Source organism: Helianthus annuus, chromosome 5 (genome assembly GCF_002127325.2).
Source record: "Helianthus annuus cultivar XRQ/B chromosome 5, HanXRQr2.0-SUNRISE, whole genome shotgun sequence".
NCBI lineage: Eukaryota > Viridiplantae > Streptophyta > Magnoliopsida > Asterales > Asteraceae > Helianthus > Helianthus annuus.
Window position 1 is genome coordinate 167,069,285 of NC_035437.2, and position 72,089 is coordinate 167,141,373.

The window sequence follows — 72,089 nt, forward strand, 5'->3', positions numbered from 1 at the left end:
TAAATAAGGTCTTTAGTAAGTCCCATATTCGATACATGTTCTTCGAAAACTTTAGGTGGGAGACCTTTAGTCATCGGATCCGCTAGCATATCTTTAGTACTAATATACTCAATACAAAGATTATTTTCCTCAACTCGTTCACGTACGAACAAATATTTTGTATCGAGATACAAACCAACTCCAGTCGAACTGTTACTGTTCGAGAAACTAACGGCAGCTGAGTTATCACAGTAAAGCTTCAATGGTCTAGAAATGGAATTAACGATTTTGAGTCCAGTGATCAGATTTCTAAGCAACATTCCATGACAGGTTGCGTTGTAAACAGCAATGTATTCTGCCATCATTGGGGAAGTTGTAGTTAACTGTTGTTTATGACTCTTCCATGAGATAGGTCCGCCTGCTAACATAAAGATGTAGCCCGAAGTGGATTTCTTGTCATCTTTGCACTTGGCAAAGTCAGAATCAGAATAACCTACCACTTCTAAGTGATCACTTCTTCTATAAGTCAGTTTATAGTCTTTCGTCCCTTGCAGATATCTAAGGACCTTCTTAGCTGCTTTCCAGTGATCTAGGCTAGGATTAGTCTGATAACGGCCTAGCATTCCAGCAATATAAGCGATATCTGGGCGAGTACAGACTTGAGCATACATCAGGCTCCCGACTACTGATGCGTAAGGTATCTGGCTCATTTGCTCCTTTTCAACCTCTGTTGTCGGACACTGGAATGAACCGAAAACATCTCCCTTAACTACTGGAGCGACGGAGGGTTTTCACTGTTGCATGTTGTAACGTGTAAGGACACGATCTATGTAAGTCTTTTGAGACAATCCTAAGATCCCTTTGTGTCTATCTCGGTGAATTTCGATGCCAATGACGTAAGAAGCATCTCCGAGATCCTTCATGTCGAAGTTATGCGAGAGTAACCGCTTCGACTCATGCAACATGTCTAAACTATTACTTGCCAATAGAATATAATCTACGTAAAGGACAAGTATAGTAAAGTTACTCCCACTCATCTTGAGGTAGGTGCATTGATCCACTTGATTCTTCATAAAACCTTGCCTCTTCATGACTTCATCAAACTTGAGGTACCATTGACGTGATGCTTGTTTTAACCCATAAATGGATTTCTTCAACTTACAGACTAGATGCTCCTGACCTTCAGGTTTAAAGCCTTCAGGTTGTTTCATGTAAACATCTTCGTCTAAGTCTCCGTTAAGGAAAGCAGTTTTGACGTCCATCTGATGTAGCTCTAAATCAAAATGAGCTACTAGGGCCATAACGATCCTTAATGAATCTTTACGAGAGACAGGTGAAAGCGTCTCTTGATAATCATTTCCCTCTTTCTGAGTGTAGCCCTTTGCAACCAATCTCGCTTTATAGCGTTCAACGTTCCCATTCGGATCCAGTTTTGTTTTGAACACCCATTTACAACCTACAGGTTTGACACCGTTGGGTAATTCTACCAAATCCCAAACGTCATTTTTCTTCATGGATTCAAGCTCATCAATCATTGCTTTGTTCCATTCAGAAGACTGATCACTGCTAATGGCTTCATTATAAGAGATAGGATCATTGAGCTTTCCAGCATGCATTTCAGTCAGGTAGGTAACATAATCATCCCAATTAGTAGGCCGTTTCTGGCTAGATGACCTCCTGAGCTGATTTGCGGGTTCAGCGTTGTCTTGGTTTTGAGCGTTTGATGTGCCTTCGTTATGAGGTATAATGGGTTCTGGTTGTGGAGATGGAGTTTGTGCAGTGGCTTCAGGTGCAGTTGCATGGGGTACAAGAGGAGTAAACGGAGTAATGGTAAGCGACGAGTCTCCCCCCCCCCCCCCGCGTCTTGTACTTCTTGCAATTCTTCGTAAGGGTTGGTACTGCTCCCACTGACCTTGAAATCCTCCAGGAATGCAGCACGCTTGGTTTCAACAATACGAGTGACATGGGAAGGACAATAGAAACGATAACCCTTTGAATGATCAGGATACCCAATAAAGAGGCAGGTAACTGTTTTAGGGTCAAGTTTCCTTAGGAAAGGATTATATAATTTTGCTTCAGCAATGGAGCCCCATACTTTCATATATTTAAGACTCGGTTTCCTTCCTGTCCAAAGTTCATAAGGAGTTTTAGGGACAGAGTTAGAAGAAACTCTATTGAGTATATGAACAGCTGCTTTTAACGCTTCAGTCCAGAGGAATAACGGTAAATTAGTGTTGGCTAACATACTGCGCACCATGTTCATAAGGGTACGATTTCTTCGTTCAGCGACACCATTCTGCTGAGGTGTACCAGGCATGGTGGATTGGTTCACAATCCCCTGGCCCTTACAAAACTCATAAAATGGACCAGGAGCTTGACCCACATCAGTATGTCTTCCATAATATTCACCGCCTCTGTCTGATCTCACAACTTTAATCTGACGATCTAATTGCTTTTCAACTTCAGCTTTATAATCTTTAAAAGTTGTTAGAGATTCAGACTTTTCCTTTATAAGATACAAGTACATGTAACGAGAATAATCATCAATGAAAGTGATAAATGAAGTATGTCCTGTGATGCCAGCGATTTGATAGGGACCACTAATGTCAGTGTGAATGAGTTCTAATAAATTAGAGCTCCTAGTGGCACCTTTCTTATTCGCTGATGTCATTTTGCCTTTAAGACATTTGACACATGTTCCAAAATCAGTGAAATCGAGAGGAGGTAAGGCTTCATCCTTTACGAGACGATTTAATCGTTCTCTTGAGATGTGGCCTAAACGTTGATGCCACAACATAGATGAAGTCTCTAAGTCTCGAATTTGTTTCTTTTCCATCTTTGTGGGTGATTCATTTATATTATATGACAACAAAGATTTGGAAAAATTATCATCTAGTTCTAATCTATAGAGACCACCATCCAGAATGCCAGTACCATAAACAACGGAATCATAGAGAATAGAGAGTTTGCGATGACCATGAGAAACGACAAAACCGTCCATGTCTAACTTTGGTCCTGATACAAGGTTCCGAGTTACCTCAGGAACATATAAGGTATCATAAAGTTTAATACATAAACCAGTTTTCAAAAATAATTGTAATGTTCCTATGGCCTTCACTTCTAATTCCCGATCATCCCCAACTTTAAGTGTTCTTTGGTTTCTTCCCAGCTTCCGGATTGTAAGGAATCCCTGAAGTGAATTGGTAACATGAACCATAGAACCAGAATCAAACCACCAAGAATTAGCAGGAACATTTAAATTAAAGGACTCAAGTATCATGAAAAAATCGTTACCTTTCTTAGCCAGCCACTCCTTGAAGTCAGGGCATTCCTTTTGCTTATGTCCTGTTTTCTTACAGAACTTGCAATAGGGTTTGCCTAAGGAGTTCTTAGAGCTGGAAGGTGCACTTGTATTAGAATTTGGATTTGGCTTTTGAACCTTAGAAGCATCCTTTCTTTGATAATTGTGCTTCCTTTTCTTTGAGTTGGAGGTGGTGAAGTTAGCAACATCAGTAGTGCGATCCATCTTCATACGCTCTTCCTCCTGCACGCACATAGCGATCAGCTCACTCATCGTCCATTTGTCCTTCTGAGTGTTGTAATTGATCTTGAATGCTTCATAGGACGAAGGAAGCGAAGTGATGATGAAGTGAACAAGAAAACCATCACTGATTTCCATCTCAAGGCCCTTCAGCTTATTGGCCATGTCATGCATCATCATGATGTGTTCGCGAATGCCGCTCCTCCCATCATATTTAGTCGTCACCAGCTTGAGGATAAGAGTGCTTGCGTGTGCCTTTGATGTTCCCTTGAATTGATTCTCCACAGAAGCCAAATAGGTTTTAGAATCTTCAGAATCAGGAATGGCCCCTCTGATTGAGTTATGAATGGACTGCTTCATGAACATGAGAGACATGCGGTTACACCTAGTCCATTTATCATGGACTATCTGCTCAGCAGCAGTACTTGTAGCGGTAAGGTCCGCTGGCTTATTCTCTCTTAAAGCATAATCAAAGTCTAGCAATCCTAGAGTAAGCATGAGGGCATCCTTCCATTCAGCAAAGTTATCACCAGTCAAAGGTGGAATCCCGCAATTGGGTGCTGATAGTGGAAATAAGATGAGCAAGTTATGATACAAAAGAAGAAGTCCTAATGTGATCTAATGGGCTTGTTATACTAAGGCAGGCATAAATAATGACCATTTTAATTATGAAGCTGTGATAATGTCTATTACTAACATCAAAATAATAGACTTAGTTAAAATTCTACTTAAATGAAGACAAATCAGCTTTGGCCAGAAGTGTAATCATTTAAGTATGTGTGCAAAGTAATCGTGACAAATCAGCTTTGGCCAGAAATGAGACAATCACTTTAGTTATGCACTTGTCAAGCATGCTAAACATAAATGAATTAAATCAGCTTTGGCCAGAATTAAGACATTTCAGGTTTGTAATGCATACTTAACATAGCTTTCATAATACTTGAACAATAAATAGATGTATTAAATCAGCTTTGGCCAGAATTAATACATCAGAAGCTCATTCAAGTAAAGCTATTTTGGTTTTGCAAAATTATCTGATTCTGAAAAATTAATTAAGTGTTAACAAAACCAAGTATTTAGTTCACATTTAAACAGCCTAGGTTTTGAGATCTCGAGTGAGGTCTCGAGTCATGGTCTCGAGTCATGGTTTCGAGTCATGGTTTCGACTGAGTTTTGAGATCTCGAGTTAGTTATGAGGTCTCCAGTCGCAACCTTAGTCTCGAGTTGTAGCCTTATTATCTCGAGTAGCAACCTTGGTCTCGAGTAGCAACCTTGGTCTCGAGTAGCAACCTTGGTCTCGAGTTATGACCTTATGGTCTCGAGTAGCAACCTTATGGTCTCGAGTAGCAACCTCATGGTCTCGAGTAGCAACCTTATGGTCTCGAGTAGCAACCTCATGGTCTCGAGTAGCAACCTCATGGTCTCGAGTAGCAACCTTATGGTCTCGAGTAGCAACCTCATTAACAGCTGTTTTGTGATGATAACCGAAAACTCGAAATTTTTGGAATTGTGGGATAATGTTTCATGTTTTAATGCTGATCTAAACTTATCAAAAGATTTCGAAAATAATAACTGATTATCTTTTAACAGTTTCCGAAATTTTTAGTAGATAAAATTCAGATCAAAAACAGTAAAACACCCACTAATCCGGATTATATTCCAAAACTTAATGAATTTTTCGAGTTTTCTTAGAACATTATGATGAACCCTAAAAAAATATAAACATAATTCTGGGTTCCGAAATCTAGATTTTAAGATTTCAGTTAACAGATTTCGGATATTATTATCCCGTTTATGGTTTCGAGTCAAAATTATTAAACTTAATTTCCGAAAACAGGGATTTCGGCTCATTAGGACTCGAAACAGTTTTGATTTTAATGACTTAAAAAAAAACTTCCGTTTTCCAGATTTTTGATCCCAGAATAATGGATACGAAAACAGAACTGATTTATCAACATATGCTCTGATACCACATGTTGGATCAGTTCTGTTTAAATGTAATGGAAAACATGAATAATACCTGTTACAGCAGACAGGCCAGCAGAGAATCCAGTCAGAGATGCAGCCATTGAGTTCGACATAATTGTCAGGATGATCTGGTTCCTCCTTAGGGTGTAAGTTAATGATGGTGATGAAACCGAAATTAGGGTAACTTCGGTTATGGGGAGAGAGAGACGAATTCTTGATGTTATGAAGGTTTTTATTGTGTAATGTGTGTAACCCTTTAACTCTCTAATAAGCCCCTTATTTATACACCCAAGAGGAAACCCAATTAGTTAATAAGGGTAATATGGTCCATCAACAATTACCAACTAATTATTAATAGGTTATTAAATATATTTTGATCTAATATAATATAAATGATTATATAGGCTACAAGATTAAATATTATATTTATATATTTAATCTCACATGATTTATCTGGAATCTGAAAGTAGAGCAAAACTCTTGAAAAGGGAGATGGAGTAACTGGAAGCGTGTGGAAGTTTCTTGGAAAGAAGAAATGAGTGATTAAAAAAAGGAAGAAGCAAAAGGAAGGACATTACAATAATTTCATAAGAAAGGGCAATATTGTAATTTGGTCGATGCACCGACCTTTCATTTTAAGATATAGTAAATGAATACATACTAGTATTATGTTGTTCGGTTCAGCTCGATATGGTATGGTAGCGATACGGTATCAGTGTATCAAAAGAAAGAACAACAAAAATAAATACTGGTATCGATTAGATGTTGTTCGATCGGTTTCAATTCGGTTTGGTATGATAGCTTGCACACTATCCATTTTCAAAAAATAAATATGGGAATGTTGAGATAAAATAAACATAGAATGCAAACAAACTGAATCGATATCAACTGAACAGCATTGGTACCAATATCAATAGTTGTTTTTATTGTTTTCGATCGATGTAATGTTTCCTTTTTCGATTATTATAGTGAGTGTCGTTACCATAAAGATCTGAACTGATACCAACTGAATTCCCGCCGTGAAGCGCTGGGGAATCCCACTAATTATATTCAAGGGTAAATTACAATAAACAGTGAGAGTTTACGGTGACAGCGATGGGGTCGGTGTTGGTGGTGGAAGGATGTGGTAGTGGTGGTGAAAGTATATAGAAAAGGAATGAGAGATGTATAATTATATATTGAGAAAAAATGTATCGTACAAAATGTTTTAAAGTACGAAGCGTACACTATGGCAAGTTTGCATGTTATAACCCCAGAAAGGAAATCTCGCATGTTGAAAAAAACCAAAGATCACATGTTAAAAAAAAATAATTGTGCATATAAAAAAAATAATTTCGCATATTAAAAAATCGCATGTTGCTGAAAAAAAACCAAAAGCACATGTTCACAAAAAAAATCGCATGTTGATATTGTATCTCGTACGCAGCGTACGTTAAGACAATTTGTACAATAACCGGCCCCTATATATTGATATATAATTTATTTATTTATTTATTTTTCATTTTTTTCTTTTAGATTTCTTTTTAAATAATAGAGTAAAAAGACAATTATACCATTAGATTTAACTGGAAAAATAAACTGGGTAAGGGTTAAAAGGTATAACGCGTAGCATTTTAAAACACTAAGTACAAAACTTATAAAGTTATTTTTAAAAATAAAGAACACCCTCTGAAATTTGGTTTCGATTCAATCTTGAAATTAAAAAGAGAGTGAATTGCAAGTTTTGTCCTTTATCTTTAGACCATTTTGCAAGTTTTGTCCTTTATGTTTAAATTTGACGAGTTTTGTCCTTTATGTTTGAAAATCAAGCACGTTTTATCCTTTGGAGCAAAACGTGCTTGATTTTTAAGGACAAAACGTGCTTGTTTTTTTAAACATAAAGGACAAAACGTGCTTGATTTTTAAACATAAAGGACAAAACGTACTTGATTTTTAAGGCCCAAAGGGTAAAACGTGCTTGATTTTTACACATAAAGGACAAAACTCGTCAAATTTAAACATAAAAGACAAAACTTGTAAAATGGCCTAAAGATAAAGGACAAAACTTGCAATTCACTCTTAAAAAGAAAACATCTATTGCAATCAAAATTTTTAAAATTTTTTTATGCCAACATGATTAACTAGACCTAACTGAACCAAAACCTCCTCCGTTGAACTCGACCTGAACCTAATTCTTCATATCAATGGCGTCGTTTGCTGTTCATTCGCCCAAAACATCGGCTGTGTTCGCGTTTCAGCGAAACAGGCGCAGTGCTGAGCACGGCCAAAACTCTGGTGTTCATTTCAAATGGAGTTTGAAATCCAACACTGCTTTCATTGCTGGAACTCCCCCTCTAGGGTTTACGGTGCTTATTTTTGCTGCTTTTTAGTTAATTTCTGTTTATTATGTGCAGTTGTTGCTTGATTATGAAGTTATCTAACTGGCAGTAGTGTAGCACTAGTGTTAGTGCTTAAGTGTTCAAATTGTGGTTTAGATAACTTGAATACTTGTTCAGTTATGTGGTTTAGTACTTTAATTACTCAGGTACCTTCTAAGCAGTTAATGCGCTGAAAAATCGGATATCGGTCAAGGACCCATATTTGAGATATAGGTTATCGCGGTGGGATATTAGTAGTTTTAATATCATGTAAAATTTATACATATAGCAATTTTAGTATACTCTCCTACCATTAACCTTTTGCAACTTGCAAAACACCAACAGTTGTAGCAAGTAGGAACTCATTAAGACTTAAAAACACTAACAATTAACAATTAAGACTTAAAACACTAATAGAAGAAAGACGAATGGTAGAACCAAGAAGAAAGGTATTGATATCGGGAAAATCAGTGATATATCAGTCAGATAACGGTCAATGTCGCCGATAATATCGGTACCGATATTCTGACCGATATTTGACACCGATATTTTACATGGAGACCAATAACCGATATATCGGTGATATATCACCGATATTAACTGCGTAGTACCTTATAGGCTTTTAATTTATAAATCGTCGTAAAATACGTGTGTGATGTAGTGCTAGAGTCCTAAGGTCTGTATTGTTTTCTACTAGATGGATCATGGATTACATGGCTAGGCTTGTGAGTGTAAGGTCCTTTGTTTAGTTCTACGGGAGTAGGGGTTATGCAAACAAACAGTAGTGGTTCTTTGTAACCGAATCCTACGGGCTATTACTCCATTTCTTGGGTCAGTTTATTAGGGGCGACAATTCCTGACACGACCGGGACATGCCATGGAAATAATCTGGTTTTGGGGTTGGCCAATATAACCCTTTTTATTAAACAGGTCAACAATATGTACTGTTTAATAAATGGTTGACCTGAACATGACCTGTTTAATACACTGGTTGGCCCGTTAACCCGTATAAGTTTTAGTTTTTTTTTTATAGTTTTTGTTTAGATCTGATAATTGTTTGGGTTTGGGTTGATGTCCTCGCCAACCCGGCACAATTGGCACCCCTACTGAATTTGTGTACAACCTTGACAATTTTTATTAAACTAAATTGTTGGTTTTTTATCCCTCAAGGGTTGCAGCCTTGCAGGGTATGTAATAATGATCGAATGTTGCGTTATACCATTGTGTGTGGCATAGACTTCTCATTGCTTTTGATTTTACGCTTATAGTTCAGAATCATGAGGCCCAACGAAGTTGAGTTAGCTTTGACATTACTGTTATTTGCTTATCCGCATGTGTAGGCATCAAAGAAGTATGAGAAAAATGGTATGGCAATATCTGCTCAGCATAAAAAGGTTAGCTACTTGTCATTATTAAAAGCATACGGTTATAATGCACATAAAGAACATCTCCAGTGCACTAAACCCTTCAGAATTTAACGCATTGCCACATCAACATCGCATCTTTCTTTACAAAGCCTCTGCAGGGCATTGAACCTCATAGAGTCTAAGGAATTTCTGCATCAACATCCTGTTTTTAGTCATTCATTACGTAATCATTTATTATATATAGTTTATTTGAAGTAACTAGGGGAAGGTTCATTGGGGAACACTAAAAAAGTGGGGAACAGCGGGGAACCGACTCAAACGAACTCTGATTGGACTCATTCCAGCGGCGTTGGAACCGGCTCGTCGAACCCTAACTAAGATCTCTTAACCCTAAACCCTAAATCCTAACTCCTAAACTCTAAACCCTAAAGCTAAAAAATAAGGCTAAAACCTAAGCTAAACCGTAAAATCTAAACTATAAACCCTAAAAGCTAAACCCTTAAGGCTAAACATAAAGCTAAACCCTAAAGCTAAACCCTAAACCCTAAAGCTAAACCTAAACACTAAAACTAAACCCTAAAGCTAAACCCTAAAAGCCAAACCCTAATATATTTAGGGTTTAGGGTTAAGAGATCCTAGTTAGGGTTCGACGAGCCGGTTCCAACGCCGCTGGAATGAGTCCAATCGGAGTTCGTTTGAGTCTGTTCCCCACTTTTTTAGTGTTCCCCAATGAACCTCACACGAAGTAACTAAACTACAACAATCTAAACAAAATTCACATATAAATACCCGTACACTTTGAGAAATTATTACAATCTATAAATACTATAGGTCCTTTGTATAAATTCATATTTATATAATATATAGAAATATTTAGGTAATATTTTATTGTTGCCTTCAGAAATCAAATTCTTCACCATCTTCTGAAAAGTCGGTGGAATCAACTTCATCAGAAATCACAATTCCCGATGCTGCATCAGTGTCTGCATTAATGAATCAAGTGGCAGAGCTTGTTCGGTATGTCTTTTACATACCACCGATACACAACTTTTTGTCTTACCTGCAGGGTCAACAGTCAACACAGACGAACATTTATAGCAACTTTTGGTTTCGGTGAGATCATTCATCATTTGTATTTCAGGCTTGTGGATTCACGAGACATTGTGGAGCTGGAACTAAAGCAACAGGGCTGTGAAGTTGTGATAAGAAAGAAGGAAGCTTTGCCGCTACCACCACCACCGCCAGCATCTCCTATGGTTATGATGCAATCACCGCAACCCCAGGCTATGTATCAATCACAACCACCGCCACCACCACCACCACCGACAGCAGCAGCGGCACTAGCAGCTCCTTCTGCACCAGCAACCCCTGCAAAGCCAAAGTCTTCCCATCCTCCGTTAAAATCCCCCATGGCTGGAACCTTCTATCGTTCTCCTGCACCAAACGCACCCCCTTTTGTCAAGGTAATAAAGATGAAGCAACTTCAACCCATTTTTTAAGGGTCGTTTGGGTTTTGTTTTTTTTTTTTTTTTTTTTTTTTTTTGTTTCCAAACAAGTTGAACCTTCCATTGTCATTTTTTATTTATGTTTTGCAGGTTGGAGACAAGGTTAAAAAAGGTCAAGTTGTCTGCATTATTGAGGCAATGAAGTTGATGAATGAGATTGAGGTAATTCTCTACATTTCTTTTCACATTTTTTGGTTCAATATTTATTCATGCAACGGTCCCACCATGTTGGAGTTTATTTGGAACAACCGTTTTAAAGATAATATCTTTTATGTGTATAAAAGATCGGCTAAGTGATGATATCAGCCCAACTTTCATGATTTCATCAATATATTAATGCATGAGATTATGTGAACCAACCAAGGTTTTATCAGCTTATTATCTTAAATGTCGGTACAGGCAAATACTGTGAAATGTAGTTTCTTGAAACTTAAATAGTTAAATGTTATCAGCTTATTATCTGTTATTTTGTCAGGCTGATCAATCTGGAACGGTAGTTGACATTCTTGCTGAGGATGGAAAACCAGTTAGTCTGGATATGGTCTCTCTCTCTCTCTCTCTCTCTCTCTCACACACACACACACACATTTAAGAAGTTCATACATGAATAGGGTTTGAAGTGACATGTGGCAAGACGGTGGGTTGGGTGACGGGTCAAAATGAGTCGTTTATCAATACGGGTTGAAACAGGCCATGCCAAAGTTTTTTGTCCATTTCTATAAACAATCACTGCACTATTTACGTTCACAAAAAAAACGTCTTTGAATGATATAGAGGTTCAATGCATTAAAATAACTTTGGGCAACCTTTTGAATTGTCCCGACTCCTGATTGAGATAACTTTTTGAATTGTCTAGACTGTATCTTGTTTTGTTCATAGTGTGACTAACAACACTGTTGTTGGTTGCAGCCTCTACTTGTTATCGAGCCATGAGGGAAAATCCGTCAAGGACCGACTAGCTTAGGTTGCAACACATTATTTTTGTACAACTCATGTAAGAAAACACAACTAACCATTTGAAATGAGGACCATCTGATCTATCATGATTCTAACCATATTGGATCATATGTCAAACTCAAATCATGGTATGACAACGCCTCTGTAATGTGTTCTTGTAAGCTACAAATGGGTAGAAAAGATGAAGTATGTTTGTTATGATGGGTAAACTTGGTATCCTATCTTTAAGTCAATTGTGTTTTCCTTGATCAACGGAATGGAAATCAATTATCTTTTGGTTGATTGTTATTTAGCTTTGCCCGGCTTGTTTAATTTAACAGACCTCGAGCTCAGGCGAGAAAAGTTTTCAAGCTCCAGTTCGGCTCGTTTAAATTTAATTAAACATTTAATTGTTTCATTTATATAAATGTATAATTGTTTTTGTTTCGTATATATATAATATAATGTAATATATTGTAATATTGTAATGCATGCATAGTGTATTTATCATGTAGTAATATAACTGTTAACATATACCATGTAAATTGTAACTAGCCTACATTTTCATTAAAAAAACATGCATATGTAAAACTAGGTAGTCGTTCACGTCACTAATACCATGCGGTATGGGGGTCGGCTCCCCCCGTCCCAGCTCATCCTCGGCGTTCCACACCGCCCCCTGGCTGGCGACGCGTCACTCCCGGCAGCTGCAAGACGGAGGCGACGAGGCAAAGTTGTGGGCCCCCCTCTGACTTCTCTCTCTCCCCTTTATTAATATATTAATATTATATTGGTTTTTATTATGGGTTGGGTAGTCTTCCACACCCTTGGGTAGTCCCCAAGGGGATGGTCCTCCACCCATGGTGAGGTGGCGCCTACGTGGCGAGTAGTCTCTTTGAGGACTAACAAAACCATACCGGGTAGTCTAACTTCACACATTGACACATACCAAACAGGCTCACATGCCATCTGGACACTACTTTAGTATTTTGGAATGTGAATAAATTGGAATCTATAAAAATAACTGAGTTTTTTTTATACATTTGGTTGACAAAACAATCATAAAGGAATTGGAATCTACCACTGTTGCCAACACCTACAGATTGTTTTTGTTGCCACCACCACCACACCGTTGCCACAATCATCATTGATGTCGTCACTGCCATTGTTGTCGCAATCGTCGCCACCACCTACAAGTCCTTGACCTTCCAACACTGGGTAGGCGTCAACCCGACATCCCCCATACATGGTCTTACAACTTTGCGGTCTCTGCCGCCACACCACCACCTATCGGTCCCCTGTGTCGTCATCGCCACTATCGCGATCAACCCCAAATCATCTCAACCACTCCGATGGTTACTACGAACAATACTTTGAATTTCAGTTCATGAACAATCATGTTATCTTTGAAAATTGGAATTTATATTTCAATTCTTATAACATCTTCCAACACTAATACAACTCACATTTCTATTTATATTACGCTTAAGTTTTCTACTATTCCTTTCTAGGATGCCATCATGTCCTATACCCGACTCAGTATTACCCGTTGAATACCCAATTGCTATACGATATCCACGGGTATCTAATACACCCGTTATTTTATTAAAAATTACCTCTTGGTATTCCTAAATACATTTCTTATTATTCTAATTTTCAAATACTTTTATTAGAAATATAAAAACTAAAACGTCAGTAGACAAAAATTCAAATAAAAAATGTCTACGAGTATATTTCAGGTAATTTGACCGAATATCACCTAAGAAACTTTTTAACTACTTTTACACATTTTCTGGTTTCGAGTGAGCCCATCTGAGTTGGATTAGAGGTGCACAAAAAACCCGGTTTCGAACCCAACCCGGAACTGATTCCTACCCTACCCGAACCGCGGGTACATACCAGTTGTAGACCCGGGTTTAGAACAACTAGAACCAGTTCCACCTCTACCCGATCAAAACCCAGACCCAAACCGGCCAAAACCTAGCCAAACTGGTCAAAAACCCGAGGTCCCGAACATACCCGAAACCAGTTGTTGACTATGTTGACCAAACCCGGACCCGGTTCCGATTCTAAAAAAAGTGTTAACACCATGTTTGTTTGTTCTATTTAAACACCGGACTGCAACTCTCTGCATAAACCCCTTCCTTGTTCAGTTAAATCCAAGACTCAAATGGAATCAAGAGTTTCTTCTTCATCTGAAACAGCCCACCAAACCCTTCAAAAGTCAGCACCCAAATCTTCACCATCTTCAGTAAACCGACTATGGAGACCTGCAGCACAAAGAAACATGAAAAACCAATGGTCCAAACTCAATTCCCTCAGACAAGAATGGGCCTCTTCATCTTCAGCCGCGAGATCACACGCTACTTCACTCGTCAACGCTTATCTTTCTCAGAGGCATTTCCTCAAACACCTTGTTTGCATAGTTAATTAATGCACAATTCTTTATCTTTATGCGTATATTCATAACACATACATCTGTTTATTATATTGGTTATCCTAACTTCACTCATTAATGCTTATCTTTCTCAGAGGCATTTCCTCAAACACCTTGTTAGCATGTTTTATTAATGCACAATTCTTTATCTTTTTGTGTGTATTCATAACATATACACCTGTTTATTATATTGGGTATCCTAATTTCACTCATTAATGCTTATCTTTCTCAGAGGCATTTCCTCAAACACCTTGTTAGCATGTTTTATTAATGCACAATTCTTTATCTTTTTGTGTGTATTTATAACACATACATATGTTTAGGATATTGGGTATCCTAGTTGGGCTTTTCTCTTTTTTGATATGTTGTTTATTTATGTATCTCAGTTTTTGGGTTCAGGTTCATGAAAGATATGGAATTGGGTGTTTTGAGTGATATGCCTGACATTCAGAAGAAAGCTTGCTGGAAGCTGTTAAAGCAACAGGTTGATTCTAGTTGTGTTCTTTATTTTGTGTGTGACACATGTTTTTCTTGGTCTTTTGGGATTGACATTAGGGATTCATGCATGATATTTTTGAATTTAAAGAAAGAATGTTGTTTCGGTTTTGATTTTCAAATTATCAAGTTTCATGGTGTCAAATACAACCTATGAGTAGTTGAGTATTAGTAAACATGTAGTTCGTGTTTAATATTTTGGATACTAACCTAATGTTTGTTGTTCCTTGTAGGTTGTTCATCGCGATAATCTTTTGTCTTCGTACAAGGAAATGGTATGCTCATTTCATACCAGTAGTGTTATGTATGTAGTTTTCGTATAGAAATTTTTGGGTATATACGCTTTCGACCCCCCAGTTCTATAGAAATTTTTGGAGTGAATTTCAAGAATTGTCCTTTATCTTTATACCCATTTTCAGGCGCTGTCCTTTATGTTTAAAATTGACGAGTTTTGTCCTTTATGTTTTCATATCATACATGTTTTGTCCTTTAGGCCTAACCCAGTTAGTTTTTTCAGTTAAATTTGGTCATGTGTTTTGCACATGAGGGCATTTTTGTCAATTCAAAGGTAAGTTCAACGGCAAATTTACAGCTCAAAGCTTCTGCAACCTTTGAATTGACAAAAATGCCCTCATGTGCAAAGCACATGACCAAATTTAACTGAAAAAACTAACTGGGTTAGGCCTAAAGGACAAAACGTGTATGATATGAAAATATAAAGGACAAAACTCGTCAATTTTAATCATAAAGGACAACGCCTGAAAATAGGTATAAAGATAAAGGACAATCCTTGAAATTCACTCGAAATTTTTGAGTATATACGTTTTCCGCCCCCCTGTCGGAAATCTCAAGCTTCGTCACTGTGCATACATACACACAAGCTCATACAAGTCTTCACTTTATCTCTATTTTTCCCGCTTTACCCCATAAAATAGGTCTTCAATATAAAGATTTAACGAGTATTACGCTATCATGATTTACAGGTGGGTACGGTAGTCAACATGGTCAACACAAGTATGTCCCTAAGATGTTTTCTTAAGGGTGGAATTAATAGCCCACTCATACAATTCTCTAACAGTTCCAATGACACAAATGACAATGGCGACGGTGGAGGGATGCCGGTCTTTATTTTTTGGTCTATATCTGCTTTCGGTAATTTAAGATATTATATAGTTACCACTCTACTTCTATTCTTATTCTCAGAAAACATTTGTATTTCCTTACCGTTTTTTTTTTTTTTTTTTTTTTCATTTGTAATGATGCTAGAGAAATTAGCTTCGGAACTAGTTCAAATGTTTAAACTGGAACTAAATTTAAAGGTACGTCTTGAATTTTTTCGAATCACTGCAAGATAAGTTATTTACAATATTGATTGTATGATATATACAATGCTTTGTATATGAAAGTGCAGCGCTTACTTGTGATAGAATTTCTCTCACTTAGAAGTAAAGAAGATTCGATCATCGAAAAACTGTGTTGGTCAGATGAACTTTATCAAGGGGAATTTGATGATTTAAGCAGATGCGACTTGGATTGTCGAGAAGCTTCTGAATCTGCTTCTACAAAGTTGGATGGTTTCGTATCTGAAAATATTAAGCAACCCAATTGTCAACCAGACTCTGATGTCTTACAGGTATATGACGTAGAAGCTCAAGTGATTATGCAATGTTATATTAGTAAAGGTGGCAAGATGGGTGGGGCGGGTGTCTATGCAGTTAATGCGGTAAAATATCGGATATCGGTCAAGGACCGATATTTGAAATATAGGTTATCTCGGTGAGATATCGGTGAGATATCGGTAATTTTAATATAATGCAGAATTTATATATATATATATATATATATATAGCAATTTAACACCAATAATTTAGTGATATATCGGTTATATCGGTTAAATATCGGTGATATATCAGTTAATCAAACGTAATATTTTTGTATTTAATTATAATTGCTGATTACAATAGTTTATATAGATAACTAAATTACATTCTAATACCCTCTATTATAAACTACTTATATATCTAGACCACTAGTCTAATATTCCCCCGCAAGTTGAGGGCGGGGAACGACTTGCAACTTGGACCGTAGTAACATAAACCTCTGAGAAGATAAGGGCTTGGTAAAGACGTCAGCAATTTGATCATTAGTTGCAATGAACTTGACATTTAATTTCCCTTGAGCAACTTGTTCACGGACAAAATGAAAATCAACTTCAACATGTTTAGTACGTGCGTGGAATACAGGATTGGCAGAAAGATAGGTTGCGCCAAGATTGTCACACCAAAGTGTAGGCGACCGATTCACTATTCCAAGCTCTTGAAGAAGAGATTTCAACCATATTAGTTCTGCAACAGTATCAGCAATTGCTTTGTATTCTGACTCCGTGGAAGATCGAGATACAGTCCGTTGTTTCCGTGCAGTCCATGAAATAAGATTAGATCCCAAGTATACAGCAAATCCCCCCGTGGATCGACGATCGACAGGGCAACCAGCCCAATCTGAATCTGAGTAAGCCTGTATATCTTGATGCCAATAGGAGTGAGAAAAAGCATGTAGTCTAGTGCTAGAGTCGCGACTGAAAAGTAAGCCAAGTTGAGCCGTGCCATGAAGATAGCGCAAGATACGTTTAACCGCAGCCCAGTGATTTTCGGTCGGTGCATGCATGAATTGACACACTTTATTAACCGCAAAGGCAATGTCTGGGCGAGATAAAGTAGCATATTGAAGTGCACCAACAACCTGACGATACCGTGATGGATCATTAAAAAGAGGACTATCGTCAGGGAGTAAAACATGAGAGGTAGCCATAGGAGTGGCGACTGGTTTGCATTGAGAAAGGCCAGCTCGATGTATGACATCCAAAATATATTTTCGTTGCGAAAGAATCAAGTTGTCATTATGATTTACCACTTCAATACCCAAGAAATAATGCAGCCTGCCAAGATCTTTAACTGCAAATAATGAACTAAGCCTATTGATGATATTGGTAACAGCTTGTGGTTGATTACCAGTGATGATGATATCATCAACATACACAAGAATATACACAAGAGTGCCACGCCTGTTGAGAATAAATAACGACGGATCAGTTTTAGACCCGGAAAAGCCAAGTTGTTGAAGTGCCATAGACAAGCGAGTAAACCACGCCCGGGGAGCTTGTTTGAGCCCATATAAAGACTTGTGAAGACGACACACATAATCAGGTTTGTTAGAATCAACAAAGCCAGGAGGCTGTTTCATGTAAACAGTTTCTTGAAGATCACCATGCAAAAATGCATTCTGAACATCTAGTTGACGAAGTGACCAGTTGTTAGTGACAGCTAGAGACAATACGGTACGAATAGTAGCCGGTTTAACAACCGGACTAAATGTCTCATGATAATCAACTCCGGCCTGTTGATGAAAACCCTTTGCAACAAGTCGCGCTTTATACCTGCTTATTTTTCCAGCTGGGTCTGTTTTCAACCTGTAGACCCACTTACAATCAACCACATTAGCATTTTTAACAGGAGGAACCAATGACCAAGTACCATTTTTATGAAGTGCCTCCAACTCTTCAGCCATGGCATGACACCACTCTTTAGAGGTATTGGCAACGGTAAAGGAAGTAGGTTCAACAGGTAGGTTAGGTAAATTGGTAGCCATATAGGCAGTGGGATCATAGCGGTTTGTTGGTTTCGGATTAGGCCTAAGGTGTGTTGGACGAGGTCTTGGGGCAGGATTGGGAGGAGTTTCGGCTGAGGTGGTGGCTGGGTTGGTTTCGGTGTGGGTGGTTTGGGTAGTACCGGTTTGAGTGGTTTCAGTTTGGGTGGTATCGGCTGCCGAGGTGGTTGCGTTTGGTGTAGTGAAGGCTGGGGCAGAAGTGTCAGGAGTAGATTCTGGTAGGTCAGGGTCAATAGGATAAGAGGAGACGTTAGGGTTGTAAGGTGGGGTGGGTTAGAGGTTATGGGTGAGGCATGATAAGGGAAAACATGTTCATTGAAACGAACATGTCGAGCAATATAAACCCTTTCAGTTGTGAGATCAAGGCACCGATAACCATGGTGAACAGGACTGTAGCCAAGAAAGATACACGGAGTAGATCGGAATTCAATTTTGTGATTATTGTAAGGACGAAGGTAGGGAAAACATTGACATCCAAAAACCCGAAGAAAGGAGTAATCTGGTGGACGTTTGAAAATATGTTCAAAGGGTGATTTGTTGGAGGAGACCCGGGATGGAAGACGATTTATGAGATAAACAGCTGTTTCGAATGCAAAATGCCAAAAACGTTGAGGAAGATGAGATTGAGCCAGAAGAGCAAGGCCGGTTTCAACAACATGACGATGACGACGCTCAACAGTGCCGTTTTGTTCACTGGTGTGAGGACAAGAGCGTCGATGAACTATACCAAGATTGTGACAAAACGAAGCAATGGTGCGAAATTCCCCTCCCCAATCAGACTGAATACTTTTTAATTTAGTGTTAAATTGCCTTTCTGCCATTTTAATAAAATATATTAAGTTATGATAAGCATCAGATTTACGAGCTAATGGGTAGAACCACATATATTTCGAATGATGATCAACACATAATAAAAAATATCGATAACCATCAAATGATAAAGTAGGAGTTGGACCCCAAACATCACAATAAACTAAGTCCAAAATATTAGCACTATGAAAATTGGAGTTTGACAATGATAATTTTGAAGACTTGCCCATTTGACAAGAAGTACATAACGAAGACGACAACTTGTCTAAAACAGGTAAATGAAAATGCGAAACAATAGAACGGAAAACTTGAGCATGAGGATGTCCAAGTCGTTGATGCCAAATGGTGGACGATGCTTTGAAGGCAGTAAAGGCGACTTTAGGAAGAGACTTGAGCTGAGGAAGGCGAAGGGAGTACAATCCATGTTCACTTGGACCCGTTAGGAGGATGGTGCGTGTAGACTCGTCCTTCACAACAAAATAAGAGGCATGAAACTCAAAGAAAACATTATTATCAACGCAAAACTTTTGAACAGATAAAAGATTTCTTTTAAGTTGAGGAACATGAAGAACATTAGAAAGCGTGAGGTTTTATTTGGGGAATAAATTTTTGTCGAACCAATGTTTAAAATGGGTAAGGGTTGACCGTTACCAACAAAGAGAGAATCATTACCATAGTAGGCCTCAGAGTTGTCAAGGCTTTCAAAATCTGTGGCAGCGTGATCATTAGCTCCGGTATCAGGAAGATAGTTAAAGCTCCGGTGTGAACCAGCATCAGAATGAGTAGCATAATTTGCTTGAGACTGGGTGCGTGGTTGAGAAGACTGATTTGGGCACTGAGATGGTAGATGACCAATCCCGCAATGGTTGCAGTGACCATACACGGTGTTTTGAGTAGATGCCCAAGAGAACTGACGTGAACTACCAGTTTCACGGTTGCGAGCAGTGTTGTTGCGATAATTACCCCTGTAGGAACCCCTTGAATTTCCACGACTTCCTCGGTTATTGTTTGAGGACCGAGGAGCATAGTAGGCCTGCGACGGTTGTGGTGGGGTAGAGGCAGCAGTCGGGTTCAATTGGTTGCCAAGTTGTGTAGCCATGAGTTGTAAGTTACTGATTTGTGTTTGAATGGATTGTAAATTCAGTTGTGGTTGTTGGGATGGGGTTGTGGCCATAAGAGCCTGTGGATTGGTTGGTTGTGTTGGTAAAAGTTTAGTAACCATATAATCATGGTCACTAATAAGACCATGAAGCTCACCAAAAGTGACCGGTGGAGTACGGGTTAAAAGGTTTGACTTGAGACCATAATATTCCTCACGAAGACCGGTAACCGTAAGCATGACAAGATCCTTATCCTTCATTGGTTCACCAATGTTTGCTAGAGCGGTTGCATATTCCTGAGCACGGCTTAAATATTCTGCAGGTTTTTCATCACTTTTCATAGTTATTCGAAGAAGTTGACTTTTAAGGGTGAACTCATGAGATGAGGAAACCGGCGCATAAGCACGTTCAAGAGACAGCCATATCTCACGAGAGGTCTGCCCTTGGACATGCTGAAACGATTCCTCAGAGATGGTAGATGTGATCAGTAAGCGCACATGAGCATCATTCTTCACCCATGGACTATAACTTGGATTGTCGGTGCTAGTGGTCCCTGTGGTGACTTTAGAAGGTGGACAGGGTATCGTTCCATCTACATAACCGAAGAGGTTATGAGAAATTAGAAAGGGTTCAAGCATTTGCTTCCAATATCCATAATTTGTAGGTTTAAGAGAGAACGCAAACTTGTGAGATTGATGGGTTGCTTTTTCTTGATTAGTAAATAAAGTGATGGCAGCCATTAGGGTTAGGTTACCTGAAGAGTTGATTGCTGCTGTTGTATTTGCTGTGCGATGTCTGCTGTATTTTCCAGAAGGTCGCAGAAGGGTTTTTGAACTGTGCGATGTCTGTGTTGTAGATTGGAGGCAGTAGGGTTAGCTCCAGGCCGTGATTTGGAGAGGGGTTTGATTAGGCTCTGATACCAAATCAAACGTAATATTTTTGTATTTAATTATAATTGCTGATTACAATAGTTTATATAGATAACTAAATTACATTCTAATACCCTCTATTATAAACTACTTATATATCTAGACCACTAGTCTAATAGTGATATATCAGTTATATCAGTCAAATATCGGTCAATATCGCCGATAGTATCAGTACCGATATTTGACACTGATATTTTACTAAGGGACCGATATGACCGATATAGCCAATATATCACCGATATTAACTGCATAGGCGGGTGTGTCGGGTGACGGGTCAAAATGGGTTTGGGTAATCACGTGTCATGTCGGGTTGGCATGCAAACGCTAAATTGTCCATGTTTTTTTTTTTTATTTTATAGACAATTAGTGGGTTAATTATGATCATGAAAACAATGGTTACAACTTACAATAATAATCTAAATCTTTGAAAACATTGCTTGTCTCGGGCATGCGCTTTATAAGCGCCTAGGCGATAGGCTCACCCTTTGCACCTTAAGCCTTTAATACCTAGCTACCGATTTAATCTGGAACAGTTATCTATTTCAAAATTCAAACTTGCATAGACATGCAGCTTGAGACTTTCTGATTCAACCTGAAATACAATAGCACCATTTGATCGTTGAAGTTTACTATAATTTTGCAGATTTATTTAACAGCCTGGCTGACGGATGTTAATATAGACAAAAAGAGGTACCGGGAATCATCATATATTAATACGAAGCTTGAAACTATTTTTGATTGGTTAAAATATAGAAAACATATTTGTTTGACTACCATACTGATGAAGTATGTTTGGCTAAGCTTATTTAAGTTAAAAAGAACTTTTGGGAAAAGGACTTATTGACTTATGACTTTTTGAAAAGGAGTTTTTTAAAAAAGTGTTTGGATTAGCTTATGGGGTGGGAAAAGCCAATAAGTCAATAAGTTGTTTTTTAAAAAGTGTTTGGCTTAGCTTATTGATGTAAAATGACTAAAAGCTAATAAGTCAATAAGTTAGTTCAAAAAGTCAGAACATTCTAACTTTTCAAAAATGATTTTTTGATGATTTTTTCTCCTTCTCAAAAAGGCACTTTGAAAAGGACTTTTGCATTTGCCAAACACTAAAACTACTTATTAGCTTTTTGATTAAGTCAATAAGTTGGTTGGAAAAGCTTAGCCAAACATGCTCGTAGTACATGTTTAGAAAATATTTTTTAAACGCCACCAAACATCATCTTCCAATCACTTTTTCGGGCTACGCTTCTCTTTTCTGGTCTAAATGCTAGGGGTGTCAATCGTGTCTAGTTGGCGGGTTGTAATCAAGTTGTAAATGGGTTGACGGGTGGTAAGCATATTGTAATAAACGGGTTGACCTCACAAATATTTTAATTTTAATTTTAATTTTAATTTTAATTTTAAACGGGTTGACAAGTCGACTTGTTTAACTAAACAGGCCAACGCAAACATGTTTGTGTCATTTTTAACCCCTATCAAAAAACTAATATTTTCACATACATGTCCTTAAATAATGCTTCATTTTAATATGGTTAAACAGATTAGAACATTTTTTGCCCAAAAGTTAAGTCAGATGATAAAAAAGCGGTGAAATATTGGTCTTGTTTTGATCGTTATTCAGGGTGGAGGATATATTTTCTGAAGTGGGAGAAGAAATGCATGTTAACTTGGTTTCCTGAAGTGCAAAAAATGGTCAGTATGTATATTTAAGGTGATCTGAAACAGCAAGGGGATGAAAAAGATGGGGATAGTGCGGTTCTTTCGTTTTTTTGTTTTTGTTTTTTTTTTTTTTTTTTGCAATAGGGAGCTTTTTGAGTTTATTAATATGATGAAATATGTATTAAAATCCTTTTAACAATTCCTTTAAAAGTATTTGCTTAAATTATGGTACATTATATGATTATATTTTATCACAATTTCAAACACCTATACGGTTTCATGATTCGCTTTTGCTTTTGCATAAAACACGCCGAATGAAATAACAAAACTAGCTATAAACTTGGATTTTCAAGCTTAGACTTGTTCACAACACATACATGTTTTTATCTACATAAAAAGCAAATTGGGAACTCTTGACAGATAAATATATATTTTAGGCAGATAACAATGAATAACCCATCAAAATACATATTTGATCCATTAAAACTCATGGAGATATTTAAGTCAACATTTTTATCTACTTATAAAAGGAACCTTGCTAACTAATTGCCTACCCTTTTCAGTTCCACATTTACCCCCCACCCCAAACAAAATTCCAACTCCACCTATTTCTCAAGAATATGCAACCTAAACCCACAATATCATCATCACCACCATCATCATTTTCCAACCTATATTATAATTACTTTGCCCTACTGCTTTTTCCATAAATGGTGGGTCCCATGGTGCACGTCAGCAACGGTTCTACGTGCAACAAAATTGACGCGGGACGCGAATAGTTGAAGATTTTTTTACAGTGATAGGCATTGTACCCTCTCGGGAAGATTTTTGGGCAATTGGACTGCAATAACATATCTTTGAGGGAAAGGCTTTGGTGTGTTTGCAACTGTATCGGACGATGAAGCTTCACCGTCTGCTTGCCCCCTTCCATGAAATTTAGCGAAACGGTTAATGATCGAAAATTTCTCTAACTCCTGACATTCCACTCTCAAATCCAAGATTGATGCTTTCTGATCCAACCTGTCATATTAACAAGATCAATAAACCAAAACTGATAAAAAGACTAAGGGGCTGTTTGGCAACATCTGAATGGTTAAGTGCTGAACGAGTAAGAGGTCTGAACCATTAAGAGTCTGTATATTGCTTAACCGTTCAGAGGCAAATGTCTGACCAATTCAGATTAGAGGTCTTAACCGTTCAGACTCTATATAAATCTTAACCATTCAGAGGCAAATGTCTGAACCATTCGGACATCTGCTCATCTCGTGAAACAAACAGTCTGAACCATAAAGTGCTGAACCAGTAAGATGTCTGAACTATTAAGAGCCTCATTAAGAGGTAAACAAACAGCCCCTAACAGTTAGAACTCGTGTAAGGTCATTTATATATTATCAACACCTAGAAATTGATACCTTGAAAAATCATTTTCTACCCTTTTTAATTTACTCATGCAGTCTTCTACGGCTTCTGAAAGGCGTTTATCATCGCTTCTCTCGGAATCACTGCTTTTATCAGAGAGGCTGTATTTCAAAAAGAAAAGGAAAAAAATGATTTTAGATATAGCACATAATAATAGTATTCAAATTCAAACTAGTAGAATCATTCTTACAGATTTGATTTGCTAGGAGAACCACATGATACTAAATTGCATGCATCTCCGAGTGCCAATCGAGCAGCATAAAAAGCCATACTTTCATAGTTTAAAGTAGCATCTGCTGAAAGAAGAGTGGACGGGGGAGGGGGAAACAGTTGTTGCATTAACTGTGTTGAAAAGATAATACGTCTCTTTGGTCTAGGTACATATTCAACTAACGCCCCATCATCTTCCACCTGTCACCACCGTAATTCTTATTAGAAACCACTGAGAATCACACTAATAAAAATATTATAAAAAATAAATGAGAATGTGAGAAATCCTGCCTTTTCCATCAACCGGTTGGTTGCTTGACACCATTCCATAGAAGCAGTGCTGCAGGTTAAAATAAATAAACATCAGGTTAACATGACAATCTTGAAAGATAAGGTACATCCTCGTAAAGAAAAACTAATGGCTAAACATATTCTTTTTGGTGTTTGTGTTCCTATAGCTAGCGGTAGGGATGGGATTGGTACAACACCCGTACCAACAATACAGATACCAAATTTGAACAAAACTAGGTACCGAATAGCGTAACGATTATATTAGTACGGTACCGATACGGACGGGTATCGGTACCGTACCCACTTTAGTACCACCTTGTTTTTTTTTTATTTTTCGAGCACTCCATTGATCTTGGTACTGGTACACGTATGGGTACCAAATAGGCTAAATCGATACGAGTACCAATAAGATAAAGGTACCAAATTGGCTAAATTGGTACGTGTGCCGGTGTTCAAGAAACCATAATACCACAAATACGAAAATAAAGCATAATATCAAATTTGGTACCAACTCCATTTTTACCAAAAAAAGTACCGGGACTAATACCGTAAGTACCGAATACCGAAATCCTTAAACTTGGTACTGATGCATGTACCGAATAAGCAAAATCGGTATGAATATCTGTATGCGAGAAAAAAAATCTCATCCCTAGCTAGCGGAGGTGGCAATGTAGAATGTTACACATTTACTTATTCGGGTTGTGTTGTATCTCTAATATGTCAAACAAGTAAAATGTAGCTTAAATAAAAGCGAATTGAATGGGTCAAACTTGTAAAAAGTTGCACAAAGTGTATTTTTTATGCATAAAACCTCCTAATTATTTTATACAAAAACTAACATTCGTATTAAATGAATCTTAGGTTTTAGTAATATTTGACGAATTATACTCGTAAAATATAAAGTTTTTGGACATGATGTTTTCATGTCAAACGCGTAAAAAAAATTAGCTTGAAGAGAAAGGTAAAAAGTTGTCCATGGTGGATTTTTAATGCATAAAACCTCCTACCTTGATTTATTCAAAATTTATATAGTGGGAAAAATAAGTTATTTAATCTTGACTTAACACACAAATTATTTGTTAAAAAATCCATAATTTCATAAAAAGTGTTTCATGTAAACCTGACCCATTTTGACTTGTTATCCAACCCGCCCAACAAATCAGAGTATTTATCAGTTTCAATACACACCAGATGTCTCGGACAATTTTAGAACTCCCAGATACTTCCTTGAGCCAAGAATGAATATCATCTCTAGACCACTTGCGTTTCTTTGCACTCACGGTAACCAAACTTTGAACAGCTGTTTTCAGTGGCGGGGAGATCAACTGGTGGTCAACCACCACAGATGATGGAACCAATGGGGTTTTCCAGATAACACCACCCTGACTGTTATCAGCTGAACCACTCGCTGGCGGCTCCTTTGCATCCTGTGTCGTCTCCAAACTACCAGAACCTTTAAACGGCGGTTCCACAGTTTTTACAGCATCAGCTCTTTGTGACAACATTTGACCACCTTTGAATGTTCCATATTGATCAAACCATGACGGAGCCATTTGAGGACTTATGTGAGAGTTCTGATGAGACGCAAGTGCATCTTTTGAAGGTGGGTTAGCAGGTAGAGAAGCTAGACTCCGGTCAACATTATCTGTTGGCACTTGCTGACCAGGCAATAAGTTATCTGAGTCTTTCAATCTCTTCATTACCCTGTTATTTGGGTCAGTATCTGTATGTTTAAAAGCCTTCATTTGGTTCAGTAGCGAGATTTGTTGATGAAAATTATTTGGTTTAAGAGAACGACCAAACGCTTCAAGATCTTTCTGAGATGCAGTATTAACAGGATCACTGCCTGCTGCTGGTCCATTCATCGTTTGACCAGTTGACTGCTCGCCCACAGAAGTAATAAACCCCTGTGCACTCAACGAACTTCTATTCCCCTTCTTTTCTGCTTCTTGTTCCTCTAGATTCTGCTTACCTAAAGAAGCTGATTCCACAATATTTAATTGACTTTTGTGAGCTTGAGTTGCTGAAAAAAGTTGTTGACTTTGGACGTTTGACAATGCATTAGGCAACATTTTCGGAAATGCACCTTGTTGAGAAACACGAGAATGAGGAGCATGTCCATTGAAAGATTCATTACTGGCCGTTGAATGGCTTTGAAACTGATTTCTTACATTATTAAAATCAGTACCACCTAAAGCAGCAGATAAGTTTGTCATCATCTTATGTCCAGCGGGTTGACTTTCAATTTGACCTGATATACTCATTCTATCATTCTTAAATTGTTCCTGGAACGGAGGAAACGCAGACAGCTCAGCATGACCCTTGCCCCTTGAATTAGCAGACAGCTGAGATTGACTCAAGGAATTAGGTTTGACCGCCTGCATAGTCATTGGTAACCGCTGTGAAGGTGGGCCAAGCTGTAAACCAATACCCTGAGAGTTGGATGATTGACTTCTTTGATGACCACCAAAAGATCCATCGGAATTTTCTGGTTCGGGGATCTCAGATGAAACATTACGTTCCAATGAGTTCATATGCCTTAGTACTCCACCGTCCTTTGATTGATCCACCTTGTGAAGAAGCTCCAGCATATTTTGACTGCTCAAGTCAGCAATGAAAGTCAACAAATTGCAAAATAAGCTTTCATAATCTCTTACATAGTTACATAAAAGGCAGGAAAGAGTAAAATGTCATTTTCGTCCCTGAGGTTTGGCCAGTTTTGCAACTATCGTCCAAAGGTTTGTTTTTTCGCATTTGGATCCAAAAGGTTTGAAATCTTGCCCTTTCGTCTGGCTCGTTAACTCCATCCATTTTTTCCATTAAATCAGGGGTATTTTCATCTTTTTTGCTAACTTAAAAGGCAGTTCGGTCTTTTTTACTTTATGTAAAAAACGAATACCCCTGAAAAAACCAAATTGCCCTTTAAGTTAGCAAAAAAGACGGAAAGACCCCTGATTTAACGGAGAAAAATGGATGGAGTTAATGAGCCGGATGAGAATGGCAAGATTTCAAACCTTTTGAATCCAGATGCAGAAAAACAAACCTTTGGACGGAAGTCACAAAACTGGTCAAACCTCAGGAACGAAAATGGCATTTTAATCGGCAGGAAATAAAGAACATCAGAATGCAAATAATACCTAGGTTGAGATGCCTTATCTAATGCGGATAAACCTACAGATCTGTCATGGGGAGCAAACATATTAGACACGTGACCAGGAATCATGCCTTTGAAACGCGTATCATCAGATCCTTTCAGGGCACCTTCAACCTCAGGCCCAAAACCCTGAAAAAAGAACAGTGGTCACTTGTAAGCTGTAACCACCATGTTATAGGAACATATAGTACAAATATACGATAGAGGTGACAACGTTAACCGCTTACTTAACGATGGGTAAATTCGGATAGCGTTTTATATCAATTAGGTTAATAAAAAAATTGTTAAAAAGAAAACGGGTCCAACAGGTTGAAAGTCGTATTTAACACATCAACTAATTATTATTATTAGAAGTAACAAACTGGACAATAAAGTGTGTATAGATCAACCCACACTGAAAAAATAACTTGTTCAACACCACCCGTTTTTAACCGTACAACCTGCCCGACAGGCCCATCTAGCCAGTTCAGTAGAGCTTTTACAAACCTGGCCACCAGTTTTGTTAAGTCCAAAACTTCCATGATCTTGACTTCCTAACCCTCGAGAATGCTGCAGGGGCACAGACTTTGTACCGGTACCTTGTCTTGTTCCGTAAGACACTCCAACATCTTCATCCAGGTTTCCCATTGGATGATACTGAAATTTCCGTGGGCCTGGGCCCGAAATCATCCTACCTGCCTGATTAAATAAACTCTGTTTTGTTCCAGCATCTGATGAAAATTGTTCCCGTTGACCAACTGTATTAGGATGGTGAGATGAACTGGACCTGTAGCTGTCGTTAGAGTTCTCCTTTCTACTGCTATTTAGATCCTCTTTATCTGAGCTATTGAACGATGATTCAGATATCTGTGGGCCCTTATTATTCAGACGATGTTGTGAAATCTCGGAATTCTCACTCCCTTTAGATTTCCCAGAAGAATCAACATGTTTCCAGTAATTAATATTGTTCGGAGAGAATTGGTTGGAATGATTACCACCCTGCTGCACATTGCTTAAACTTGGTACACCAGCAGTGTTTACTCTCTTCCAGTCATTATTCTGAGATTGCTGTAACGAACTCTCGGTATCATTCATGTTGAATCCAGTTTTCACAGATGACGGAACGGGCTCATTTGCATTGAATTGATTTCTTTTATTATTCGGTTGGCTTGCTCCATGCTGCTGAGGTGTACGCTGACCTGGCGCAGAACTTTCATTTAGTCCTAAAGAATGTTGGAACCCCATGTTGCTATGATGCGTATCATTTATATTACGTAGTACGCTGATATCACTTGAACCTGTTTGTGTTTCATGGTTGGCAGGTTCCAGTACGGGGTTCTGAAAATTAAGATCGGGCCATTCTTCTTGTACGCCTACACCACCGCCACCCTCACCGCTAGTAGTTTCCGCCACTGCAGATTGCATAAGGGCGCTCCAGCTACCACTCTGCATAGAAGGCAAACCACTTGCAATTTCGTTATCATCCAACAAACTAGACATTCCTCCAGTCACGTTTTCGTTATCATCTGAACCAAACAAGAATTTCTCCTCCTCGGGGTCTAAAGAAGCTGCATCCGCAGCTGACTTATCCTGCACCATCTCTACAGGGGATTCCTGCGCAGATAGATTTTGTAGGCCAATTTGTTGCTGAATGTGTTCCATCTTCATCCCACGGTTTGACCCTTGACCAAACGCATTCCCAAACAAACCTTTATTGGGGACCATATTCTGCTCCGGAATTACAGCATAATTGTTATGAGGAAACTGATTTATAGATCCTCTTGAGCTAGAAACAGGAACCCCATATAACGATGGTTCAACCTGCTGCTGAACAAACCCCATGGACCGCTGTGGCTGACCCTGTTCAGGGTGCATCGATGGTGAAGCACGGTGTGACCAGTTTGGGTTAACTGCTGCAGGCTCGGTCCAACCATAACCGGACGAATTAGAAGTCGGTGTGCCATTAACAAGCCCATGTGTATGGCTTCCAGTCCCCTGTTGTCTAGCGAATTGAGAAGCTTGGTTTAACGAGTTTTGTTGCCGTTGAAGTTCTTGCATTTTTCTGAGCATAAGTTGCTGTTGAAGTTGCTGTATGTCGCCAAATCCTGACTGCTGTTGTTGTAGTAAACCAGGATATTGACTATTGGTCTGATGTTGACCACCAAAAAGGTCAAGACTACCATGAGCTTCAGAACTCTCGGGTCTAAACGGATTCTTTGGAGGTTGTTCAGGAACAGGTTCTTGTTGGGCCTCAAAGAATGGAAACCCCCTTTGGTTCACGTTATTTTGACCGTATTCTCTATTCACTCCCATAAAATTTGCTTCATCTGGCCTCGTTTGAAAATTTTGGCGTCCATACATGTAGCCGTTTAAGCTCGGTTGTTCATGGTGAGACTGAGACATATTTCTAGCAGACTCAGGCCTCGCATTTGTTTGAGTGGTGTTGAAGATATGTGGGTCCGAAACACGTTGACCACTGTGTCCTCTCTCAGTTTCTGATTGTTGAGAATTGTAGTTTCCTGGACTGGAATCTGACACACCAAACTGTTTCTGATTACCGACCCACAGATTGTCGTTTATAGGCCAATTCCCATCCTGTGATCGCAAGTTTTCTTGCGCAAAGAAATTGTGAACCCTATCCCCAACTCCGTTGCCAGGCATTAATGATGTAAGCCCCACGATTTGAGGCTAAAACGAAAGATTTCTCACTTTCTTGCAGATGTACTTTCAAAAACTGTATGTAACTCCAGCATATATACAGTGATCTGGCATCACACTTCCATTAAGCTAACTCACCTAGGAAAAATCCTGAACATGAAAAAAAATTAACAATCATATATATGAAGTGTTAGCTAATAAGAATCCAGCTACTTTATGCACATTTTAAAAATGAGTTAAAAACAAGACAACCTGTTATGTATAAAAAATTGTACTTTCTTTTAACTCATCAATCCTATATAATCGATGTACTTTGTAACAAAATTATATGTTAATGGGAAAAGCATTTTAAATGCCAAAAGTATCATAAAAGCTAGGTGTATGGGGCGACTGGTACCTATGATTAAACATGTATTATGGTGCATCCATAACACATAATAGAATTAATGCAAATATCTCTTCCCTTTATATCGCAGAAAGTTAACAAATCTAGCATTTTTTTTCATAAGCTATTAATTTGTTTGTATTATAATAAATACAACGCTTAACTTCTTATTCTTGTTTAATCCTTTCTTCACTAAATTAAAGATTATTTATTTAGTACTTTCCAATATAAGAAATATGAACAGTAAATAATCATGTAAGATTGTAGAGAAATAATCATAGTGGAGTCTTGAGGTTAAAAAGCTATTACTTTTTATTAGATATTAATACTAAATATTTCATTACAGACCACACAAAAGGAAAGAAAAGGGTTTGTTTGGAGATGATAATAAAAATTCAGTTATTGACAATCTTTTATAAATACAGACAGAAAGACAAGAATGATATATTTTGATTTATACTGCATGCACATCCGTTTCTGGATTAAAAATATTACTAGATAAGCTATTCTAACAGTCCCAACAACTTCTAAAGGTTCTTTCCTAGGCCCAAGACTGAGTTTAATAAATGATTAAATGCTATGAAACAAACACAATTCAACTATTTAGTAAGTTAATTATTAGTATCTAGGATTCCAAGCAATAAATTTTATGTAACATATACTAGTATCTTTGGCAGGAATGGATATATAAAGAAATACCATGAATTGAATGCTTCCTAGTATAGGCTACTTTGTTCTGCATTAGTTGTCCTTATTGACTGAGAACATTTACCGAGAAAAATTATTTGAACATCAAACCAAAATACTACAATTCTCAACTTTAAATTTTACCATTTCAACGAGTTGACATTTATAATTATTAGCAGTTAGCCAGCTAGTATTTGTACTACAGGGTTGGTCAATGTAATTGCTGAATACCAAAAAAAAAAAAAACAAATTAGATAATATATGTTGACATAAATCATCACTAACCAGGTAATCTGAGAGTTTTGATACAAGGTTTTAACAAAAATTTTGACTGTTTCAAAAAGGAAATGTGAGTTAAATGTTTAGACCAATTATAAACATAGTGGCATGCTAAATGCAACTCTCGACTAGACAAAATAGACAATCGACGCCAAGGAAGTGTTATGACATGGTATGCATTCAAATATAAGTATAGCATAACCTATGCACACATACACAAATGATCATTGCTGGTGTTACCGTCTTATTACCAAAAGAAGTATTTATAGTACAACGATATGATGACCTAAAATTATCTAAAATTATAGTACAATGATATGATGACCTAAAATTATCTAAAACTACCATAGTGCAGGTCAAGCCTTGAACAACAAATTTCAAGTGTCAGAACAAATGAAATTAATCAATACTAGTACCATAATGTATACAGTCAATCAGTCATACACGTAAGCAATAGAAAATAAAACTACAGTTTTCACTGGTCTTTCCTAATGTAGACTTCGATTAATGTCAACCCTCGCAGAAAATACGGAAATAACATGTATAAGTAAATTAGTACAAAACATAAAAGTAAATATTATAGCGATCTGTAAGTCAATAATGTACTTCTATTAACCACAGAAGATTGTCTGGTCTCATTAGTCATTCGTTATGATTTAAGCAAATACCATTAATAAATCTTTTTATTTGTCTGGCTAGTAACTACTAATAAGTTTTGTATCAATAAATTTGCATGGAAACCAACCAAAATAGCAAAATTAAGGTAAGAGATATAGGATAATATGTAATAATAACATACGATATACACGTTTGTTTGCCAAAGCAACAGAAAAAAAAATCTACACAAGAACCAACAAAATAGCAAATTAAGTTAAATAACCTGGGTAGAATATATAGAGAATCATATAATATTTTAGGCAACAGATGTCTATCTATGATGTTGGATTATCTCATTTACAAAATCTGAGATAAAATCAATACGACAAGTTTACATTAATAGAGATAGAAAGCACGGTATATATGAAAACTGATATCATTAGAAGTGACATAAAAATAGCATACAGTAACTATAAAAAGAAAATAACCTTCTTAATATTTTTTTTAAAAGCCAGCAGAGCACTAACCGTGCACCTCGCTTAAAAAAGACCGTCTCATTTAGCAACCATATCACTAACTAGACATTCTTGGCCACCTCGCTGAAAGTTCTACGAAAAAATTTCCTTGATGGCTCAAACTCCTCATCCTAAATTTTTCAAAATTCAGAAATCCTGCTGAGCTAACTTAACATTGAACAAAAACACCAATTTAAAAACTATAAGCAGAAATCCTCGCCCATGGCATTATAGTCTAGTGGCATCTTGGGGTGCTTACTTTGGGACCATTAGGTCTTGGGTTCGATTCCCACAAGGGGGGTTTTCCCAGATTTATTGGGTTTCCTCCTGAATTGGTGTATAGGCATTATTTCCTAGTGGAGATGGATATGATCGGGTGGTTCCGCTGGTGGCACGATGATACTCCAGTGGTCCGTCAGTGATCCAAATTTGCCGTTTAAAAAAAAAACTATAAACAGAAACTGAAACTCAAACTAGTTTAGATAAACTGGCAACATTTGGTTACCGACTTACCATATATACAGGTGTATAAAAAAGCTGATTATCTGCTAACTTACGATCTGCAGTTATGGGCCAATGATCCGCAGAAGACCAAATGGTTTGGGGGGAGGTGGGAAGGTTTATCCACTTATGTGGGGTTCCTGCTCGGGAGATCTCAGGTCGAATCTTGCGGGGGGCGAACTGTGGCACCGGTTCAAACTGGCAATAATATGCCAACCGTGGGATTCCTACTCATGACCTGGGTGATCAAAGGCCAAAGGTCTAACCGGGTGATCTAGCGTCCAAAAAAAACGATCTGCAGTTATGGACCATTAAGTCAACCCTAGATAACTCCTACCAATACTATAGAAGTTAGCTATCTATTGTCACAGCCCCTACACTTTCCATAAATAATCACTATCCACTAATATAGCAGAAGCTAATTAAGCATCAGTAAATATTAACACAAATCTAGAAAACTTCAAAAACAACACTTCAAAACAATAAACAAAAAGCGCAGCTCCTAATTCAAAACCAGAAGATTACAAGAACTACCAAAAGTAACCACAACTAGCCACTCAAAAACCACCATAAACACACAAACACACACACACATTGCATCAACAAAAACCAAACAACACCACCTAAACCCCAAAAACTCTCACCAAAACGCAAAATCTACACAAAACAGCAACAAATCATACCTACTAACCGTCTCCACACCTAAATTCAAACCAAATCAGCAATTCATCCAATCAAAAAGCAGAATATAAGCACAACAACAAAGGCGATTCGTTCGAAAAGTGAAATTAAAGGCGTTTGCTTTTCAGATTGTATAAAATTAGGGTTTTTAGGCGTGTGAAAAAGGTGTGTACGAACTTACGTGAGAACATTGAGCTGTGGATGCTTGTAGAGATTGAATTTGAAGGTCCGATGAGGTTTAGGGTTTGAATCGGTGAGAAGATGAGGGATTCAAGAGAGATAAAGTGATCGTAAGAAATTTTCAACGAACTGTAGAATGAGCTTAGGTTGGGTGCCGAAGCGGAGGTTCGGGTGAATACGAGCCGTGTGGTTTGGGTTGGGGCAAACCTAATCCAATATAATAAAAAAAAGGAAATGGAACCAAAGGGAATCGTGTAGTGAAGAAAATGATTTATGACAAGAAAGATTAATCCAATTTGAATTTCACTTTTATTGTAAACCTAGTTATTATATTATCACTATGTTAGAACCCCGTGTATTACACGGGTTAAATAAATGTAATTTAATATACTAAATTAAAACAAGTATTCTTTAAAAATCTTGTTTATTACACGGGTTGAACAAATGTAATTTTATATATTAAGTAATAAAAAAATTATATCTCTAAGAATCTCATATATTGTACTGAATAAATGTAATTTTATATACCAAATAATAAAAACCCGTGTATTGTACGGGTTGAATAAATCTAATTATATATACTAAATAATAAAAAAAGTTATATTTTTAAAAACACTGTGTATTACACGGGTTAAATAAATGTAATTTTGTAACCTTGTATATTACACGGGTTGGATAAATGTAATTTTATAAACTAAATAATAAAAAAAATTATATCTTTATAAACCCCGTGTATTATACGGGTTGAATAAATCTAATTATATATACTAAATCATCATCATCATCATCATACTCAGTAAATCCCACAAATAGCAAAGCTAAGGTAGGGTCTGAGGAGAGTAAGATGTAGAGGCTGCTTTCAATAAGACCCCCGACTCGATAGTAGTTTTGCATCAAGCTTTGGACATAAGGCACATAACGCTCAGCAATCGGGACAAAGACCGATTAGTGCATGTTCCCTTTTGTTTTTCTGCTATCAACGCCACCACATGATGATGATGCATGATTAACCGTCCGCCGTTTTTAACGTTATTTCACAAATTTAGTGAAATAACGTTAAAATTAGTGCAATTTCACTTTTGCCCTCCGAGCGTTCACACATATATACATTATTAAAAGTTAGATTAGATTATATATGAAATTAAGTGTATAACAAAAAGTCTTTATGAATTTCACGTATAATTAATTGGAATCCTTTATTAAAAGTAGGTTAGATTATATATGGGCTTATACGTGTGAGTAATTGTGATTATTGAATGGTTGAATTTTGAGGGTTTTGAAATGTGAATTTGATTATGATAGATTATATTTTAGTTTTAAAACTTCTAGAATGATTTAATCAAATAAAAGGATTATGATTTCCTAGAAACAAAAATAACTGAGTTTTTTTTCCTGGTCATTTTGAACATGAGCAAATAGAACGATAGCATCTTAATAAAAAAAACTAATTACAAATGTGAAACCCAATAATTTTACTTCTGTCCCATTTGAACACGGAAAAGATAAGTACAAACTAAATTTAAAAAAAATGCAATATGAAAATAAGAGATAGAATAATAGATATATTTTTTTCATAAAATAAGAGATAAGGGTAAACTAAATAAAATAGTGTCAATTTGATAAATAATAATATTAAGTATGAAAAGGTAGGAAATTACAAATGTAGACATCTTCAATGAATGACACGTGTCCAAAATCAGGTTTCTTTTATTATATAGTATAGATTAGAAAGTATGTTTTTTTTTAAGTAAACTGTCATTTTAGTCTCTGTGGTTTGGCCAGTTTTGCCATTTTAGTCCAAATCTTAAACTTTTTATACCTGGGTCCCTGTGGTTTGCATTTTGTTGTCATTTTAGTCCAAAATCCAAAAACCCCATTTTTTTACTGTTGCAACATTCTATTTTGAACATGAAATAACTGAGTTTTTTTTCCTGGTCATTTTGAACATGAGCAAATAGAACGATAGCATCTTAATAAAAAAAAAACTAATTACAAATGTGAAACCCAATAATTTTACTTCTGTCCCATTTGAACACGGAAAAGATAAGTACAAACTAAATTTAAAAAAAAATGCAATATGAAAATAAGAGATAGAATAATAGATATATTTTTTTCATAAAATAAGAGATAAGGGTAAACTAAATAAAATAGTGTCAATTTGATAAATAATAATATTAAGTATGAAAAGGTAGGAAATTACAAATGTAGACATCTTCAATGAATGACACGTGTCCAAAATCAGGTTTCTTTTATTATATAGTATAGATTAGAAAGTATGTTTTTTTTTAAGTAAACTGTCATTTTAGTCTCTGTGGTTTGGCCAGTTTTGCCATTTTAGTCCAAATCTTAAACTTTTTATACCTGGGTCCCTGTGGTTTGCATTTTGTTGTCATTTTAGTCCAAAATCCAAAAACCCCATTTTTTACTGTTGCAACATTCTATTTTGTCTTTTAGTTCAGGGGCATTTTGATCATTTTGTTTTTCATTTAACATTTTCTTAATTAACATTTTGGTCATCTTCCCCAAATAAATAATCATCATCCCAAAATAAAACCCTAACTGACTCTCTCCCTTCTATCTCTCTCTCATCTCTCTCTTCTCTCTCTATAAACAACATAAAACCCCAAATAAATCAGCAGCAGACTGTGACCACCATCGCTAATTGCTCAACTAAAAATCGAAATTGTTGCATTTTAATCGATTATCTAACGTTTTTGCTCACGGTTTTTGTTCCAGATCGGAAGAACAGAGCCACTTGCAGCTCGTAGAACGTGAAGAAATCGATGAAGAAGAAGATCTGTTTGAAGCGATTGACAAGCGTAAGCAGATTCGTATCGATTATCTCATATTCTCTACGTCAGTTGAAGTATTGGAAGTCGAAATCGTTATGAATATGTTCAAATTTATGAAATCGAACTTGTAGGTTATCTCGTATTCTTTACATCGATTATCTGAAATTCTCTTCGTGTACGTGACTTGTACATTCGTATTTTTGTTGTTAGTTAGTTGAATTGCTCTATTGAAAATCAAAATCGTTGTGAGTAGTTCAGATTTAGAAGATCGAAGTTGTAGAAATCGTTCTCTTCATTTCGTTACGATGCTAGTTGCTCAACTGAAAACTGAAATCAGTATGAATAGGTTCATATTTATGGAATAGAACTTGTAAAAATCGTTATGAATAGGTTCAGATTTATGAATCGAACTTATAGAAGTTGTTATATCCATATGACGATGCTAATTGCTCTATTGAAAACTGAAATTGTTATATATATGCTCGGAGTTATGGAATAGAACTTGTAAAAATCATTATGAATAGGTTCAGATTTATGAATCGAACTTGTAGAAGTTGTTATATCCTCATGATGATGATGAATCGCTTAAGTTTCGATGATGAAGATGAACATCTGGGTTTTGATCTGCTGGTTGCATAAAAGGAAATGAAATTTAAAAAATGACCAGAATGCCCCTGCACTAAAGAACAAAATAATCAGTTTTCAACAGTCAAAATAGAGGGTTTTTAGATTTTGGACTAAAATGGCAACAAAATGCAAACCACAGGGACCCAGATGTAAAAAGTTTGAGATTTGGACTAAAATGGCAAAATTGGCCAAACCACAGGGACCAAAATGGCAGTTTACTCTTTTTTTTGTAAAGGGTTACCCGGTGAATTCCATTATAGATAACCGTCAAATAAATACACATAGTGAGGATGAATTCCCCACTAGTTCATATACAAGACAGGTTCCATATATATAAGCAAAAACCAAGATATCACATCAACCTAGCCTACTACAATCATTGTAACGCCCGGCTCTTTCGTACTTTCCATTTATAGAAAGTTTTGTTCGTATTTCTATTTTTGGAAACCTTGTATTCTTGTAATCGTTCCTTTCGTTGTAATGATTATCAAACCGAGACTTGGATCATTAATGAAGCTTGTATTTTGTTACGTTTATGTTATACGCATTCTATGTATGCTCGTATGTTCGATTTGGTGAATCAATCGATGTTTAATCGTTATTCTTGGAAACTATGTGCGAAACTTGTAATTAATCTAAACTTATGCATTGAACGTGTTTTGAACGAGAACGATACTTGGTTATGACATTTATACGCTTAAACATACTTTGGTTATGATCATCATGCTTAACTACACCTTATACTATGCTTTTATATCAAAACAAGTCCCTAAACTATCAAAAATGCACCTAAAAGAATCAAACATAAACTTCAGGGGCCAAAATGCAACAAAACCAAACTTGTTGGAACCAGGGCGCCGCGTGACGCCTAGCCCCCCCTCGCGTCACGCTACGCCCCTGTTTCGGCAGAATGTGTGTTTCTTGAGCTGGTTGCACGAAATCCAATTCTCCAAACTCACCCAATCACCTTTAATCCACCTCTAGTCACCTCCAATCACCTTCTAACTCTTCCATTATAAATACCCACCTTCTCCAACCCATTTGACACTTTCACAACTCCTAAATCTTCACTAAACTACTCTCTAATCAGCTGAGAATCTGAGTTTTGGACAGATTCGTGAAGACTTACAAAAGTGAGTGTAACTTGCTCATTTCTCAACCAAATCACTTGGTTCTTCTTCCTATTGCTTTGTTATGTCCTTGGGTTTGAATCCTTGGTTTTTCCTTGGAAGAATCATGCTTGGATTTGCCCTAAAATGGACTAAAACTTTCTGTTTTGTTTATTATTATTCAACAACTTGTTATTTCTTATCCAACTTGTGTCTAACACATCTCACACCAATGTCCTAATGCTTACAACCTCTCTTATGGTTGGGTAAGCTTAAAAACATGGTTGAGACACTTAAAATCAGAGGATTAAACCTCATAAACTTGGTGTTTTGATTAGGGTTTTAACCCACAAGTCATGTCAAACTTAGACTTTGATACATGAGTGATTATGGAACAACTTGGGTTATCCAAACATACAATCCTCACATGATTTGATGATTTCTATTAGTTAGCTTATCTTACATACTCGTATAAACCTTAGTTCGTGACCCTCCTTGGTTGTCTTTACATCAAGAGAAGTGGTGAACTTCAAAGGGGTGCCTAAATGGAAGCTTAGTCTTCCTACCCCATACATGACATCCTTGTAACTAAGAGGTGCCTAAATGGAGATTTAATCTTCTACCTCTTACTTGAAATATTGGACCTAAATAATATGTAATATTTAGCCTAAGTATAAGCATATACTCATTCGAACCTTTGATGTTAAACTTGTGTTTACATGTTAAAGAAGTAGAATATCATCCAAGACCTAAACCTTAATATGATTCTAATGGGTTCACTACCCATGAAAAACATTAAATAACCATATTGGTTACCTAGTGTCATATGATGGTTATAAAGTCTAAAAGATGATTATTTTTACATACACATATACTTTCGTTATACTAAGTTATTTCCATATTCTTAATCTTCCGTAAACGCCAAACTCACACACCTACGTCTCCTCGTGTAGAAGGACTAGGTGCTCCAAGCTAAATCATCCACCAAACTTACTCTCGGATCTTCCAAGTCAAGACTTGTAAACCGTGAGTATACTCGAACCCATTTTACTTTTAAACACTTTGGGTGCAACATGTATTCTATATTAAACGCACGTGACACTTGAAACTTATTTGAAACATGCTCTATCCTTTTAAACATGAAACATGAAACTTGTGAAACTTGAGACTATTTTGTGCTATGTGAACGTTTAATATTTGTGTGTAGTTCCGCCTTAACAATGGTAGCGCTATAGGGGTAATGCACCTCCCCGTTAGTCTTTGGGGTATTGTTAGGAGGAGACATATTAACCTCCCGTGAAACTTTAGGTTAGGTACTTTAACGCATTGGAAACTTGGGCTATCACTTGGACTGCGTAAACTAGCATGGTTGAAACTATTTTAATATGTTCATGTTGGATACGAGTTTTTATTCTATATGCTATGTAAACAAACTTGTATACTCGCTCTTTGCTTTTGCATTGAAACTCTATTTTAATACATGTTGCAGGTTGATTTTTGAAGTATGGATGATTGATGAAACAAGTTTAGGGTGGACTAGATACACACCTAAATTTATCTATCTTTTGTTGTTATGTTATTTGTTGAAACAATGTTGTTATTTCCTTTTGAATATTGTATGACATTTAGTTTTGAAATGAAATTTGAATTTAATTAAATATTGTCACATAGTGTTATGACGTCTCTAGCAATCTTTACACACTTCGTCTCATCCCGATGTTTCCGCCATCGGTTGGGGTGTGACAATCATGATAATGACTAACTAGTAGACAAAACTAAAAATAAAACAAACAACGTCGTCATCTGCCATCATCAAAAATGAAATTGCCACTAATGTGATAAAGAGAACAATCGAAACAATACTATTTAAAAGAACTTGACTACTCGTGCTAATATACTAATCAAACTGAGCAAACATTAAGATTGTATCTCGAATGAAATGCAAGTTGATAATTTATGTTAGAACTATATCTCGAATATAATAAAGGTCACTCTTAAGGTGTTCTTACAATGATGAAACATTGGATTGGGCATTAAGTATGCAGCACCAATATAGTCGCATCATGATGTGGGTGGATTAGAAAGATGAATGTGCAAATGTATGATACTCCACCTCAGTTGAGAACGTGTCGGTGAATGTTGTTTCTTGAAACTCCAAATGATAAGGTTGGGTTCAAGAAACATACACTAGCGTAGTAGCATGTAGTATAGTCACACATACATACTGATATAGTTTTCATATCCAGGAGAGATGGAGGTAGTTAAAGATGGGTAATGGTTGAGTCGAATATGTTGTAATAGCTTATGTAAATATTCTTGCTGGAAAATATGTAGAACATCATCAAAGAAGGTTACATGGCTTCCCTGAAAAATAGTTTTCATCCAGGATAGAGGTGAGATGGGGGTAGTTATAGATGGGCAATGACTGAGTCCATTGTGTTGTAATAACATCTCATGTAAATATTGTTGCTGAGAAATACGTAGAACATCATCAAATAAGGTAACATGGCTTCCCAAAAAACACAATTTGGTGTTCCTAAGCTTTTGAGAGCAAACTGAGAGTGTGCAGGCGCCCAGTCAAATAGTAAAATAAGTCGAGGAACTCCTTAATGATGTTAACAACATGTATAAGCACATAGCAATTAACTGAATACTGAGACACACTTAAGTAATTCAAATACAATGAGGTTGGTAAATAACCTTATGGTGTAGTGAGTTCCATAAATGGCCTCCTACATAGTTCAAACATTAAGAAAGTCGTTAATATCGATTACGCCAGAAGATTGTCATATATATACTTTTATATAAACATCCTTGAAAATGTGTTGCTATAATTAGACCCAAACTCATGAAACCTGTATTACGGGAAACCAGATTGTTGAGTGACCCAATAAAAATGGTGTGATGGCAAATAACATGTTTGGCATGTGGAGTACTAATTCTAAAAGATCCATCGCTATATATACTTTTGAAACTATGAACAATGCTAAAAGAAGTCAATCAGTGTTGATTAATGATTTAAGCATCTTGTCATATATTCAAGAAGGGTGGTCATCAGTTTAATTTATTATATAACTTCTCATCTTATGATTAACTTATGAACATATCAATGTGTTAGGATTTGTATACAAGTTTTTTTAATGGAATCAATAAAGGTATACACCTATTTAAACATGTTTAAAATCTTCTACCAATGATTCATTTGCAATTAAGAAACTAAAAACAAGCGCAAGGCGTTTATGAATTACAACATTTATAGCATGTTTTTTTTTTTTTTACAAAACGTAGTAGTGGATGTCTGGACGAAGAAATTAGATATATCCCTCTATACGTATCCACAACAGGTTTTACCCCTTCAAACATTATTAGCTAACAAGCTCAATATATCAAAATGAATTAGAAACATAGAAATACAATAATAATCTTATATATATATGTGTGTGTGTGTGTGTTTATATTGTTCGCAAGTGAACAATACATATTTTAGCCATTTGCTACTTGAAAACCGAACTATAGAAGGGGGAAGTATGAGATTCTCAACTAGATATATTAACAAGTAACTCCTAGTTAACACTCATATTCATCCTCCTCTCACCAAACAAAAAAGAGACCTTTTCCGTAAATTATTAGCACTTTAGTTTTACCTTCAAAATCACATACTTTTTGTTGCTTATTTTAGCCTAAAAGTAGCACAAGGACACCCTTTTATTACTAAAATGTCGTCCAACAACATATTCTCCACATCGCAATAAACAAAGTTATAAAGAACACGGTACACAAAAAAAGGATGTGTCCTGCGTTTTAAGACTTTAAAATCGTGATGAAGTAGGAACACCAAAAGTCAATTAATATAGGTAAAAAAGCATTTGTAAAACCACAAAAAATATTCAAATGACATTCTAACAATAACTTAATCCATATGTGTAAATATGTTTTCCAGGTCGCAAGGAAATACTTGAAACTTTATAAAACATTGTATCTTAAAAGTTATTAAAGAAAAAAATCATGATGAGAGTACTTATAATGATAAAACAATTTAAAATTAATTAAAAAAGCTTGTTACTGTTAGATGAACAACAACATTTGTGAGTATATCGCAATTTGCTAATACAAATTGTTATTATATAGAAAATTCATGTTTGATCACATAATTGTCTATTATTTGGATCTAAGTTGCAATAATATGGTTTTAAGCAGAACTACAAGTAGTGTGATGAAAGTGTTTATATATATATATATATATATAGGGGAAGGATGTATAGAAAACCCAATTTAGTTTAGAAAACCCGGGAAACTCAAAGCTCCCGATGTTTTTTTTTTTTTTGAAAAAAAATTATACATGTTATATACATGTTTTTAAGGGTTTTGGGCAAAAAAAATCAAAAAAGCGCCGAGTAGATATTTAAAAAAAATAAACAAGTTTTGGTGTAACACATGTTACATTCATCTTACATGAATTTAACAATTTGTATTAGACAATTATGTTATCAAACATGAATTTTCTATATATATATATATATATATATATATATATATATATATATAGGTAATAGTTCATCTACTAAGGATAAAAATCCTTAGAAAGCATGGGAATTGACTGGTGGATATCATGGTTTGGACTTATACATGATGTTTTAGATTGTTTTGGCATGATATTATATAAAAAAATACCAAACGTGACAACTAAAAACACAATGCAATGTCTTATATGCTTGAAACATCATGCCAATAACATTAAGAAGTGTGTTTTAAGTGTTGGATATTGTGTTTTAGCTGTGTTTTAAATTGCATGTCTATAACACACTGCATTGTATTTTAAATTGTTATGTTTTATGACTTGATATGTTGTGTGGTTGTTTTGTTTGTTGGTTGTTTGATTGTTTTCCTAGGCTTGGTATGCCAAGCCTAGTTGGTGTGTTGCTTTGACACACCCTTGTTATTATTGGTTCATTTATAAAATTCATCGGGGTAACCCTTACCCAAAAAAATTGTTATGTTTTATGTTTTCTATATAATATCATGCCAAAACAACCCAAACACGTCATTTTCTAAGTCCAAAACATGATGCCTACATAGATTTCTCACACTTCTTAAAAAATATCTTTTGTAGACTAACCCTACCCTATATGTGTGTATAATATATGGCAATTATAGGAAGAAATCTCATATTAGTTAAGAAAACTAGGAAACCCAAATGAATGGGCCTCTTTTTGCCACGTATTACACCTTTTTACAGACGAATTGTGTGTAACAACCAGATGGTGCCACGAGTTACGTAACAACTTTTAGCTTTGTGGTTTTGTTTTTAGCATTTAGCTTGGGTAGGGGTTAGGTTTGTGGGGGGTGGGGTGGGGGTTACGTTTTTTTAGGTTTTTGGGGGGTTTAGGTTTAGTTTTACCATTTAGCTTGGGTGGGGGTAGGTTTTTTTTTTTTTGGGAGGGGGGGGGGGTGAGGTGGGGGGTTAGGTTTTCTTTTAGGTTTTTTTAGGTTTTGGGTGGTGTAGTGGGTTTACCTTGTTGTGTTCACAATGGTTCTCGCGGTTCTTGCAATAAAGGTGGTTCTCGCATGAACCCTTCCATATATGTATATATATATATATATATATATATATAGAGAGAGAGAGAGAGCAAGGATAATTTTTAAGAAGAATGTCATAACCCCCGATCCCACTTTGGGCGGGAGCTGTGAGCAGATACAACAGTGGTATCGGTGTTTATTAAATTCGCAGCGGAAAATTTCATTAGGGCCGTAGTTAGGTGTCACGGCCCCAGCCCCGGTTTTATCCGGTCAGGAGCCGCGGGACAGGAACCCGTGGTATTTATTATTTGATGCGACAGCGGAAGATTTTAAACAGGATCTTTTTAAAACTTGAAATGCCCGATTATTTTATTTCATAATTCGGGATAAACCCCGTAAATTTACAATAGAGGAATTTTACTAGGAAATTCCCTGATTTACTAAAACATGTTTATTCATTTTAACTGAGCCACCTCTTCAAGCTTGTTAGTGTTCCGTAGCACGTTTTCCTTAATTTACAGCAGGTCGCCTGAAACATGTTTTAAAAATATTTTTGTCAGCGGGGAAATACTGGTGAATCATTCATTTTGATAAAATGACACATAGTTATAAATTACAGCATAAGAGCGATTACAATGGCTTTTATCTTATTTTTATCTGGCGCCGTGTCACCTGGTGACGATGGTCATACCACTATTGGGTCTTTCCCCAAGTAGTGACGGTTATCACTGTTAGGATTTATTAGCCTAACCGTGAGAAATTAGTAATGTGCACAACACCCCAATTAGCCAGTGATTCAAGATAACCACGACTTAATCCCTGTAATTATAACTTTTGAAAATGATTGGAGTATTGTAAAATACTGTTGATAAAAAGAGAATGACTCACATTGCAAGTTTAACGGGTAGAGTTTAGCCTACTGATTAGCCTTGTACCCTAATTTAAATAACAATGCACACGAACTATGTCAGTAACTAATACAACATTTACGATAACTCACGAGATTAAACCCTCACAACGAATGAAAAGTGCAATACTTAAACATCCATCGAATTCATGACGAATGACAAAGTATAACCCTAATTTGAGCAACACTTAAACATTCATCAAATAGTTTTAATCGATCGGACATTGAATCGTAATAGCGATCGAGTTAATACCCGGGATCGTAGCAGCACCTCGCTATGTGAAATTATGATTTCTAGTAGTGAGAATTCGTTTTGATTGAAAGTTTCAACAACAGAATGAAGCCCCGTGCATAGGCTATTTATAGCCTGAATTTGGGTTTTACGCGGCCCGCGTAAACCCATGGTTAACTCTTACGCAGCCCGCGTGGCCGCCTAGTCTACGTATAGGTTGCATGGGTCACGAGTAGGTCACCAGGTGGTCAACACGTGGTCTCGGATGCTTATCCGGTCAGACTTCAAGTTGACTCGGCCCACGTAAGGCTAAGCTAACCCTTACGCGGCCCGCCTGAAACTCAAAAACTTTGTTTTCTTGGTTTTTCATGCACAGTAGAGTTTCAGGGGTCTGAGTTTTTACTTACAGGTCGTTTAGGGATATTTTTGTAGTCCTTACATCCTCCCCACCTTATTTCAAATCTCATCCTCGAGATTTACTAGAATAAGTGAGGATACTTTCGCTTTATTTTCGATTCCAGCTCCCAAGTGTATTCGGGTCCTCTTTTGGAATCCCACTTGACCTTGACTAGTACCAATCTTTTGTGTTTAAGAAACTTGACCTTTCTGTCTTCTATTTGAAGCGGTTTCTCTACGAACTTCAACTTTTTGTTTACCTCTATATCTTGAAAAGGTACTACCAGGGATTCGTCAGAAAAACATTTCTTGAGGTTGGATACATGGAATACGTCATGTACCCCGGCTAATTCTTCTAGTAGTTGCAAACGATAGGCAACTGGTCCTATGCGTTGAATTACTGGAAATGGTCCTACGTATCTTGGGCTCAGCTTTCCTTTCTTACCGAACCGAACTTCTCCTTTCCAAGGAGAAACTTTCAAAAGTACTTTATCTCCAACTTGGAATTCCAACGGCTTGCGTCGATTGTCTGCATAGCTTTTCTGACGATCTCGAGCCGTCTTCAGTCTTTCCTTGATCTGCGTGATCTTGCCGGTAGTTTCTTGTACTATTTCAGGATCTGATAATTGACTTTCTCCTATTTCTGCCCAACATACTGGAGTTCTACACTTACGTTCGTACTGTGCTTCAAATGGGGCAGCTTCAACGCTTGAATGATAACTATTGTTATAGGAGAATTCGATTAAGGGTAGGTGATCGTCCCAGTTTCCACCAAAATCTATCACACATGCCCTAAGCATGTCTTCTAGGGTTTGAATCGTCCTTTCAGTTTGTCCGTCTGTTTGAGGATGATATGCAGTGCTTAGATTTAGTCGGGTTCCCATTGCTTCCTGGAAACTCTTCCAGAAATGGGAAGTGAAACGACTATCCCTATCTGATACAATGGAGAGTGGAACTCCATGTAAGGATAAAACTTCATCTACATACAACTTAGCTAACTTTTCCATGCTAAAAGTTTCTTTCATGGGTAGGAAATGTGCTGATTTGGTTAATCGATCCACAATTACCCAAATCGCATCATTACCTTTTCTGGTTTTGGGTAAATTAGTAACAAAGTCCATTATTATAAGTTCCCATTTAGGCATTTCTAATTGTTGTAGCAGACCTGAAGGTTTCTGGTGTTCTGCCTTAACTTGTGAACAAGTAAGACACTTAGAAACATATCTAGCTATGTCCTTTTTCATTTCTATCCACCAGAAGTTATTCCTTAAATCTTGGTACATTTTATTGTTACCGGGATGCATGGTATACCTAGATTTATGGGCTTCTTCTAAAATCTTATTTCTTAATTCCCCTTACTTAGGTACCCAAATTCTCTTCTTATGAAATCTCCAAATTCCATCATTTCATTGCTCTAATTCTTTTATATTTCCTTTCATTCCTTCAGCATCATCCTTGATTGCTGTTTTCTGAATATTCTTCAATTGTTCCATTAAATCTAACTGTAGGTTTAATCTAAGAGCACGAACTCGCTTTTGCTTTTCATGATACTTTCGACTTAAAGCATCAGCGACTACATTTGCTTTTCCTTCGTGATATTGAATATCACAGTCGTAGTCACTTAGAATTTCCATCCATCTTCTTTGCCTCATGTTTAATTCTTTTTGCCCAAATATGTACCTTAGACTTTTATGATCTGTATAAACAGTAAACTTACTTCCATACAGATAATGTCTCCAAATCTTAAGGGCAAAAATTATGGCTCCTAATTCTAAGTCATGAGTTGTATAATTTTCTTCGTGCTTTTTCAATTGCCTTGAGGCGTACGCAATTACTTTTTTGCGTTGCATTAACACACATCCTAATCCTAGCTTAGAAGCATCGCAGTAAACTTCAAAATCTTCTGTTCCTTTTGGCAAAGCTAGAATTGGAGCGTTTGTTAACTTTTGCTTTAAAACCTTAAAAGCTTCTTCTTGCCTAGGTCCCCACTCAAACTTAACTGTTTTACAGGTTAGCTTAGTCAATGGTACAGCTAATTTAGAAAAATCCTTAATGAATCGCCGATAGTACCCAGCTAATCCTATAAAACTTCTAACTTCCATAGCTGATTGCGGAACCTTCCATTTGGTGATTGCTTCTATTTTGGAGGGATCTACGTGAATACCTTCGTGATTCACCATGTGCCCTAAAAATTGCACTTCTTGCAGCCAGAAAAGCTTCTCCTTTCTTAACAATGTTAAGAGTGCATGCAGGTGCTCACAATGCTCTTCCTGGCTTTTGGAATAAATAAGTATATCGTCGATGAAGACAATTACGAATTTATCCAGGTACGGTTTACAGATCCTATTCATCATGTCCATAAATGCTGCAGGAGCATTTGTTAGTCCGAAGGACATGACTGTAAACTCGTAATGACCATACCTAGTTCTGAAAGCAGTTTTAGGTATGTCTTCCTCTTGTACTTTTAACTGATGGTATCCAGAACGTAAGTCGATATTAGAAAAGTATCTGGCTCCTTGAAGTTGATTAAAGAGATCATCGATCCTAGGTAATGGGTATCGATTCTTAATTGTAACCTTATTCAATTCTCTATAATCGATACACATTCGCATTGAACCATTTTTCTTCTTTACAAACAACACTGGTGCTCCCCACGGGGATGAACTAGGTTGTATGAAACCTTTGCTTAGTAACTCATCTAACTGCTTTTTCAATTCTAGCATTTCTATGGGTGCTAACCGATAAGGTGCCTTGGCTATTGGTGTAGTTCCAGGAATTAGATGAATTCTAAACTCTACTTCCCTATCAGGTGGTAATCCAGGTACTTCTTCTGGGAATACCTCTGGGTATTCTGATACTATTGGAATTTCTTGGAGTTTCTTACCCTTAGTGTTAATGATTACTAAAATCATATACGCCATTTCTTGTTTTCTTGAATAACTGGCCAATTTCATTACTGAAATGAATTTCAGGGGCTTACGTGGCTTATCCCCTGTAATCACCACTAATTCTCCTGTGGGTGTATGTATTTCTATGGAATTCTTATCACAAAGAATTTGAGCATGGTTGGCTACTAACCAATCCATTCCTAATACCACATCGAATTCGGCTAACTTCATAGGTAACAGGTTTGCAGAAAATTTATGGCCTAAAAGTTCTATCTTTTCTTCTCGCAAAACTTTATCTATGTGAACAGAATTACCGTCTGCCATTTCTACCGTAAAAATTTGCCTAAGCTTGGTTAAAGGTAGGTTAAGAGCTTGGCAGAATGAAGTATTTATAAAACTTTGGTTTGCACCAGAGTCAAATAATACTTTTGCATACATGTTGTGAACTAGGAACGTACCCGCTATTACGTCAGGGATTAGTTCGGCTTCTTGGGTAGTTAACTGGAAGGCTCTTGCGTTTTTCTTGGTAGTTCCTTCTGCAGGTTTGGCTTTATTATCAGTTGGTTTGATCAGTTTTGGGCAATCTGGCCTAAAGTGTCCAGCTTCTCCACAGTTGTAGCAAACTGTTGCTTTCTTCTTCCTGCAATCTTCTTCTTGGTGCCCTGGGATTTTGCAGAAATTGCAATACCCTTTGCATCTTCCAAAATGCTTCCTTTTACAGGCATTGCAAAATGGAACAGTGGAAGATTGCCCGGTTTCTCTTCTCTTGAAATTGTTACTGTTACCCACACGGAATCCTTGAGTAATCTTTTGGGCCACTTCCTTTTTCCGGGTTTCTTCTCTTGTGCGTATCAGTCTGTCAGATAAGGTGTTAGCTAATTCCACAACATCGTCAATAGTGCGTGGTCTCGCAACTTTAACGATATCTCGAATTTCGCCAATCAATCCCCAAATGTAACGGGAAATAAGTACCGGCTCTGGCGAAGCCAGGGTTGGTACCACTCTAGCATACTCAAAAATGTCGAAGTATACCCTCGACAGTATACATCCACCATCCGGTGGTTCAGGAACTTATTTGTCATTTGTTCCTTTTCATACTCGGGACAAAATTTTCTTTACACTAACTGCTTGAATTCTTCCCAACTCATGGCATAGGCCATATTTTTTCCTTTGGCTTGAAGTACCGTATTCCACCATTCTAACGCCCCTTCTTTAAAAAGATGTGACGCGTATATGACTTTGTCTTCCTCGACACATTTACTTATCATAATTACTGCTTCGGTTTTCTCCAACCAACGCAGCGCCGCAGTTGCCCCTTCGTTACCTGCAAACTCAGCTGGTTTACAGGCAAGAAATTCCTTGTAAGTGCAACCAGGAGTTGCAGCTTTCATTCTTTTGAGAATTGGGGCTTGCAGTATATTATCATTGTTATTGTTATTGTTGCCGCCTCCGTTTATTAAATTCGCAGCGAAAAATTTCATTAGGGTTATAGTTAGGTGTCACGGCCCCAGCCTCGGTTTTATCCGGTCAGGAGCCGCGGGACAGGAACCCGTGGTATTTATTATTTGATGTGACAGCGGAAGATTTTAAACAGGATCTTTTTAAAACTTGAAATGCCCGATTATTTTATTTCATAATTCGGGATAAACCCCGTAAATTTACAATAGAGGAATTTTACTAGGAAATTCCCTGATTTATTAAAACATGTTTATTCATTTTAACTGAGCCACCTCTTCAAGCTTGTTAGTGCTCCGTAGCACGTTTTCCTTGATTTACAGCAGGTCGCCTGAAACATGTTTTAAAAATATTTTTGTCAGCGGGGAAATACTGGTGAATCATTCATTTTGATAAAATGACACATAGTTATAAATTACAGCATAAGAGCGATTACAATGGCTTTTATCTTATTTTTATCTGGCGCCGTGTCACCTGGTGACGATGGTCATACCACTATTGGGTCTTTCCCCAAGTAGTGACGGTTATCACTGTTAGGATTTATTAGCCTAACCGTGAGAAACTAGTAATGTGGACAATACCCCAATTAGCCAATGATTCAAGATAACCACGACTTAATCCCTGTAATTATAACTTTTGAAAATGATTGGAGTATTGTAAAATACTGTTGATAAAAAGAGAATGACTCACATTGCAAGTTTAACGGGTAGAGTTTAGCCTACTGATTAGCCTTGTACCCTAATTTAAATAACAATGCACACGAACTAGGTCAGTAACTAATACAACATTTACGATAACTCACGAGATTAAACCCTCACAACGAATGACAAAGTGCAATACTTAAACATCCATCGAATTCACGACGAATGACAAAGTATAACCCTAATTTGAGCAACACTTAAACATTCATCGGATAGTTTTAATCGATCGGACATTGAATCGTAATAGCGATCGAGTTAATACCCGGGATCGTAGCAGCACCTCGCTATGTGAAATTATGATTTCTAGTAGTGAGAATTCGTTTTGATTGAAAGTTTTCGACAACAGAATGAAGCCCCATGCACAAGCTATTTATAGCCTGAATTTGGGTTTTACGCGGCCCGCGTAAACCCATGGTTAACTCTTACGCGGCCCGCGTGGCCGCCTAGTCTACGTATAGGTTGCATGGGTCACGAGTAGGGTCACCAGGTTGTCAACACGTGGTCCCGGATGCTTATCCGGCCAGACTTCAAGTTGACGCGGCCCGCGTAAGGCTAAGCTAACCCTTACGCGGCCCGCCTGAAACTCAAAAACTTTGTTTTCTTGGTTTTTCATGCACAATAGAGTTTCAGGGGTCTGGGTTTTTACTTACGGGTCGTTTGGGGATATTTTTGTAGTCCTTACATTAGGAAAATTTCAGAGTTGTAAAACACCAAAGTTTTAATTTTAAACAACTGGGATAAAACCCATATTAAAAACAAATGTTTTTATAGAGGTATACCCTATTTTGTCAAAACACATTTTCTTTTCTTTATTATGATAACATAGCCACTTTATTTAAGTATTCAGTGCGTCATAGCATGTTCCATTGTTCCTTTACTTTCACATTAAGTCACAGGAAACACGTTTAAAAACATCTTATCAGCGAAAAATACTGTGAGTTCATTCATTTGTACAAAAAGCCACAGTATTGTAATTTATAACATCAAGGTTTTTACATTTGTTTGTATCTTTTACTTACTCAAATCAATATTTGTCACACATCCTTTTTCGGTGACTGTGGTTATATCACTATTGGCTAACTCTTTGTCTAATAGCAACGAGTGTCAAGCAATGTATACAAAACCCCACATACCGGCAGTAATTTCAGAATACAAAAACATAATCACTGTAAATACAACTTGGAAAATATATAGGGTTTTGAAAGCATTTGATAAAAAAAAGAATGACTCACTTTGTAGATTCAGGGTTTTGATTATTACAGCCTTCTGGTATTAAGCTTGAATTCCTAATAAACATGCATTGCAACACGTATTAGTGTATTAACCCACTTCAAACTTTAATGATAATCACGATATCAAAACCCCAACATAGTTAAAAAAAGTATAGCCTTATCTAGGCAGCACTTTGACATCCATTGTTGGGTTTCAGATCAATTGGACGGTGTATCGTACCAGTGATCTGGGTTAACACGCTGATTACGGAGCTGAGTTTTAGGGCTTCGGGTATTAGGTATTAGGACAATAATATAACGAGAGAGCGAAAGAAAGAGAGTGAACGAGTTGAAATGCTCAAATCACGTCCAATTTATAGTTGTGGATCAACCACGTCGCGTCACGCGACCGTGTTCCTGGTTCACTTTCGCGTAGCGCGAAGGGGGTAGCTAGGGCTTAGGTGGCATGAATCACCCCTATAGGTCTGCCACGTGGCAACACGTGTCTCCGGGCAGAGAACGAAGCGTCGCGTTAAGCGATCAGGCTTCTCCGTCACCGTCGCGTGACGCGACGAGGCCTAAAACCTGGTTTCTTCGTTTTCATGCTGGTTTCCATCGTACGTGTTTGGGGTCTCGGTTATGATTCGTTAAGGCCTTTTCGAGGGTTGTTACAAAGAAATTGATAAAGAAAAGATGAAAGGACATAATGGTTACAGTAAATAGTTTATAACTTTTCTCATTAATTATGTTCTCTTACATTAATTAGGTAAAAACACTTTATCCCACACATTTCAAAATTTATCATACACATATCGAAATTTATGATAAAATTATCCTCGACTTTATCCAACGTATATCAAAAGTTGTTTTTCACCATAAATAAGGTTGTCTTGACAGATTTTAAAAATGATTATAAGTTTTTTACTTAGCTAGTTTAAGAGAACAAAATAAACTAACTAAAGTTGTAAATTTACGTATATGCTCTCTCAATAACATTATATACACATATATAAATAGAGCATTTCTATTTGTTTAAGTTTATTCTTTCTATTCTTACAAAAAAAATTCATTTGAACCCTCCAATATATACAAATAAAAAGTTTGTTTTGCCTAAGTAAAATGAAAATGAATATTAACCTTTCATTTTTCAAATCAATGGTTAAGATGAAATGTGGAAAAAAAGATGAGTGTAAAGGTATTTTTAGAATATCATATTTATTGATCTTCTATCCCCATATGCAAGGCACATGTATATTTCACCATATTTTTTTACTTTTTATACGACATTATTTTTTCATAAAAATTATATATAACTCTAATTTACAACATTTGTATGCATAGAGAGTTGTACAGTGTGCTTTAATAATATGTTATACCAGTTTTGCTGATTTTGTGTAGATTGGCTGGTGGAAGAGACATAAGCCCACACAGACACCGTCATTCATCCTCCTTCATATGAAAACCTAAATCATCTTCCTCACACTGTCACTTGGATACAGAGAGATCGGGAGAAAGAGAATCAGGAGAGAAAGATCCGACCACACTCCGGCGATCGCTGTGGTATCGATGACGGCGGTGCTTTATCTACTTTAGGGTGTTGTACCATTTGCTTCAACTTTTGTATCCTACATTGCGGTTCGCGTTTAACGAACTGCCCAAGGCTTCCATTACCGTTCCTCCAACTTCAGATTTGCGGTGTTTATCTCGGGTCCCAAATCCCAAAATCAGAGTGTTGTTTGTTTGGGACAGGCCTTTTTTAGTTTTTCGTCTTCCATACCAAATGGATATGGTGGCATTCTTTGGATGCAAAGGTTAATTGCTTTTGGTTTTTATTATAGTCAGTTGTAAAAAATCTTGCCTACCTAATCTATGTTTAGGTTACTGATATTGCACATTAGTTCTATTGTTATAATCTGATGTCTAAGTGGAAAACTGCAAGGATAATATGTAACATGAAAATTTAGGCAAATGGACCTGGCCTAATCGACTTATTCATGAACCTGGTGTATGGATTTTGCCTCCAAAAAGGTGAAAATCTCAATTACAAATGTACATACTTTTTGTTCTCTTTAAAAATCTTTATTTACAGTATTTATTTCTATTGATCTCGTATGCATCTCTCTCCAATAGTATGAGGGAATCATAGCTACCACATGCAACATTACTGATTAAGTGATAAAGGATCTGGTATTCTATCTTTTTTACACTTCAATTTGATAAATGTTTTTTAGATTTCTTATTTATACTTATGGAACACCCTACATTGCTGATAACTTTGGGAGGACTTCATCCGTTAAATATCGCAGTCATTCCTTGACAAATCTGGATATGAAGCCCGAATGCTATACAGTTGTTGTTGCAACTAATTAAGCGAGTCAAGTAAATTACGATTTTGATTTACATACATCGGACTATCTACTACTATAATGTGCATCTCTTTATTTTTTGTTATATTGTGTAGTTATACTCACGCCCAAAGAAGAGGAATTAATGTGCTTGCTGACATTGATGTTCCTACCCATGCTCGAGCTCATAATACTTATATATAAAATATTCTTATCTTTTGTTTGTTTGGTTACCCTGCATCTAGCCTAGGCGCCAAAAGCGATCGCCTTTAAACATTGTGATTCCACCATATCACTATCGATGTTGCCATGAATGGCTAGATGAAGAGATGGCCATGCTACTACATATTTTTCACACTTGCTTGCCGCCTTAACCTTCTTAAGTGTTGTGTACGGGATGATCAATAACTGCAGACAAAGAATGACTAGGCTTCAATCTTCTTTGAAAAAAGTCTTTAGGATTATTTTTCTAAGCTACCATCTAACGCATACTACTCTGACCTACAATACGAGTCACCATCTTTCTCTTAAGAACCATTAACGGGCACCACTTTTGAACTTTGCTTTGGGCCTCCGAAACGTTTGAGCCGGCATAAATAATTTAAGTTATTGGAAGTTTTTGAAGACAAATCAAAGTGGAATAAAGGAAAATGGTAAGAATATTGCTGAAGATAGTAAAGGCTGACGATGAGGAAGAGAGGTTTTTGCGGCTTGACTTGACCAAACTTTTCTTCTCTTTTTCTTACATCAGCCACCATTTCCATTTCCTTGTATATTTTTTGGTTGAAGCTTAAATTTTTAAAGTGTAGGATTGTACTTAACAGGATTGAGAAGCCCAAGTTTTTTTAAATTGCCATTAAATCATGCCACTTGAATATTTTTTATCAATTTTTGGGAGCTATGAAAAAAAAGTAGTTCAGCAAGTGCGATGAAGAATACACGTTTAAAGCTTTCATATGTTTACCAGTGTGTCAATTGTGATTACTTTCATCTTCAGCCAATTGGGAGCACCCTTTCTAAGGTATCCCTCTTTTAAAAATCTTGAATGTGTAAAATTTTAACTTTCTTATTAGTTATCGTGTTTTTGTGAAGAATATTGGTGTAAGATATCTTCCTGGGTTCGGGCCGGGGTCCAACATTTGTGCAGTGGTTGTGGCAACAAATATAACATGCATGGGCTCATTTAATTACGCCCTGGATAGCGCCTACTGTTTTCTCCGATTTTTATTGCATTTTTGCAGGTAGGTTGGACTTCTATTCTTCTTTCTTAACAAGCCTAGGGCTGAGTTAACATACCTGTAGTATGTTGCATAACTACTTCAGTGATTGTGATTTTAATTCAGGGAATTTGTTGTCACTACTCTCTTGTAATATCCTTTTGAGGATAGGATCTAACATGATTAAGTTGAATTGTTATTCACTGTATTCCTTGTAATAAGTTGTATAAATAAAGCATATGAAGAAAACGCCTCACTCACACAATGTAAAAATTCACTGGCCCGCGGAGCAACGCCCGCGGGTCTAAATTCTAGTTTCATTATAAAATGGAACGTCTTTTTGTCTTTAATTCGAGTACCTTATTGCTATATAAAATATGACAACTAAAAAACCCAAAAAAATGTGTTGTATTTCTATGTTGTATAACAATTTTTTGCTGAATTTTCGTACTATATTTTTGTGCTAATTTTTTTTGTCTTAATTTTTTCGCTGAATTTTTGTGCTGTATATTTTGTACTAGATTTTTTGTGTTATATTTTTTGTACTGGATTTTTTTTTTGTGCTAGACTTTTTTGTTCTGAATTTTTTTTATTTTTGAGAAAACAAAACGGGTGTCACATGTCATCTTCACACTCCTACTTATAAAGACCAAAATGTTTTAGTACAAAAATGTTCCTCCTTATGTCATCTTCACACTCCTACTCATAAGTAGTGTCACATATCATCATCACAATTCTTCTTAGGCGGGGTTAGTGTACAAGAGGGTGGTTTTGTGAGAAGTATAAGAAGTGTTTTAAACCTTAGATCTTGTAGTTAATCGTTAAGATTAAAAGGGGCTTAAAATGTAAATTATGCATTATTTTTTTTTTTACTAATTTGGTTAGATTAGGGGTAACAGTGTTTTTTATATTGTATTGTTTAATTAAAGAAATTGCCATCAACCTCAATGCACATGTAAGTTCCACCCATTTTTTTTAACGTCAATAAAGAGACCTTTTACCGAAATTATTAGCACTTTATTTTACCTTCAAAATCATATACTTTTTGTTGCTTATTTTAGCCAAGTAACACAAGGACACCCTTTTATTATTAAAATGTCGTCCAAAAACATATTCCCCCACATCGAAATAAACAAGGTTATAAAGAACAAGGTACACAAAAAAGGATGTGTCATGCGTTTTAAGACTTTAAAACCGTGATGAAGTAGGAACACCAAAAATCAATTAATACAGGTAAAAAAAGCATTTGTAAAACCACAAATATTTTATTCAAATGACATTCGAACAATAACTTTATCCATATATGTAAATATGTTTTCTAGGTCGTAAAGAAATACTTGAAACTTTATAAAACATTGTCTCTTAAAAGTTATTAAAGAAAAAAAAATCATGATGAGATTACTTATAATGATAAACAATTGAAAATTAATTAAAAAAAACTTGTTACTGTTACATGAACAACAACATTTGTGAGTATACCTAAATTTGCTAATGCTAATTGTTATTATATAGTAAATTCATGTTTGATCACATAATTGTCTATTATTTGGATCTAAGTTGCAATAATATGGTTTTAAGCAGAACTACAAGTAGTGTGGTGAAATCGTTTAAATATACACATATATATATATATATAGGTAATAGTTCATCTACTAAGGATAAAAATCCTTAGAAAGCATAGGAATTGACTGGTGGACATCATGGTTTGGACTTAGACATGATGTTTTAGATTGTTTTGGCATGATATTATATAAAAAATACCACACGTGACAACTAAAAACACAATGCAATGTATTCTAGGCTTAAAACATCATGCCAAAAAAGTTAAGCAGTGTGTTTTAAGTGTCGAATATTGTGTTTTAGTTGTGTTTTAAATTGCATGTCTATAACACACTTCATTGTATTTTAAATTGTTATGTTTTCTATATAATATCATGCTAAAACAACCCAAACACGTCATTTTCTAAGTCCAAAACATGATGCATACATAGATTTCTCACACTTCTTAAAAATATCCTTTTTAGACTAACCCTACCCTATATGTGTGTATAATATATGGCAATTATAGGAAGAAATCTCATATTAGTTAAGAGAATTAAGAAACCCAATGAATGAACCTCTTTTTGCCACGTATTACACCTTTTTACAAACGAGTCGTGTGTAACAACCAGAGAGTGCCACGCGTTACGTAACAACTTTTATTTTTTCAAAAAAAGCTGAAAGTCTGCAAAAGTTATTACATGTGGCAAAAGGAGGTTTATATATTTGGGTTTTTTAGTTTTCTTAACTTATATGAGTTTTCTTTCTATCCCTTCCCTCTATATATATATATATATATATACATATATATAGAGAGAGAGAGAGAGAAACGGGATCGGGAGAAAACGCTCAAAAGTGTGAGAACGGTGAGAACGCTTCCTGGCCCAACACGTGTCACGCCGCTTAGAAAAGGGCGAAGGGGCTTTTTTGTCCTTTCATCTTCTGCTTTTCCAGTTCTGCTTTTCCCAATGTTGTTTTAATTTTTGGTTTTTAAGATTTTTGGCGTTAACCAAATTCAATAATTAATGGCGTTTTAATGGTTTCATTGTATCAACATCTTGGCGTTTATGGCGTTTATTTACATCGTATGCCATTGGAACCCAGGGGGCAGGAAATCTATTTGAATGGCGTTTTCCAAGGCGTTTTAAACAAGATGGCCTATTGATCTATTTTTTTTTATAAACATTTTGGTGTTTGTGGTATCTTGGCGTTTTACTATTGTTAAATTATATTTCAACCACTGGAAAAAAAATACTAGGGAAGGAAATAAATTAAAAATCCTAATCGGATCTCTTTTCCCAAATTTCACTGTCATCAGTCTCTCTCTTCTTTAATAATTCAAGAACTGTCACCAAATATATGGCGTTTTATGTAAAACTTAACAAACCCATCGGTTTGATTTTTTTTTGCCTGCTCGTCTGTTGAACTGGTTTTTTTTGGATGTTTGGGGACATAGATCTATGGCGTGTGAGTAGGTTTTTCGCTTTTTCTTTATCTGGATCTTCATCTTTATAGTGAACCCACTCTTCAGTGTCATTGACCTCTTCTCCTCATCCAAACCTTCTTCAAGAACAAAAAATACAAAATGCCATATGACTGGCATCAGTATCTTTTTCTTGAAATTTTGTCCATCTCATGCAGCAAAATCTTTATGAGTTACTCCCCTCTGATAACAATTCATTCAGTTTATTTGTTGGCGTTTTACAGTGGGTGGTATTTAGTAGTATTGGCGTTTGTTTTTTTGGTTTGATCAAATGGAAGTTGCTGAGATGTATCATTTTATAGGATATCTTTTTGGCGCCTAAATTAGGCGGTGCATTATTATAATAAAGTATTTGTCTTTTCAGTTACAGTTTTGTAATTAATGTTTTTGATAAGCTTTATCTCTAAAGTCTGTAAGACGTCCCATCTTTCAAGTTTGGCGTTTTAGATTCTTCAGTTTTTACTGATTTTGTATTTACTGTTTCTAGTTACATTTTCAAGTTTGCTTTTTATTTATTTATTTATTTTTTTGGTTTTTTATAATAATTTTTCAAAGTAATTTTATTATAGTTTGGGAGTTTTTTGGTGGCGTTTAACTGGATGATATCGTTTAAACAAGCATTTTGGCTGTTTTGGCGTTTTTTATTATGTATGGCGTTTTTATTATCTAACAATTAACTGAAAAGGAAAATAAAAAAAAGAATACATAAACAATTGATCTTCCAAATATTCTCTGTCTCCAGTCTCTTTCTTCTCTTTTTGAATCATGTTAACTGGCTTTGTTTTTTTTGTTTTTTCAAGTAGTTTTTTGTGTTGTTGTTTGGAAGAACACAATCTGACATCAGCATCTTTTTCTTGAAGATTTGTCCATCTCATGCAGCAAAATGTTATTGAGTTTATATCCTTCAGCCAACAATCTTGAATTTTTTCAATCAACGATGTTTGATTTTTTAACTTTTTTGGCGTTTTACCGACAGAAAGAACGCCAAAAAATAAGATCACCTTAAACCTCAAATTTTGATCATGCTAAAATCAATAATGTTTTGCTGTATGAGATGGACAACATTGTTAATCCTCGGTTAAGAAAGATAACTGACAATGTTGTCCACCTCATACAACTAAACTTTATTGACAACAAACCTCAATAATGTTTTTGTATGTTTTGGCGTTATAAATTGGATGGAAGTTTAGGATAAGTCAATGAGATTTTACTCAATGAAATGGACAATATCCTCACTTAAGGATTTTGTCAATTTCATTGAGCGAAATCTTAGTGACAGTCAAACTGAATTTCAAAAAAACGTTTTGGGGTACAAGATATTTGATGTTTGGGTTTTTTGGCATTTCTAAGGCGAATGGGTTATATGAAATATGGCGTTTGGGTTTTTGTATGTGTTTTTAATTGAAAGTCTGAGATGTTGTATATATAGGATTTGGCGGTTTTTTTAGGCGGGATTTTACTATTAAGTTTGGCGTTTTATATTTAATGGCGTTTTACTTAGAATGGTCTGTGATTTTTGTTTTTGGCGTTCTATTTCATGATTTGGCGTTTTGTGTGGATTAGTCAAAAGACCCTTTTAACCTTAATGAAGCGCGTCCACGTAATAAAATTGATGTTATTTACGAAAACGCCACCCCGCCAATCTAGTCCATATATTGTTTTAATCGGACGATCGTTAAGCGTTCTCACTGTTCTCACATTTTCTATCATTTTCTCTAAATCCCGACCCTATATATATATCATGAGAAAACTCTATCCGCGAGAAAACTCGTGAAAATTCTATCAAACAATTGATATTTTTGTTGAATCTTTTATGGGATTTAGTTTTTATAGATTGGGGTTAATTTTTAGAGGTTTGGGTTTAGCTTTTAGAGTTTAGCTTTAACATTTAGTTTTTAGCTTTTAGGTGTTAGTCTTTAAGGTTTAGATTTTTTGGGTTTAGAGTTTATTTTCTAGGTTTTAGGGATTAGGATTTAGTAATGGTTAGACACGGTTTTCTCGCAAAGATGAGTTTTCCCCCTCCCCCCCCCCCTCCCACATATATATATATAGAGAGAGAGAGATAGATAGTAAGGATAATTTTTTAAGAAGAAACTGAGAAGGAACAGATGAAAGGACATAATGGTAAAAGTAAATAGTTTATAACTTTTACCATTAATTATTTTCTCTTACATTAATTAGGTAAAAACACTTTATCTCACACATTTCAAAATTTATCATCCACATATCGAAATTTATGGTAAATTTATCCTCAACTTTATCCAACGTATATAAAAAAAATCACCATGAATTAGGTTGTGTGGACAAAGTTTATTTTAAAAATGATTATAAGTTTATTACTTAGCTAGTTTAAGGGAACAAAATAAATTTACTAAAATTGTAAATTTACGTATATGCTCTCTCAATAATATTATATACACATATTAAATAGAGCATTTCTATTTGTTTAAGTTTATTTTTTCTATTCTTACAATTTTTTTTTTTCATTTGAACCCTACAAGATATACAAATAAAAAGTTTGTTTTGACTCAGTAAGATGAACATGAATATTAACCTCTCATTTTTCAAATTAATAGTTAAGATGAAATGTAGAGTGTAAAGGTATCCTTAGAATATCATATTTATTGCTTTCTATCTTCATATGCAAGGCACACGCGTATTCCACCCTCAATTTTTTCTACTTTTTATACGATATTATTTTTTCATAAAAATTTCAGTATAAAATCGAACGGTTTTTTTAATCTTTAATTTGAGTGCCATATTGCTATATAAAATATGACAACTAAAAAACCCAAAAAATGTATTGTATTTCTATGTTATGTAGCATTTTTTGTGCTAATTTTTTTTGTCTTTTTCTTTTTGCTGAATTTTTGTGTTATATGTATGTACTAGTTTTTTTTTTTTTTTTTTGTGCTAGATTTTTTTGTGTTATATTTTTTATACTGGATTTTTTGTGCTAGACTTTTTTATACTGGATTTTTTTTTTTTGAGAAAACAAAAGAGGTGCCACATGTTATCTTCACACTCCTACTTATAAAGACCAAAATGTTTTAGTAAAAAAATGTTCCTCCTTATGTCATCTTCACACTTCTACTTATAAGGAGTGTCACATTTCATCATCACAATCTTTCTTAAGGTGGGGTTTGTGTAAAAGAGGGTGGTTTTGTGAGAAGTGTAAGAAGTGTTTTAAATCCTTAGATCTTGTAGTTGATGGTTGAGATTAAAAGAGGCTTAAAATGTAAATTATGCATTATTTTTTTGACTAGTTAAGTTAGATTAGGGGTAATAGTGTCTTTTTATATTGTATTGTTTAATTAAAGAAATTGCCATCGACCTCAATGCACATGCAAGTTTCACCCATCTTTTTTGACCGTCAATAAAGAGACATTTTCCCTAAATTATTAGGCATTTTAGTTTTACCTTCAAAATCACATATTTTTTGTTCCCCGGTTTTCCACTATATATAGGGGAGGGTTTAAGCGAAAACTCCTTTTTATTATGAGAACTCAAAAACTCATAAAAAACCTTAAAAAAACACACCAATTTTTTAAACATTTTTTGGCTGTAAATCTTGCATGTTTAAAATACAAAAAGTATTTTTTTTGAAAAAATAAAAAAAAAATAATTAGTATTACACATGTACAACACTACGGGAAACCTAAACCGGCCAACCCCACCCCCCCCCCCCCAAAAAAAAAAAAAACCCTAAACCCCCCACTCCCCCTCCCCAAAAAAATCCTAAACCCACCCCATCCCCCACCCTGAAAAACCTAAAAACTAAACCCGAAATCTAACCCCCCCCCCTAAAAACCTAACTCTAAAAGCTAAACTAAACCAAAACCTAAACCCTAAGGCTAAGTAGTATTGCATATGTGCAATACTATAATAGTAGCATTGAAAAAAGTACGACACATTAAATCTTTTGTTTGTGTTAAGAAAATATGCTCAAATATACTTGAATGAAAGATAAGAAAAGTTGTGATCTTATGGTGCATTTTTAATTATCTGTTACATTATTGCCGTTTTAATTATCCGTTAGGGTTTTCATATTAACAACCTTGAATACGTACCACAATGTGACGTTTTGTTAAGAATATGTAGTTATTTTTGTTAGTGTGCATGTGTATGGAGTCTATTTAATTAATGTATCTTGTTTACGCGGTCACTTTTCTAAGTTTGGGTATCATATGTTTTGTGTGTTCCTTTTTTATTGTTTGGCATTTGTATGGTTATATAGACACATCGTATTAAATTATCAGTTGTGGAGTTTTGTATCTATGCTGATAACTCCATGAATACTATATACGGTGTTTATCATCTTTCTGTTAATGATACTTAATTGTAGTTACGTGGTCTGGCATTTTATATATCATATTAACTCATTATACCATACTAAAGAATTTATGGATTTTGTTTTATATATAACGTTTATATGGTCATATAGACAAATCATATTAACTAACCTCAGTATATAATCACTTTGTGGAGTTTTGTATCTATGCTGAGAGATTCGGTGTTTGGTGTTTGTATATGCTTTTTGTTGTGGCGTTTTTGTATATATGACGAGGATTCTATATATTTGTTTATACCTTCATGGATGCTATATATGGCGGTTTATATATCATGTTAACTCATTATACAATACTATAGATTTTTGGTGTTTACTTATATGTGGCGTTCACTTTCATGTATAATCAACTTTATGGAGTTTTTTATCTTCAAAAATTTGCTTTATTGCTTATATTTTTAGATGGCCATGGCGTTTTTGTGTATTACTTTTATATAACGATACTGTCACACCCAATAAAAAAATTGTCCAAAAACTAGTTTAAGTTGTACATTCCCGATGTTATAGAAGATTTAAAGCCCAATATTGGAATGACATTTAACATTCTTGAAGATTCTTATTCTTCATATCAGAAGTATGCTTCAGCCGGTGGTTTTGCTTATAGTCACCTAATTCGCTAGAAAAAGGGCGAATTTCGTTTTGGTTCGTTCCGTACCGTATGGAATACGTATGCGACTTAATACGCTTCCAAAACACGAATTTGATGTTTGAATTCAGCGTATTCTACAATTCAATTTAGCGGATTTGGTTTAACGATTCAGTGAATTACGATTTCAATTTTGTGAATTACGATTTCAATTATGCCAATTTTGGGCTTCAATATAACGATCTATTCGTATTAGGGTTTGTTATGGCAGGAATACGTATAAGAATACGTACAATTGGTGGGACCGTGGAAAGCGGGAAACCCCCATAATACGTAGCATCGTTTCCATAATTTAACCAATTACCAAAACCCAGAATCATGTGTGTGTGTGGAGCTGATTTCATCCTCAATTTCACATCTTCAATTTCACATATTCAAATTTTCTTAACTTATACTTAAATATCTTAAATGGCTTTTGGTAAAAAGGAATAGCAGTGGTGATGATCAAGAGACACACCTAAGTGAGACACAAGATGTCATTGATGTTGACGAGGTTCATGAAAGATCAACAACCAGTGCAAGTTAAGCAAAAAAAACAAAGTGAAGAAACATCAGGAGCAACTGCTCCTTAGTGAAGTAACTTACACGGGTGTTGGTAAGATTCTTGTTCATATTTTCTTCCTTTATCTATGTTTATACTTTATACATTCTGATTTCACCATCTAATAACATGTATTCGCAAGGTTGTCATATGTTCTTTTAAAAACATAATCAATATTTTGTTTATAGTAATTGTTTTCTTCGCTATGATATCTCTTTGTTTATGTTCTATAGTTGTTTTTAGCAAAAAAAAAAAAAAAAAAAAAACAAAAAAAACAAAAAAAACAAAAAAAAAACAAAAACAAAAACAAAAACAAAAACAAAAACAAAAACAGTCTACAAGATCTTTGTTGCAACTACTTTTTGTATGTAACTATGTATTGTAAAAAAAAATGTATAAAATAACAGTCTGCAACTGCTTTTTGTTACAAAACATAAACAATCCATGTTGTTATATGTAACTAAGTATTGTAAAAAACTGTATACCAACTTTGTTGTTTTGGTTCCTTAAATCTGGAATATAATCTTTATATTATGTGGTTTTTAATCTTATAAGGAACAACAGGAATCCTAATGGCAGTAAAACGTGGGTTTGCAATCACTATAATCGCACGTTTACGAATACTTACACCAAAATTCATTGTCATTTTTTAGGGCTGATGGAAAAAGGCTGACATTAAAAGATGTCCGACCATATTTTGAGATCATGAGAAGTTTCAAAGGCTTTTGAACAAGGTAAAAGAAGCAGAATATAGTGGAGTTTCAAAGTCGCTAAAAAATATGGTACTATCAAAAAACGCATCCTCAAACAAACTCCTTGAAGAATCGTTTCGCATATTAAAGAGAAACGAAGTAGATTATAAGATCATTCGCGGTTTGTGTGCTAACGGGATCCCTTTCAATGGATTACGCAACCCACATTTTCTTGAAATGGTTAGTGCCATCCAAAAGGCACTAGATGGATACAAGCCCCCGTCTAGTGAAAAAGCGAGAACCACATTACTTGACGCATAGGTACGTGATGTTGATAAGGAGTTAACACCAATTAAAGACACGTGGTACACACAAGGAGTACCAATCGTCTTAGATGGGTGGTATAGCGTTAAGCATAACCCACTTATTAATGTTCACGTGGTGCAATGTTTATGCACGCGGGAGACTTTTTAGGGGTGGAGAAAAAGTGAGAGGTGATCTCTAAATATATTCTTGAAGAGATCGAGACCGTTGGACCAAGCAATGTGGTGTAAGTCATAACAGATAACGCGGCTAATTGCAAAGCGGCTGGGCGGGAGATAGAGAAGGTATATAAACATGTTTTTTGCTCATCTTGTTGTGTGCACACTTTAAATATTATTTTTAAAGACTTAGTGGACAAATTTTATTGGCTACACGACACATATAAGTAAGGTAAGGCTATTGTTAAGTATTTTCTTAACCACACCCATCCCTTATCAATTTTTAGAGAAAACTCAAGGTTGGAGTTATTGAAGGTTGCAGAAACAAGGTTTGCATCACATTATATACTTTTGCGAAGGTTATTGGATTGTAGGAAGGCACTTGCCACAACTATCATCCTCAATTATTGTCGTGATTGGATCAAAAGTGGGGACGAAAATGCTCGAACAAATGGGTTTTAGGAAGCCGTGGAGAATATTTTAGCTATTACAAAACCTTTTTTTTCAAATTAAAATTTTTGATGGTGAAGGTCCTAAAATGGATAAAATCTATGAAATAATGGACAACATGCTAGAAGAAATAAAGAGTAATTACTAAAAATCGTCCTTTATGTATGTCACTTATTGCAAACTGTGTCCTTTGTCTTCAATAATTAAAAAAAAAACATACTCGATGTTTGCAAACCCTTGCAAGTTATGTCCTTTAGCCCTAACTCAGTTAATTTTTGTGGTTAAATCTGACCAAATTGACCCCACATAAGGGTATATTTGTCATTCTACCTTAAATAAAATAATTATGTTTAAAAAAACTATATATATGTATAAAGGAGAAGGATCCGTTAGGAACCACATTTTATTGCAAGAACCGCGAGAACCAATGTGAACACAACCAAAAATACATATAAATAGCTAAAAAAACACATAATTTTTTTTATATTTTTTAGCTAAAAATCGCTAATTTTCGTTACCAAAAAAATTAAAAATCTTTTTTTTTGCTACTAAAAGTAGCGATTTTTAGCTAAAAATATTTAAAAAAAAATTGTGTGTTATTTAATTTTTTTAGGTTTTTTGGGGGTTTAGTTTTTAGCATTTTAGCTTGGGTGGGGGGGGGGGGAGGGGTTAGTTTTTAGCATTTAGCTTGGGGGGGGGGGGTGTGGGGTTTTTTTTTTTTTTGGAGGGGGGGGGTGGGGGTTAGGTTTTTTAAGGTTTTTTTGGTGTGTTCACATTGGTTCTCATTATTCTCACAATAAAGGTGGTTCTCAAATGAACCTTACCATATATATATATATATATATATATAGTGGAGAGTTCAAATGAGAATAAATTTTTTGTAAGAAGAAATTTCAACCAATAAGAATGCTTTATTTTACTTCATTTAATATAAGTATTTAATATTACTATAAGGGTACATTGATAAATCTACAAGTGTCATTAATTTGTAGTATTCCTCTTTAATAGCTAACTACATTAAATTTTTTTGTAACCTATCTTCAAAATATATATTTTTCAAAAAAATAATAATTTAAAGTGTAGGATAAATTACGAGTTGTGTAGGATAAATTACGAGTTGTGTAGGATAAATTTCAACGTGTAGGATGAATTTCGATATATGTAAGATAACTTTTGATGTGTGTAGGCAAAAAAAAGTTTGTGTGGAGGATAATAGTTTTTATGACTAATTAATTAGTCAAAAAGGATAATAAATGAGATAAGTGAAAAAACTATTTAATATTTTACAAAATTACCCTTTGTTCTTTTTCTTTTCAATTAAATTTTCCTCTCAAATGAACCTTCCCCTATATATATATACATATATATATATATATATGTATATATTCCCCTATATATATATACATATATATATATATATATGTATATATATATATATAGGGGAAGGTTCATTTGAGAAGAAAATTAAATTGAGAAGAAAAAGAATAAAGGGTACAATTGTAAAACATTAAATAGTTTTTCTCTCATCTCATTTATTATTATTTTTGACTAATTAATTAGTCATAAAGAGTATTATCCTACACACTAAAATTTTTGCCCAGACACATCAAAATTTATCCTACACGTTTTTGAAATTTATCCTACACATACTGAAATTTATCCTACACAACTCGTAATTCATCCTACACACCTCATAATTTATCCTACACTTTAAATTAATTTTTTTTCTTTGAAAATATATATATTTTTTTAAATAAGTTACAAATTTAATTTAGTGAGTTGTTAAAAAGGAAGACTAAGAATTAATGATCTATCTAATTTTACCAATATACCCTTACACCCATATTAAATACAAAAATTAAATTAAGTAAAATGAAGCATTATTATTGGTTGAAGTTTGTTCTTTTTTATTCTTACAAAAAAAATTCTCATTTGAACCCTCCACTAAGTGGAGAGTTCAAATGAGAAGAAACTTTTTGTAAGAAGAAAAAAGAAGAAATTTCAACCAATAAAAATCCTTCATTTTACTTCATTTAATATAAGTATTTAATATTACTATAAGGGTAGTATAGTAAACCTACAAAGATCATTAATTAGTAGTATTCATCTTTAATAGGTAACTACATTAAAATTTGTAACTTATCTTCAAAATATATATTTTTAAAAAAATATAATAAAATAATTTACAGTGTAGGATAAATTACAATTTGTATATGATAAACTACGGGTTGTGTAGGATAAATTTCAACATGTGTAGGGTAAATTCCGAAAGGTGTAGGGGTAACTTTTGATGTGTGTAGTAAAAAAACATTAGTGTGAAGGATGATAGTTTTTATTACTAATTAATTAGTCAAAGATGATAATAAATGAGATAAATGAAAAAAGTATTTAATGTTTTACAATTATACCCTTTGTTCTTTTTCTTCTCAATTAATTTTTCTTCTCAAATGAACCTTCCCCTATATATATATATATATATATATATATATATATATATATATATATATAAGACCATCCCTTCCTTCTCCACCAACAAACACCCCTTCCTTCTCCACCAACACCGTCGCCACGATCCACTCATACTCACCACCTCCGGCGACCATATACGCCACTAGAGCCGCCCGCACCGACATCATACTCGGGTTACTGCAACTTTGCTATATTCCCCACCCAACTTCTGCCACCATTAGCCACCACCACATCCACCTCAACCATCGTTATCACCGGCCACTTACAACCACTTGCCAGATAGAAACCCAAGCAACAACATACACCATCAGAACCACCACCATCTCGCCTTCAATCTCCGCCCATCACCACCTACCCTACCTTAACCACTATTCAACCACCACCACCACCTCACCTGAATAGATGGAAGCGGCGAAATCCGACGACTTTGTGGTATCTCATAATTAGGGTTTGAAGATACTGATTCTGCAATCTCCCTCAAATCGGACACAACCTTCACTTCTGAAACCAGTAAAGATCAACAAACTTTAACTCAATGTACGGTACTTGCAGATTTAAAATTGTGCATTTTTGAATGGTCGTTTCAAGTATATATTTTTCAAAATTAAAAATTAGAAGCAAAACCACAAGAGAGATTGCTGCAATTGACAGAACGACCAGTTGGTTGTGGCATATAAACAAACACCTAGAGTGCAGAGTAACAAAATCAACACAAATCTGAACGAAACCCAAAATAAAGAGAAAAAAACATACTATGTTTGTTGAAGTGGACGCTCTACCTGCGAATTGAGAGAAATGATTTAGGGTTGGAGATATGAGTAAAGTTTCTAGTAGAGAGAGACAGACGTCAGGATGAGGCGGCGATTATTGATTTGTAACGATGTCTTCAACGAATGATGGATGAAAGAGAGAGAAGATTTGAATTTTTTCTTTGTGTTTTCAAGTTTTGAAAATCTGGGTTACTGATGATGATGTGCAGATTATGAAGATTAGCGTTAAGAGAGAGAAATAGAATGATAGATGAAAGAGAGAGAGAGAATATCTGATTTTTTTTAATTTTATTTTTTTATTATTTAGGTAAAATGACCAATATACTCTCATGTGGGGTCCATTTGGTCAGATTTAACCACAAAAATTAACTGAGTTAGGGCTAAAGGACATAACTTGCAAGGGTTTGCAAACATCGAGTACGTTTTCTGTAATTATTGAAGACAAAGGACACAGTTTGCAATAAGTGATATACATAAAGGACGATTTTTGTAATTTACTCAGAAATAAAAGATGTTATGAAGGATAATGAATTTACAATTATTTCGATGAAGTTAATCAGATTGTTTTGGCTAGGTGGGAGAAAATGTCAATCCCACTTCATTGGTTGGGGTTTGCTTTGAATCCAAGGTTTTACGATAAACATTATCTAGCGAAGTTGGCACCCTGTGGCATAGAAGGAAGAGCTCCGAACCAAGACCTGGAAGTTACAAATGGTGTTATTGTAACACCTCGAATTTTTGTGTCCAATAATGTGTTAACACGTGGCATTTGATTACACGTGGCATTAATATTAAATAAAGGACTCATTTTGACAAACCTTGAGAGTATGTAAATTCGAGGGTTATAAATATCAACCAAAGGTAAATATACTGTATAGTAACCCTAAATGATGCTAGTACTTTCAAACGGATAAATCATGGATCGTACGGAAGCGAAACGCGGAAGAAAGTGAGAAATTACGAGCTACAGGGGTTAACCGTGTCAACATGTTTAGTTATACCTCTGAGTGACTCTTTAACGTTCCCGAGGCCTTGTAACAGTATAATACACTCACTAGAATACAATATATAAATTTCGCGAAGTTCCGTTTTAAAACAAGAAAGTTATGATCAAATTCGTAGGAGAAGGGTTAAAAGCGTCAATAATATAATTTAAGGCTTTCCGGATAATAAATAAATTAACCGGGGGTTTAACAATACGGATAAATAACGCGAGGTCCTTAATTGTAATTAATCGAGGGCCATGTCGCAAAGTTACCCCTTCAAACCCGAAGGGTCAGGTTATTAATTACCAAAAGATTCGTTATTAAATACAAAGATTTAGTAATCATTTGAAAAAGATACAATTTTAACCCCTTACGGACCGTAAAGGGGATGCCTTACGGACCGTAAGGAAGTGAATGATTGCTGATGATCCGCCTATGGCTTACGGACCGCAAGGCCTAAGCCATACGGTCCGTAAGCGATGCCCAGCGACAGAAAGTTGGCTGTTGGCTGTCCAAAGCGGTAAAACACGAAGTAATGGGTTTCTCAGGGTCATGGGTGCCCCCTACTCGACCCATAACTCTCTAGGACACCTGCCATTCATCCATGGTCACTTGTAGAGTGTGTTGTGATGATCTTGGACCTTGTCTTTGACTATAAATAGACTTGCATTGTTCATAAGTTTCATCACAACTCAAAACACTTCTATGGTCACTTCTAAAGGCTCTCAAGTGTTCTTCTTTGTTCTCTAAGCAAGCCTAAGCCTCTGTAAGTCGTTTAGATCCTTGTGGTTCAATTTTACTTAGTAATGTAGCTAAAAACCAAACCGTCGTAACTACTGTTTGACTTCAAAATAAATCCGTAATGGCTCAGTCTTATGACGGATCAAAAGTAGTTATGAGTTGGTATTTATGTGGGTAATAAACATCTAAAAGGGTTCCCTCTGATCACCACTCTAACTAGCTCAAATGTCGAGTCAAACGAATGCTTAAAAAGTCAACAGAAAGCTATTTTTGCGATTCTTGCATAATCTGTGATATAAATGATATGCAACCTGTTTAGACACTCATAAAACATGATATTAAGTATATAAACTTGTTTACGCTCGTTTGAATCGACCATTTGCTATATTGACCCGGATCGGAGCCGAATGTCGCAAAAGTTTGACTTTTGCTTTGACTTCAGTTCTGACCCGTTTTAGTGAGGTATAGATATGCCTTAGGACTCTCTTAGGACCAGGTTACATGATGGTATAACCCTCTGTGACCGGTTCATTGTTGTCCGAGTCTTTTACGCATTTCCGTTAAATCGCCTAAAAGTTGACCGTAACGCCCTTTCTAAAATAAAACGAATATTTCGGACACTTGAACGGACCATGACCTTGCTTACTAAATTATAAGCATGTCCTTAAAGTTTCACGTCAATCCGAGGTCTAGAATGGGAATTATGCTAAATAGCGCAATTAAGTAAACTTTTGTAATAAACGGCGCAATTAGCATAACGCCTATCTAAACCAAGATTTCGTCACCAAAACTTTTACCACTGTTATAAAATGATATTTTTGAAATTTTAAAGATTTTTAATAATTTTTACCTTGCTCATAACCTGCGGTTATGGCTACGGTTCGGTAAATACCGAATATACCCTTTTGGCCGAAACTTGAGTTCTACAAGGTCTTTTGACCCGATTCCAGTTGCTATTGATTTTAAATAATAATTAAAGTATTTTAGACTATATAAACTGTTCGGGAAACTCAGATTTCCTGTAGAACTCGAAAAGCTCTTTAAAAGTCTTTAAAATGACCGAAAAACCCCTACGGGGCGATATATCAACTAAAACTCATTACGGGCATCACGGAAGGTATCCTACTGATACCACAACCTCTTTAAGGCATATTGACTTAGGAAATAAGCCTAGGACTCTCATGGTTAACCGTTTCGCCTAATGCGCGCACGGTTCGGCTTATGAAACTAGTTTTCGTAAATTAGCCGATATGGGTCAAATTATATCAT

General features: G+C 35.8%; 4 protein-coding genes across 6 annotated transcripts; 2 read left to right on the forward strand and 2 right to left on the reverse strand.

The window, feature by feature from the left end:
• Positions 1-7,575: 7,575 nt before the first annotated feature.
• Positions 7,576-11,956, forward strand: LOC110941901 (biotin carboxyl carrier protein of acetyl-CoA carboxylase, chloroplastic). Of its 2 annotated transcripts, none has more exons than XM_022183592.2 (7): positions 7,576-7,833; positions 9,186-9,239; positions 10,114-10,229; positions 10,354-10,675; positions 10,808-10,879; positions 11,193-11,258; positions 11,627-11,956. In XM_022183592.2, the coding sequence occupies exons 1-7, from the start codon at positions 7,672-7,674 to the stop codon at positions 11,648-11,650; spliced, it is 816 nt and encodes a 271-aa protein (XP_022039284.1). In that variant the 5' UTR covers positions 7,576-7,671; the 3' UTR covers positions 11,651-11,956. The 2 variants fall into 2 exon arrangements, with proteins under 2 accessions (XP_022039284.1, XP_035846263.1); XM_035990370.1 differs by having other exon boundaries at positions 7,577-7,833; positions 10,090-10,229.
• Positions 11,957-13,714: 1,758 nt separating this feature from the next.
• Positions 13,715-22,973, forward strand: LOC110941904. Its single transcript, XM_022183595.2, has 8 exons — positions 13,715-14,050; positions 14,490-14,574; positions 14,819-14,860; positions 15,569-15,737; positions 15,852-15,904; positions 15,997-16,218; positions 21,731-21,777; positions 22,703-22,973. Exons 1-8 carry the CDS (start codon positions 13,824-13,826, stop codon positions 22,758-22,760), a joined length of 903 nt encoding a protein of 300 aa, XP_022039287.1. The 5' UTR covers positions 13,715-13,823; the 3' UTR covers positions 22,761-22,973.
• Positions 19,354-20,211, reverse strand: LOC110941903. Its single transcript, XM_022183594.2, has 2 exons — positions 19,731-20,211; positions 19,354-19,525 (listed from the first exon to the last, which is right to left on the reverse strand). Exons 1-2 carry the CDS (start codon positions 20,155-20,157, stop codon positions 19,485-19,487), a joined length of 468 nt encoding a protein of 155 aa, XP_022039286.2. The 5' UTR covers positions 20,158-20,211; the 3' UTR covers positions 19,354-19,484.
• Positions 22,974-23,143: 170 nt separating the features above from the next.
• Positions 23,144-34,425, reverse strand: LOC110941902. Of its 2 annotated transcripts, none has more exons than XM_022183593.2 (8): positions 34,278-34,425; positions 28,301-30,601; positions 27,798-27,943; positions 25,849-27,258; positions 24,661-24,709; positions 24,350-24,570; positions 24,153-24,260; positions 23,144-23,760 (listed from the first exon to the last, which is right to left on the reverse strand). In XM_022183593.2, the coding sequence occupies exons 2-8, from the start codon at positions 30,452-30,454 to the stop codon at positions 23,532-23,534; spliced, it is 4,317 nt and encodes a 1,438-aa protein (XP_022039285.1). In that variant the 5' UTR covers positions 30,455-30,601; positions 34,278-34,425; the 3' UTR covers positions 23,144-23,531. The 2 variants fall into 2 exon arrangements, with proteins under 2 accessions (XP_022039285.1, XP_035846264.1); XM_035990371.1 differs by lacking the exon at positions 34,278-34,425 and adding an exon at positions 33,428-33,526.
• Between the last annotated feature and the right edge of the window lie 37,664 nt (positions 34,426-72,089).

Coding starts and splice junctions, on each gene's coding strand:
- LOC110941904 (XM_022183595.2), top strand. CDS start 13,824: ATGGAATCAAGAGTTTCTTCTTCATCTGAAACAGCCCACCAAACCCTT. Junction 14,051..14,489: donor AACGCTTATCTTTCTCAGAG/GCATTTCCTCAA, acceptor TTTTGGGTTCAG/GTTCATGAAAGATATGGAAT. Junction 15,905..15,996: donor AACTGGAACTAAATTTAAAG/GTACGTCTTGAA, acceptor ATGAAAGTGCAG/CGCTTACTTGTGATAGAATT.
- LOC110941901 (XM_035990370.1), top strand. CDS start 7,672: ATGGCGTCGTTTGCTGTTCATTCGCCCAAAACATCGGCTGTGTTCGCG. Junction 9,240..10,089: donor TATCTGCTCAGCATAAAAAG/GTTAGCTACTTG, acceptor AGAAATATTTAG/GTAATATTTTATTGTTGCCT. Junction 10,676..10,807: donor ACGCACCCCCTTTTGTCAAG/GTAATAAAGATG, acceptor TATGTTTTGCAG/GTTGGAGACAAGGTTAAAAA.
- LOC110941903 (XM_022183594.2), bottom strand. CDS start 20,157: ATGGCTACACAACTTGGCAACCAATTGAACCCGACTGCTGCCTCTACC. Junction 19,526..19,730: donor CAACTCTGAGGCCTACTATG/GTAATGATTCTC, acceptor TTTGTTGTGAAG/GACGAGTCTACACGCACCAT.
- LOC110941902 (XM_022183593.2), bottom strand. CDS start 30,454: ATGCCTGGCAACGGAGTTGGGGATAGGGTTCACAATTTCTTTGCGCAA. Junction 27,944..28,300: donor TTAACAAAACTGGTGGCCAG/GTTTGTAAAAGC, acceptor TTCTTTTTTCAG/GGTTTTGGGCCTGAGGTTGA. Junction 24,571..24,660: donor CCAACCGGTTGATGGAAAAG/GCAGGATTTCTC, acceptor CGGTGGTGACAG/GTGGAAGATGATGGGGCGTT.